The sequence below is a fragment of the Coenobita brevimanus genome, chromosome 55 (assembly GCF_032717465.1).
Source record: "Coenobita brevimanus isolate Jiangsu-jjx chromosome 55, ASM3271746v2, whole genome shotgun sequence".
NCBI lineage: Eukaryota > Metazoa > Arthropoda > Malacostraca > Decapoda > Coenobitidae > Coenobita > Coenobita brevimanus.
Window position 1 is genome coordinate 12,955,494 of NC_137008.1, and position 72,089 is coordinate 13,027,582.

Below are 72,089 nucleotides of genomic sequence, written 5' to 3' on the forward strand. Positions count from 1 at the left end.
CCAGACGGGTGTTACACGCCCGTTGTGGTGATGGATGGATGAAGACAGGAAATTCGGAGAAACAGGGATAACTGAATTAACAACAGAAAACAGATTAAAATGCAACAGTGCGGCGAACAGACAGAAGTTGAACGGAGCCAGTAAGAGTAGGGGAGTTAATGAAATGGAAAGCCTTTGACTTCACCTTGTTAAGAAGAGCTGTATGTAGAGTCGCACTCTGCACAGGGTTAGGTTAGGATGGACTATTCTATTTTGTTAGGCATAATAGTTTAGATTAGGTAGTTACAGTAGATAGTTAAGGCTAGAGTATGAATATGCAAGGTTCAGCTAATAATAATAACAATTTCGGTAGATTTGAGTAGGTTACTGAAAGTCTGTTATTACGCCTGGGAAACAGACATGAGTGAATCCAAGCGAACATTGATAAAAACAAGAAAAACATAATCAGCATTAAACATCATAATCACCTAAAAATTATTAGAAAATTATAGAAAACAATTCATGGGGAAGAGGATGTGAATTAGGTATTTCTGAATCTTGAAATAAACCTTATGTTTAGTTTAGTAGTGGTAGTAGTAGTAGTAGTAGTAGTAGTAGGAGGAGGAGGAGGAGGAGGAGGAGGAGTAGTAGTAATGTAAAAATACCCCCGCTAATACCAATACACCAGTCCTGTATGAGACAGCCCTAGCATGTATTCAATATGGACGGTGGGTGTTAGCGCCGAAATGGTGACATGTAGAGGTGTATGGTATGTAGGAGAACTGCTGGGCCTTGTGAACAGGCTGTGAAGCCAATGCCCAGAGTCGGACACAATAAAGAAAAAAAAAAGTAGTGTGTGTCCACCTTCTAATGATTACTGTGCTTATCTTGGACAGCGAAATTAGTAAATAATTTTTTCAGTGGAGAGTTAACACTTTCTGTTGTTACCTTACTTTTTTGGGACACTCTAAAATGCTATGTGTACAGAGTTATCTAAACACAAAATACATATCGCACGTTTGGTTCCACACAAAATACCGTCCAACCAGAGAGGCACTCCTACATTGTTCTACTCCATCTAGCTGAAACACCATCACTGATGGTTATGCCTTCCACTGTGTTCAGTAATTCACGTGAGACATAATCCATTTTTGCATCATTCATGCACTCCATGATAGAAGGTGTATATTTTATTCTGCATCCTTATCAAGTCTGGCTTGGAGGAGTATCTTTTGATAAATCCCCATAATCGTTAATCTGCTCCAAGAGTAGGAGGGCTAGATTTAGTCTCATCATAATGGTGAATGTAGTGCATCACGATGAAGCACGGAAGGCGAGTAGGGAGCTGAACCCTGAAGGAGAACGTTGTCTTAAAAATCAGCAACACCGGGATTATCAGAGACTACTGAGGGATTGCCCCATATTTAAACTTACTGCACCCGCGCCAGTTTTCCACAGAGACATCCCTGCAAACTTGTATCCGCTGGTTCTCATGCCTTATACAGTAATATGGATCGGTAACCAAGATACTGTACATAAAATGAATCTTACTCTTGCCCATTCTAAAGTCAACCAAGTTCAGCCTCTGTTACCGAAGTAGCCTGTCAGCCATTAATTTTTCTCTTACCTGACACTATCTGCCAAAGTTAGCTGTTTTGTGTACCCTCATCTCACTGGGCAGTTTTAATACATATTAGAGTTGCGTATAAGTGAAACGGTAAAAGAAATAATCAGACATGGGAAAGAGCTTAGGGTTGTGAAGTTACAGGAAGAAAACTGGACAAAAGGTTTGGTGCTATAATACACAGGAGTATGTAGAGAGTACAGATAACAAAAGGAATACTGGTCCATATCGAGGCTATGTGTTGATAAAAAATCTAATTTTACTGAGTTCTATCCAACATGTGTGAGAAAAAAGAAAACAGGAAGGCTGCCCTCCCCCCTCATCACATTACCGGATAAAAGGTAGAAATAAACGGATAGGAAATAACATACTTGTTATAATGAACAAACATAGAAATTTTCGTAGGAAACGAAGAGGAGGAACGGCTACGCACTGTGTGATCTCTGTTCTACAAATTCAACATGAAGAAAGAGCAAACAGCAAGAGAATGTTCTCATAATGAAGCAATTACCTCACTGTCGTCAGCATGCACATCAGCCTGGAATCAAACAACGCTCAATTAGTTATGGTTTATAGTTTCGATATGATTATCTGGCCGATTAACTTTGTCTACAGCTTTCCCACAAAGTACCGTTCCTGAGAGCTTATTCCAGTTTGCCAATACGCTAATATTAAAGTATTTTTTATCATATTAGTGTCGGATCTCTTTCCTTTCAGCTTTATCCCATTATTTATAGATGTTGAGCCACACAGTTAACCTGCCCTGTATCCCATGGTTCTTAAAGCTAAATTACTTCACTCTTTTTTGTCCCTCAGCACCCTCAGAAAGGTTTGTCAGAATCGGATCATAACTCAGTTCACCCATGTCCCATAATATATCTTGGCACAAAATTAATCGGCCGTGCCGGCCTTCATTCACAGTGTCAGATGTGGTGGAAGCCCATTAAACAGTTTTCCACCATCTTTCTAGCAGGAAGACAAACATACCTGACCAAGCACATAATTCCTTCCATCTTTCGCACGCGGTTGTAAAAATAAAATAATTTATAAGTGCCTTAAAAATATTAATATAAATGACAAAGTGAACCCACTGTATCTGACGGTAATGAAATTTCAAATAATAGTATGTTTATGAGCTAAAATGAGAGTTCATTGTTAATAAGAATTATTCCAGTTGACAGTATTGTGGTGTGATGTTTTGACTTCAGTTTGTTCGGTCGTCAGAGTCTTCTAAAATTGTCACTTTTAATATGGGTCTACGATGCTAAAAGAAAATAAAGTGGTCGGCGCAATGCAGACGTTTGTATACATAAGTAGAACGGAGGAGAGGCTGTATATTTTCTTACATTGATATTCTTGACTCATGCCTGCTCTTTCATCATACACCAGACCCAAATATGTTATTCCTTAACCACTGCCAGTACACACACCTGCCCCTGCCCTAACCCACATATGCCCTACCTGAGCCCATACCTGCCCCTACCCTAATCCAAACGTGCCCTACCCTAACCCACACCATTCCTATTCTAATCTATACCTACCTCTGCCCTAACCCATACATGCCTCTGCCCTAACCCACACCTTTCATACCTTAACCCACACCTGCCACTTCCCAATCCCACACGTGTCCTACTCTAGCTCATACCTGCCACTGCCCTAACACACACCTGCTATTATTTTAACTCAAAGACGCCTGTAGCCTAACTACACTATCTGCTAACCTAACCCATACATGTTCCACCCAAACCCATATATACCATTACCATAACCCAAACTTCCTCTACCCATACATGAAACTACCCTACCCCACACTTCCACTACTTTAATCCATATATGCCACTACGCTAACCCACACGCACAACTACTCTAACCCACAAGTGCCACTACCTTAAACCACTCCTGCTACTGCTCTAACGAACATCTATCACTGCTCTAGCCCACACATGCCACTACCCAAACCCAAACCTGGCCTACCCTAACCCACATATGCCACTACTGCAACCTACACCTGCCCTACCCTAACCCAATCATAGGACTGTTCTAATCCACACATGCCACTCTCCTAACCCACACCTGCCAATGCCATAACACACACCTGCTGCTGTCTAATCCACATCTTTGACTGCTCTAATCCACAACTGTGACTACCCTAATCCACAACCGCGACTGCCTTAATCCACACCTGATGCTACCTTAACCCACACCTGCCACAGCCCTAACCCACACATGTTGCTACTCTAATCCACACCTACGACTGCCCAAAGCCACACTTGCTACTAGTCCAACTCACACTCGCCTCTTCCTTAACCCACACATGTGCCTGACCTAACCCACACCTGCTTAGTCCCAGCCCACACCTGCCACTGCCCTAACCACACCTACTACATCTCTAACTCATCCCTCCTATTGCCCTAACCTGTACCTGCCCTTTAACTAGCGCACCATTATGTCACTCCACAACACACCCTTTTGTCATCACCTCATCGCGTGACAGCCGGGCAGCCGAAGGGAGTAATGACGACAGGGTGATGGTGATTGAGTCCGTGTCCTACAAAATTTTCCAACGATTTTTTTTCCTCCGTTTTCCTGTGTTTACGTGCCTTTCCTTTTTCATCTCTTTTTGTCATTTCCACTCTTCCTCTCCTTTATCCATATTTTTCATTACCTCCCGTTTTCCCATTTTCATTCCCAGCCTTGTTTCATTTTTCTCCTTTTCTTGTGTTGATGTTTCTCTACTTTGTTATCTGGTCTTCATTTCTTCCCACCTTTTCTGCGGTACCCATAATAGTTCCTCATTAATCTTTTATATATTCTCTTCCTCGGTTGTTTGCTATTTTCCTAAACCGATTACTCATTCAAGCTTTTTTCTAAAACTTGCGAACGTTTTAAACAAACACCACATCCCAACATGACCTCCACACAGACGCAGGGAGACTGCCTCCTCCATCCGATATCATCCTGTGTGAATTTGCACATGCTGTTCAGACTTCTTGGAAAATAGTGCGATCAGTCATCAGGCCACTTCCCTATCATCATACTGCGCACCATAAAAGCAAACCCTGATAAAGAGAGGAAAACATTCATCAACTATAAGGTGGCAATTTAGGCTTAGGAGACTCAAACCATAAAGCAAATACTATTAGAAAGGTTTACCACAAACTCTGTAGTTAATATTGACAAAGACGTTCGCCCCTCTTTCATATTGATGAAAATAGCCAGCAAATCCCAGTCCTTAGTGACAAAACCAAAACCTTTTACACCAACATTTACTGTACTCTAAAGTAAAGACACAAACTAAAAAAAGCGACCCAGTACACTCCAACAGAACTTGACACCATGCAGAGCTTAAACGACACTATAAATCATATTCTTTATACACAAACACGAAAAAAATGTAAAAAAAAAAAAAAATGTGGACACCCTAGATCATCCTTCTCACCAGCTCATTAAGTCTTACGAGAAAATGATGGAACCATCCCCACCACAAAGGAACAAGTAGAGAACATAAACTACTATGAATCACCAAGCCACAAAAAATACGGATCTTCAAAACAGAGCTATAAAATAAAAATCAAAGAAAAAAGACAAATTCAACCTTCTCTCACCTCACAACAATTGCAGCAAATGACCAAAAATGTAGAAAATGAAATCATAGCAGCAGGACCTGATCAGATTTCACATATCCACTTAAAATGTCTCCAGTGCAATAAACAAGCGCTTAGTGGCCCTATTAGGCTGCTAAACACTTGCTCCTGCCAAGCGCGCTCGGGCTTCGCCTTCGATTTAAACTCTTTATCATGTATGTTCACACGATAAAATGATGGTGAGGTTCATAGCCGTCATAGCAACAGGCAGCTTTGTTTATTTGCTCATCTCGGTATGGAAATTTCAGTTAATGCGCATGGCGTGCTTGAAGACTAATGTTAATAATAGGGAGGGGTTACACAATATTATTTGCCATGCAGCCTCCGGGACACGCACTGACATCAAACTTGATAGAGACCGGCTCTGACATACCAGGCATGCCTACAAGAAATTTCAGCTCATTCCACCCAGTGGTATGTGGTATGACCTGTATGGGGTTCCCAATATCTTGTGAAAAACCGGGCACAAAAGTAAGCGTAGCTGACTCGCAAATGACCTTGTGAAATTATAGTTTACACCAACGTTGTCAGCTGGTCGTTCTGTGTCTTCTGATGTACGACACATTGAAATCCGAGAGGGTCATACGTGGGCACACACACACACACACACACACACACACACACACACACACACACACACACACAATACTTATTGGGATTTTTATGTTGACGCCCTCATTTCCATTTTTAACATCTATTGCACTCACAGCCATATCTCTGATATGTGGAAGAAAGCAACCACCATCTTCAAATTCGTATAATGAAAACCACCTAACAATCCCGGATCATACAGACCAATATCACATATCATCTAAAACACTGACAACGATAGTTTTCAAGTGAATCACCCTCCACAACACTCTCTCTTATTCCCAACATGGATTCCTACCTAAACACTCAACCACCACCCACCTCTCAAAAATTAACTAAACTCATCCTTGATACAAGTCAGCAAAGAAACATCCACCATTAAGAACCCCTCCAGCTGCTTTAGGCATAAACAAAGTTTTTGGCACAGTACTAAAAGACATCTTAATAAAAACAAAATCCCGAACACAAACATTTATGAAATGATAAAAATGGCTGTAGAACTTCCTCTCGACTAGAGAAACTCATGTGCACACACACACACACACACACACACACACACACACACACACATGAATTTTTCTCAACACACGAGTAACTACAGTGTAAAAGCATCTGGTAAAATCGATGCCTTGAAGATACTCACAGGACTAATACTGGACAACAGAAAACATCTCTGAAAATTGTATAAAGAACAAATCGTTAAAACAACTATAAAGTATGTTAGCCAAAGGGGGGTTCTAAGACTGACCTTTGGGGTGTTCTCAACAACCCTGGATTCCGAGAAAAAACACTGTCTTTAGCTAACCTGAAATTTCCCGGTGTAGGTCAGAGATAAGCTTATTACACGCGTTTCTTAATATCATTAGCTCCTTTGTAACAGTATATTTTGTGTGTTAGTTGGTACCGTCTGTTCGATGTGGTGCTGCCTACGGGTGACAACAGTGACTAGTCAAACTGTTTCTTGTAACGCAGGGAACCATTACTACTCTGAATGGTAACCATATAACCATGTGGATTCCGGATGGAGTGGTGAGTTAAGATGCTGCAATCGGATGTGGCCCATAAAGTTTTAGATCCAATGGTTGAGGTTTAATACTCATATAAGCCACTCAGGGACATGCAACTGGTCAGCCTCGCCTTAAGTGCAAGGGCTGAGCAGCCTAGTCCCTAGTTCCATGGGACCCTGAAGCTGCTGATGGATCAAGAACTAAAGTATTAGCTAATATTTTCACGGTAGGATTACGTCTCTATCTTGAATAGCACACACACACACACACACACACACACACACACACACACACACACACACACACACACACACACTCACACACACCAGTCCATTTTAATTATGAAACAAGGTAAGGAAACACAAGCAGTCAGTACTTCGGTCAGTCAACTTTAATCATATTATGTTCTTAATTTTGTCAGCCGTTAACGGTTTTGGCTTTGACGACTAGTACCGCACTTGATAAAGGATGAAGTGCAAAAGAAGTATAAGATTATGAAGACAGAACTGTATGACGAAAAGTGTTATATCTAAAAGTTCCATTCATTGATAAAATTACTGATACTTGAGAAAGGAAAACATCCCGGTGAGGTCATCCGTTTTCCGGGAAGATAAAAATTTTGTGACACTTCTGCAAATGATGTTTGTATTATTATGAGTTATGTCACAATTACTACAGTTGTTGAAGTTTAAACAGATCTTGAGCGACGGTATATTGATCTGAATGAACTGTTGGACGTAAGATATAAGAGATCAACTTACAACTGTTACTAGTACTGGCGTTAGAGAGGAGGCTACCAAAGTTGACGTTATGCACGAGGAGGAACAAGTGCGACTTCAAGTCTGAGGGCCAAATCTTCCCTGTCTACCCTGTTTTCTGAGAACAGGACCTCGGTCAGCTTTGTGGCGTGTCGTCTCCCACAAAGAGCCAGCTGCTCGCGAACTGATTTTATAAAACAAAAGGAAATTGCTTTCTGGCAGCTGCCAACACCTCAGTCACTAAACGAGCACATGGATCGAGTCAATACAATTCTTGCAGAGAATTGATAAACTCCACAAGCACAACTCTTTGAAATACCAAACTAGAGAAGCACTCAGTGGCGAGCATCTTCCGACAGGGGCAACGTAATTTACAAACCACCTTTCATAATAGGTTAGGTTTTCTCATCATGCATTAGGGTTTAAAAAAAAAAATATTTTCCTGATCCAGCATCAGTAATACGATCCGGATCGGTTCTAAAAGTTAATCAAAGGTTCCCTAGGACATGACCTATTTACCCACGAAATTTGATCCAAATCTCTCTTTTAGTTTTTGAGTAATGCTGCTACCAAACAATAAAACAAACAAACGGTGACAATCTAGTCTCCTTTTCGGAGAGAACAAGGCCACAACACATGGGTATGTGGCAGGTGCAGTACCTCCAGAAACACTTCTGTAACACCAAACACAATTCCCCAACTCCCTCTGACAACCCCACTACCCACACAACCACTGCCATCGCAACTCAGACCCAGCTCATAGACAGTTCACGTACAAAATAGACCCACAGTAGACGTGTAAAATATAATATATAACATCTCGATGTTGATGGCCTGTGCTCCAAAACACCACAAATTGAATACTTTGTTCGTAAACACAGTATTAACACTGCACTCCAGCAAGAACAAATCTCTCTCTCTCTCTCTCTCTCTCTCTCTCTCTCTCACACACACACACACATGCACAGTACAAAACATCATTCACTTCACACATCTGCGCAGACAGCAATGAGGCCATAGGGGAGGCCTCATCACATACATTCATAAATTAATCCTGTACAGACACAACACAGACGATTCAGTTATTACACTTCCAGAATGACTCCACACTAGAAATAAACCTTAGTGTCAACTCTGATCACAAAAAAAAAAAAAAAAAATAGTTTATCATTTACATTCCCCCTGACATACAGATGCAATACAACCCTCACCAGCTCCTCTCTCTAATATTGACATCTATTTCTATCGTTACTGGGGACTTTGACGCTAAAATGACTACATAGCATGAAAACAGCAAGAAAACTGACGAGACAATGACACTGCAACACTGTTCAGCAATATATACAGTCTCAATAACATTTCAAAGAACACCTACATCTCACACCAATTACTCTACCCTCCCTCATCCCCAGACATCAAATTCTGTTCTTCCACACATTCATACACCAACACCTGGTGGACAGAGCCAACACTCCTTTCAGATCATCTCCCTATTGTCATCACCACAAGAACTGAAAGAAATGACTCCAAAACAAAGCGACCACAAATCACTAACATAAACCCTGAACTCAGACTGGACAAAGTTCACCAAAGAAACGGAACATCACTTCAGCAAACTAAACAAGACATCCATGAACAACATCGACAGGTATTTTGTGAAATTTTCCTTCATATTTAATACACTATATTCCACGAGTCAACAGAAAACAGTGCAACTCAGTTTATATACCAGAGACTTCAGTCCTCATAAAACAATATGATTCATTTAAACACAACTCCCCTCTCCCACACACACACAACACACCATCACAATCGTCGAGCAATTAAGCAACGAAAATTACTCCAAAATAAACACAAAGAACACAGAAAACTGCAAATCCGTTATAACACTATTTACCCAATCCACAGACCCCTCTCGACGTACAAAACATTTAACCGCACTTAAATCACAAGCAAGATCTCCCAGGATCCATGCTGCAATTACTACAAGCACCTAACACATCCATTCCTACAAAGAAGACGCAGACATAAACGGGGATCACTGCGCATACATGTCACCTCACATCAAACTGCATTGGACCAGAAATACAAGCTTTTCTGGACAGTGGCATTCATTTCCATTCGACTCCAACTAACCCCCATCACTCAAGAACACACAAGTAACATTATCTAGAAAACCAACCAAAGACTGAAACTTTCCTCGCACGGGTCCATAAGACTACTCAGCCTGCCTTCGAAGACAACCGAACGCCTAATAATTAAAAAAGTCTCCCTTGCTCCCTCACAACACGATTATAGAGCAGTACACCCCACATATATCTTATTAACAACGTCACACAAAATTAATCTGATGAAATCAAATCTTTGCAACCCACAGAACATATGCATTTTGCAATAATAATCATTAACAATGTCATGTGGTAGGACTAGAAAAAAGTGAATGGCAAATGTGTGTGAGAAAGGGAGACGAAGGAACTAACAGGGCTAGAGAACTGACTAGTGATCGAGCTGGATTGATAAATTTTGTATCAAGGAGCGTACAGCCAGGATTTTGTACTCCATTTTATCTTTACAGTTATCAGATTGACTCAGGCAGTTATGCTAGTGTCCAGCTACGTGTGGAATGTTTTTAGACTTGTCTGGTAGAGGCAGGATACCTGGGATATGAATGCTGATTACATGGGAGTTTGGCTCAATAATTTGACGAAATTTTTATTAGCATTTCATTGATTTTTCTTTTCTTGCTATCTGAAACAGACATCACCTTGCTGTACACACACACACACACACACACACACACACACACACAAAGTGTGTGTGTATATATATATATATATATATATATATATATATATATATATATATATATATATATATATATATATATATATATATTTATATATGTATAAAGTATTTGTCCATCCATCCATCCATCATCCAATCCTATGTTGCCCCATGAGGAGCGTAGAGGCCGGGGCTAGGCAAGCTGGTCCTGACATTTAAGATGACAGTGACCAGCCTCACTCATCCCTGAGTGGCATTACGTGAGCAATAAACCCCAACCAACTCTCGGATATAAACCTGTATTGGCTATTCGATTCGAGCTTCTTAAATGCTCTCTAAACCACCAGGCGCCATAATTTGGTTACACGGTTACCACCCAGCATAGTAAATGGTTTCCTGGTGTCCAGGAATATATATATATATATATATATATATATATATATATATATATATATATATATATATATATATATATAACGCTGATCTATGGTGTAGATCTTCAAGTTTTTCCCTTAAGGATAGACCTGTACTGCTTCCCTTTCTTTTCCAACTGAGAAATGGTATTCTGCTCTTCTGCAGTTGGGATTCACGCCTCCTCCCAGAAGCACATTGTTTCATGAAGAACTTGAGTTGCTGCACTCTTTGCTTCCAACTTTTCACACTGGTGTAGCTTAAAATACCGCCGCAGGACTTCTGTCCAGGATTGGAGACGATTTTCGGGTATCAAGTCAGTGGGAATGCCAGTCAGCCACACATGATCCTGTTTTCGGGTCACACATGCCACAACAGAACCAGATAAATCCGCAAACGAGAACCTAGGAAGAGATCAATCATTAAGGTTAGTTACAGTGTTTAGTTCCTACAAGAAGTAACACTACTTAGTATTTCTCCATAACAATAACTTGAGAATCTAAGAGTCTTACCTTGTTTTGTCGGAGTTCGTTGGAGACGGTGTTTTGATACACCCAGCTTGAGACGACGTAATCAGTAGCGAGAATATCAGATAACTGATGAACAGATTGCAGCTGATTATATATATACGCTGTGGGTGTGAGTGTCTAGGCCAAATCAGGATATGACTGAATGTTCTACAAAGTACTACCATGGGCCGGCTGATGTAACACGTTTAGGTTTGGTTATGGTATATAACTAAAGTCATTAATTATATTAAATATAATTAATTTAAAAGTTTACATGTAATGAAATTGAAAGATATTAAATCTAATATTCACTAAAATTTTATTAATAAGATAAAAAAAATCATGATGTAACATTATTCTTAGCTACGTTTCAGTCGGCTGATACGGGGTAATGCAGGATCCTGTGACAGCGGTAAAAGTTAACGATACTGAATGAAATTTTGCGAAAGTCAGCATTTCAGTGTGTACAACTAAAATAACGCAAAGCCTTTCGAAATATAATGAATTTTGATGACCACCCTAATATATAGATAGGTAGATAGATAGATGGTCAGATAGATAGATAGACAGATAGATATATAGAGATATATAGATATACTGTAGATATAGATATATATATATACTAATTGTCACCGGTCTTGATTTACATAAGTTTAGTGTATTGTTTTCCTCAAGCAGCCTGGTATAATGTTTCCTTGGTAAATACCCTCGGATACATTATTTTGAAAATTTAAACTAGTTCATTTGGTTAAAAGTCGGCTCACTCAGATACTAGGATCATCTGTTCTCCTGGCTTCATTGATCATCACGGTTATGATCACAGAAGAGTATCAGTAGATTGGCGCTATGTGAATAACTATTTTTTATCTTTTCATATTTAGGTATCACATCACAAGAAGCCTATGAAAGTCACTAAGAATATCACTTTAACTGGAGAATGTCATATATGTATTACAGTCTGAGAGGTACATACAACCTTAATGAACCTCTTTAACGCAAAGATGTGGGACTAGATATGCAATGAACTGGTAGCAAAGCAATCGGGTCAACACTTTGAAAGGACTGACCGGTGCTTGTGTACCCTTATGGTAATTCCGGTATTACCTCTCTCTCTCTCTCTCTCTCTCTCTCTCTCTCTCTCTCTCTCTCTCTCTCTCTCTCTCTCCTTGCCGTCATCTTCCCACAAACTCACCTCATTTCCATGCTTTGTTCCTCCGCCATTAAGGAAAAGCAACGTCCTCAGCCCACACAGAGTTAGGTCATTAGCGAGATAATTATTACGATGGTGAGATGGTTACGATAATCACCAGGAAGCCTTCCAACTTTCACTGCCTTCCTTCCTTCACTGTATTCTGCTTCCCTTAGTGTCGTTTTGCTTTTACACTCGCGAAAGTGGTGGCCCATGGCGTGTTATGCTTTGCTCGGTGTGTGTGTGTGTGTGTGTGTGTGTGTGTGTGTGTGTGTGTGTGTGTGTGTGTGTGTGTGTGTTTAGTAGCAATAAAATCTTTGTGTAATGATTGAGAAACATTCAAGGGATTTATCTATTTTTTGTTACAATACCATAAAGGTCACAGTCACAGCGGAAGGTAAAAACAAACCTTTTTTATTCAGTTTAGAGGAATGCATGCTGAAGAATCAAGGAATCCGAATTAGGAGACAAAGAGTCGAATGTCAAGATCACAGAAATAGATCAAAGGTTATGGCCACATGGTAAGGTCAGCATAAATAGATTTAATCCGATATGGATCAAACTTGGTGGAAGGGTTGAGGGAAAGGCACGTACCGTAGTTAAGGAATTGAATTTAAAAACAATCAAGTGACAATATCTCAGAACATGATCAGAATAACTATAAGTCGCGGCGCACGACTCTGAGGTTGTCATTATCGTACCCTGGCAACTTACCCGTTAACAGTGCTACCAATTTCGTGTATAATATGATACGCTTATGATTCGTGTATTATATGTTCGTGTATAATAATATTCATGTATAATATACTCGTGTATAACAATATGATTCATGTATAATATGATACGAAATCGGACTCACTTTTGACAGGTAGGTTGCCAGGGTACGATAATGTCAACCTCAGAGTCGTGCGCCGCGACTATAACACAGTTGCGATATGATTTCATCCAAAGTTGTTTGTAGGATTAAGGGTCAGCCAAGTGCCTGACCTACAAGATTGTTTTTGAGAACAAGTCTAAGCTCAAGGTCACATGGCAAGGTCACTTAAAAGAAGTTTATCCAAATTAGGCCGACCTTTGTGGGATGCTTGAAAATCACAGGAACATTGAAATATTAGAATCCGAAAGCAGTCCTTCAAAGATCAGGGTCACAAGAAGGGTCAAATATTCGACCCTAAACCCATAATTTTAAATCAGTCTGCAGTAATGATCGAATGTCAGCCATGGTTGAAGAGGTCGAATTTTGAGTACAGTAGGTCCAAGGTCGGGGTCAAAAGGCAAGGTCACATGATTCGATTTGGATCAGACTAAGTGGAAAGTTTGAAGGTTACTCAAGAATGAAATAATCAGCATTGGAAAAACCTGTTGAAAAATGCGGTCGCAGAATCAGGTCAAATAATGGGTCCTTTTGTAGTCTTTTTAATGTATGTATATTGTTAAGTGATATCAAATAGTTTTTCTTAATCATTCAAATTTCTTTTTACAGTATAACTATATGTTTTCTTTTGCGTTCATGGCATCAGACGATTGGATTATTTGTTGATTGCGCGCACACAGACGTGCACATGAACGCACGCTCATGCACACACATGGCCAGTAGATTTACTCTACTTTTTTTTTTTTACCTTCCTCATCTTATTAAGTTGCCCGTGCATATTTGTAAGATATACTGTAGTCGACAGCAGAAGTTTGTTCCTATCAGCCTGCTTGGTCCGGGCCGTTTGAGGTGTAACATTACATGAGATTCAGGTGCCAGGTGTGGCTTGAGTGGCCAGTATTTAAGGTACATTATCGGAGACAATTTAAAACTGTATTAAAGAACTTGACAATTTGTTGCATGAGGTATGATATTGCTATTGACAAATGTATTTCATCAGTAAATGAATGATCTTGTGTAGGGACTCGGACGAACAGGAATATTTCTATCAATATGTCATTTCTATCAACATGACCAGCAAGTATTATACTAAATATCATGGAACATTTTCGTAATGAAAATCAGGATACAAGACATTTATTATGTTGTAAACAGACATTACAGAAGAGGAATATTTCCAGTGCATGGCTTGCGATCACACAATTCTGTCATAAATTACTTCCCCCCTGTTATCACTCCCCACTTGTATCTATTCTTCTCGGTCACGGTTGGCCACCACCCTCATTTAATTGACTGTCAAAGGAAATTACATGTCAGCAATTAGAGAACAGAGAGTAATCAAATTATTTATTATATCGTCAGACATTAGATAAAAATGAAAAGGTGTACGTTAATGTGCTGCGTGCTAAATCGGTTCTTAATAACCGGTGTTTTTTTTTTTTTTTTCGTCCTTAGACTGCATTCGAGCTACAGTACGCGACTCACAACCTAAAAATATTCTTAAATACTCAGACCTCTTCTCATATGTAACTTCACTGATATGTACCGCCACATTCTTGTAAGCATTTTACGCACACTGTATCAGTAGTTCCGGTAGCGATTATCATGACAAATGTATCGTTCTGTATTACAGCGAATGTGTATTCTGTTCCTACATTCCGTAAAAAGATCATAAACTAAGAAATAAAAGGATAATTCTTAAATGATGTTGAGATGTAAGGATGGAAACAGTACAGAAAAAAGAGATGAGGAAAGAAAGCAGCAACAATAGGGCATAAAGTATGGGAGCAAATTCAGAGTTCTATACCCATGACAACATTTTACCAGCAAGAAAGCTTTTGTTAGTGCAGTGTGTTCTATTAAATATAATTTTCAGTAACAATGTAGACATTATATACTGTAGGCACTAATATATATATCTCATAACACAATGTACAGGATGTAGTGTCTGCTAGGAGTATACACAGCTTCTCACTAGTAATGTCAATCCACATAATGTCTATCCACAGTCTTGTTGTCCCAGACCAACAAGAATCCGTAACATACGATGTATCTCAAACAATCTCTTAGTCCAGACTACCAAGAATTTCATGACGTATTCAAACACGTGGAGTAACCAGCCCTAGTCGGTTAGTCCACGTGAATGGAAATCTACCTGACACTACATCACATCACACATCTTCTCCAAGCTGTATATAATGTCGGAGAGAATTCCCTTCAGGTCAGAAGGGGCTAGAGAAGCGGGGAAGAGACAGGAGATATGGTCACCTAGGAGGCTTGCCATCATGCTACGTTACACTGTAAATCACAATTTGATATAACTGTGCAATAAACTCTGTAACCCAAGAGTGCTCTATCTCACCTCGCTGGTACACAAGGGGAGAGAGAGAGAGAGAGAGAGAGAGAGAGAGAGAGAGAGAGAGAGAGAAAGAGACAGAGACAGAGACAGAGAGAGAGCTATTCACTCTAGCCGACGATACACCGTGCAATATGAGACAGCCCTAGCATGTATTCAATATGGACGGTGGGTGTTAGCGCCGAAGTGGTGACATGTAGAGAGGTGTATGGTATGTAGGAGGATTACTGAGCCTCGAGAGCAGGCTGTGAAGCCTATACCCAGAGTCGGACACATAAAAAAAAAAATAATAATAAGCAGCGATAAGTTCGAGCCATACACTGTACTACGTCTCACGTCTTTATTCTGGCAGTGCTGCGACGATCTACGACAGACCCCCCTATCTCCCTACAAGTACCTTACGACCACGCTATCGAGAACAAGGCATAGTCATTATGGCTATGAAGAGACAGTACTAGTTAGCATTTATATGACATTTTTATAACCAACGTTAATATGATTAGCTCAGATTCGCTCCTGTGTACTGCGCTCCATTCTACCCCCACCCCCACTCCCTCTCCTTTGCACCCCTCTCTCATCCCTCTCCATAACTCCTTCCTCATGCTCTCTATCCCTCCAGCATCCCCATCACCATGATTCCAGTTTCATTTCATTCCTCATGTGTCGTTTTATTTTCTTCACTGTGAGTGGCTATTTATGATGGTGATTAAAAATACCATTATTGTGGATTTATAAAAACAGTTCCTGGAACATTTAACAATCACTGCTATTACACTTAAGTAACCAATAATTTAGAACAATATATCCATATTTACAATGAAGGTTCTAAACCCTCTTCCTTCCTGCCATGAACTCTGCTCCCTCTTCCTCTATTTATGTCTTAGTTCTTGGTACTTTTATCTTTGTACGAATGATTTCTTGCTTAGCGACATGGATACCCAAAAACCATATTCTGACATCTTTTCTACATTCTTCACCCACAATATTCCTACTTTCATACTCATCCTCTTCATGCTACCTCCTTACATATCGAAAATGAAGCAGAATTTCTAAACAAAACTAATTCTTTATCAAAATGAAAGAAAAGCATTCGGAAGCAGAATGCTAATCGCCCGCCAGTATATGCTGTTGGCCAAGTCCAAGATTTTGGCCATATCTTGATATCCTGAAGGTTTCATTTTGATAGCTCATGCCGTTTTTGAGATATATTGGTGCTAAAGGTGGGCGATAAAAACTAGTTGACCTTTGGCCTACATTTTGGTGACCTTGATCTTGACCGCAAGTGCCCATTTTCGAACTCGTCCAAGATTTTGGCCATATTTTGATACCTGGAAGGTTTCATGTTGATAGCTCAAGCCGTTCATGAAATATAATGGGAACACACACACACACACACACACACACACACACACACACACACACACACACACACACACACACAGAGGCTAGAGACGGCTTTCACAATGAGATTGATGAAATTAAGAAACAGATGCACTTCCAAAAGGAAGAAATAGAAAAATTAGGAAAGGAAGTCAACAAGAAAGACATAACCATAGATGAGCCGACAGTAGAACTGGGTTCACTTAGGAGAAAAATTAGTGAAATGGCAAGTACAGTAGTCAACCACGAGAGTATTATGGAAGAGTTCAAAAATGATACAGAGACAATTAGGCAAGTAAACAGTCTGATAGACCAGAGCAGTGATATTGAGGAGAAGATAACACAGGTGAATGAAGCTGTGCAAAGCTACAAAAATGATGTGGAAACCACTTATGGTGAAAGTAAAGAAAGACTTAGAAACAAGGGTGGAAGAAAAAAGCATTAAAAAGGAAGTGAAAAGAATAATCCAAAACAATCCTAAGTTAGTCAGAGATTCAGTAGATATCAATAAATCTATAGTAATCACTGGTATAGAAGAGGAAGAAGTAAAAAACAAGATCTCAAGAGACAAAAAGGAGATGGCAAATGTAATGAGCATATTGAAAGAAGTATCAGAGGAAATCTGTAGTAAAGACATAGAGGAACACAAAAGGTTAGGGAAATACGAGAGAAGCAAGTCAAGACCCTTAAAGGTTACCTTCCAGAGTGTAAACACCGTGGAGGAGATACTAAAAAATGCAAAGAATCTTATGGAAAAAGAGGAGTTCAAAAATGTATGGATAAAAAGATGCCTGACACAAGAGGAACTGGAATTACTGAAAGAGAAGAGGGAGGAAGTAAAAACAAAAAATAAGGGAAGATCAGAGGAGGAGGAGAATACATTTTTTTTTTTACAAGGTAATAGGATTGCAGGTAGGAAAGTGGTACATAAACAGGAGGGAATAAAAAGGAGGAAGGTAGTAGAACCAGGTCATGACAAGTATATAAACAAGATGATTAAGTTGATGTACTCAAATGTGGATGGAATGGTATCTAAATTATTAGAGATGAATGATTATGTCAGAGAAAATGAACCACATATAATATGCCTAACTGAAACAAAATTAACACCAAGGATATCAAATGACATCCTAAACTTAGAGGAATATAACATATAAGAAGAGATAGGAACTTAAAAAAAGGAGGAGAAATTATAATATTAACTAAGAAAAATCTAAAAGTCAAAGAAATAGAACTAGATATACCCTCACAAGTAGAACTGATTCCAGTAGAGATCAATACATCTGAAGGGAAAGTAATTGTAGCCAATTTGTACATGCCATCCGAGTATGAGGACCTGGCAGAGAATACAATTCAGAGTTTAAGATCATTATTACATAAAATGGAAGAGAAATCGGAAAGAATTATACTAACTGGAGGTTTTAATACAAATATAAATTGGAATACTCTAGATATAATCATTAAAGAAAACTGTTAGGACCAAAAGCTCCTGGATCTCGTGCAGCACAAAGAAGCAGAAAAGAAAATAAAGAAATGGTTCAATACAGAATGTACAAAATCAAAAGAAAAAAGAGATTTGTTGTGGAATAGATACAGAAGACACAATAGTGACAGGGCATATAATAATTACAAACAGGCAAGAAACGATTATACAAGAATAAGGAGGGAAGCCCAAAAACAGTTTGAGGAGGATATAATAAATAAAATTAGTGATCAACCGAAGCTACTTTACAGCTACATCAGAAGCAAAACCAAAGTAAAAGATAAAATACAATCCATTACGGACGAGGGAATCACCTATACACAAGAGAAGGATATTTCTGAAGCACTAAACAAGAAATTCCAATCAGCTTTTACAGAGGAAAAAAAAATTGAGAAGGATTATGTGGAACATGCAATCCCAAACATCAGAAAAAGTAATACAGGAGGAGCTAAGTATATTAGACAAAGGAAAAACAAATGGTTCTGATGAAATTTCATGTTGGGTACTACGTGAATGTGCAAAGGAGTTAAGTAAACCATTAATTTTAATTTTCAAGAAATCCTTGAGTCAAGGTAAACTACCTGATATTTGGAAGATTGCAAACATTGTTCCCTTATTCAAGAAAGGGAATAGACAAAATCCACTCAGCTACCGACCAGTATCACTAACCAGTGTTGTAAGCAAGATATTAGAAAAGCTTATAAGAAAAGCTTGGGTAAATCATCTAGAAGAACACAATATGATAACAGAAAGACAATTTGGTTTCAGAAAAGGAAAAGCATGTGTTACTAATCTGTTGAGCTACTATGACAGAGTAACAGACACATTACAGGAAAGAGAAGGATGGGTGGACAGTATCTGTTTAGATTTCAAGAAAGCATTTGACACAGTACCACACCAAAGACTTTTATGGAAACTGTACCATCAACGAGGAATTCGAGGCAAACTGTATTGTTGGATGCATGATTTTCTCATAAGACGAGAAATGAGAACAGTACTAAGGGGAAATTACTCATCATGGAAAGAAGTGACTAGTGGAGTACCACAGGGCTCAGTGCTGGCACCAATCATGTTTTTAGTGTATATAAATGATATGGACAATAACACTGGAAATGAAAGCTATTTAAATGTTTGCAGATGATGCAAAAATACAAAGGAGAATTACAAACACAGACTCTTGTAAAGAGCTACAAGAAGAATTAAATAAACTTCATAAATGGAGTAATACATGGCAAATGGAATTCAATGTGAACAAGTGTCATGTAATCTAGTTTGGTAAAAGTGGAAAAAGACCTGATTGGGATTATACGTTAGGAAATAAAACCCTACACACATCAGAAAGAGAGAAGGACCTAGGTGTGATTATCAATAACAGACTATCTCTGGCTGACCACATCAGTGAGAAGGTACGGAACATGTATACACTGCTTGCAAATATGAGAATAGCATTCACATACATAAATGAAGACATGCTAAGAAAGACCAACCCTGGAGTATGCATCAGTAGTCTGGAGTCATCATTTCAAAAAACACACAGACAAGATTGATAAAGTTCAAAGGGTCACTACAAAATGGGTACCAAGCTTAAGGGATCTAAGCTACGAAGAAAGACTAAAGAAATTGAATCTACCAACACTACAGGAGAGAAGGAAAAGAGGTGACATGATTATGCTATATAAATGCATATCAGGGAAAGAGAAAATAGACATAAATGATTACTTAACCTATGGGGAAGCATCAGCAAGAGGACACTGCAAAAAACTGCATGAGAAGAGAGGTGATAAAGACGTAAGGAAATTTAGTTTCCCAAATAGAGCAATTGATCAGTGGAATGCACTACCGAATGAAATAGTGTGTGCCAAAATTATTCACAATTTTAAGGATATGTACGATAAATATGGTTTAAGACACTGGACAGTACGAGCTTGACTCATTCCTGTAAAGATACAATTAGGTAAGAACAATTAGGTAAGAACACACCGACAGACACACAGAGGCAACCAAAAATATTATCGCTCCGCCTTCTAAAGGCGGGCGATAAACTTGGAAATTTGTCCTAAATACAGAATGATATTGTGACAAGAAATAATGGAATGAAACCAAAAGAATGAGATGAAGTACTATTATAGCGAAAATAAATAAAATTACCTTAATAAACGCGTAGAGGAACAAAGGAATAGGCTGCCAGATAGAGCAGTTACTACAAAAACTATCTACAGTATATGTTTAAAATTCTGCCCGACAAATATTGCTGAATAAGGTCAATGGGGGACAGTGTAGATATTTCTGGTCTAATGCTTACTCTCGACCCCACTTTCTGATACAGTTATACCTAACCTCCACATCATTAATCCCACAAGCCACTGCCAACAGTTTCGAAGGCGTGGGAATACATCCCATTCGTCTCTTGCAAAATTATCAGTCGTGGCAAAGATCCATTCATGTCAGATACCCCAGTCATAACCATCATGGCCCACACATTCTCAGTTGCATTTATATCACACCCTTCACTTGGCCAGTTAACCCCTTCATTTCGGTGGACCTTATTTTATTCTTACTACTAACAAGCTATTTATTCAACCTAGAGAAGTCCTCTAGAATTGAAGTTTCATTTGAGATTGCATAAAAGGCCTCATCAATGTGGTTTCTTTTGTAGCGTGAGCGCAGTCATTTATGTTAGTAAAAACATAGGCAATGCTACACTGTTGCAACCCTCCATCTGACCAAGTACATACCCCCCACCTCCCTGTACACCTAACCAAGCGCATAACGGGCCTCACCCCCACCCCCCCTTTATGACACACAGACAGCAAGTCACATTAAAATCTATTAGAATGTTTTTTTTTCTCTTTACTTTTTCATTATATCAAAAAACAACTTAAGATACAGCATTCCACCTATCAAAAGGCACCAGTTCACTATAAGACACATAACTATATGATATTTCATGACTATATAGTGAACTATTTCAGAGCTGTGGCTCCAGGTTACTTCTGTAGGGCGCATTGAAATCGCTGATTATTATTATTATTTTTTTAATTATTATTTTTTTTTTACTGCTCAAGGCACAGCATTCAACCAAACAAAAGACACCACTTCACTACAAGGTACATAACTATGTGAAATTTAATGACTCTATAGTTAATATTTTCTGAGACTTGCTCCGCAAACGAAATTTCTGCGAAACCTATTTTTGTTGATTTCAATATTAACAATACCCTTTGTATAACAGAAGCGGAGGATAAAAATTGCATCACAATGGATGTTTTTAAAGTACTCCGCAACTATAAGGTTAGTGTCAAAAATGATAGATCATGCACAAAATACGTAGGGTTTTCATTGTAACGAGTAGAGGCGTATTGTATGTTCTTAATTATCAATATACTTCACTCCATTATGGACGCCAGCAATTACTGTGAAATCCGTTAAACGGAAAATTTATTAACCAAGTTTCTCCCACTCCGTGAAGAAGCCACGCCATCAGATGTAGGATATATTAGATACCGATGTAAAAACACTTTTCATTAGAAACAGGCACAGTCTTATAATGCAGCTGCAAATATTATTCTGTATCAGTAAAAAGATATGTACCGTATATCTGACATTTTATTAACTGGTAAGCATGGAAGACTCTGTATATCACTTAAACTGCAACTTACTTTTCTTTATTTAATGTCATGCTATTTTTTTTTTTCTTATTTTGGAGTTAGTCTTTAACCCGATCTATAGTTCTTTTTACCTTAGGAGTAAATAAATCCTTGGTTAGGAAGCACTGTCTAAGTCTCTAAGACTTTATGTCCACATTCATCCATTAACTGATGAAGTGATTTGGTCACTCCTTTCTCCGATCCAGAACGCTTGTCTGTGCGTCGGGGGCATGTTTGTATGTGTCTGTTTGTGTGTATATGTGTGTCTTTGTGTGTATATGTATGTGTGTGAGTGTATGTGTGTGTGTGTGTGTACCGCTAATTCACCGAGTCGGTCAGGAACGCGTGATGGTCGTGACTGTCAGCTTTTACCCTCCCGGACGTTTTACCCTCCCGGAAGAGAGCTCAGAGCTCATAATAGTCCGAGTCAGCTTTTACCTTCCCGGAAGATTTACCCTCCCGGAAGATTTACCCTCCCGGAAGAGAGCTCAGAGCCCATATTGTCCTATCTAAGAGCAAGACTGTGACCTTTCACACACGCTCACACTCATCCCCTTGTTCTAGGACAGTAACCACCCGCTTCGTCAGTGAAATTTCTCAACCTCAGCAAGGCGCTATCCCTCGTCTACCAGATGGCAGGCGAGAACGTTACCACTAAGCCAGCAAGCGGTGTGTGTGCGTGTGTCGTGTCGTGTGTGATGTGATTTGCGTCTACTTGGTGTGTGGTGTATGAAAGGTGCAATATGTGCTATGTGGTGTATTCAATGTAGTGGTGTATGTGGTATAATGTGTGTGGCGTGTGGTGTGAATGTATGTGTGGTGTGGTGTGAATGTGTGTGGTGTGGAGTGAATGTGTGTAGTGTGGTGTGGTGTGAATGTGTGTGGTGTGTTGTGGTGTGATGTTGTGTGTGATGTGGTGTTGTGTGGTATGGAGCGTTTGCAGTCTCAGTCTTGTGTTTATTAGAGTGGTGTGATTTAGTGTGTCCGTGGGTGTGAACAGCTTTGTTCTGAATTTTGTCTAGGTATTTTAGTATAACCTCTCCACATCCATTCCACAAGGGTGAGCAATATTCAAGCTGAAAGCGCACATGACTCATAAATTATAGCTAACTGCTGGTCAATGACGAAGTTACGGACTCTGTATAATAATCAAAGTTTCTCTGAGGCAGTTTTAGCAAGTGATGTAACATGAGGGGTCTAACTGAGGGCTTGTTTTGCAAGGCATATATGGTGTACTGTGTTTTGTGTGATATTATATGCTGTGTTGTGCCGTATTGACAATATTGCGGTATGGTGTTTGGTGTTTGCTGTGTATTGTGTGGTGGAGTGCTGTTGGTGTCGTGGAAGGGGAAGGCTCTCTTATCGTGTTCAGATTTCACACTATCTGTTTGTGTTACATGAACTACAAATTTTGGCGTGAATGTAAACTTCGAGCATTGCAAATATATTCAGTCTCATTATATGGCACCTCCTTCCTCACTGCACTTTTTAGCCTAAACACGTTTCAAATTGCTACACTTCCTCCGGCTGGCTGGGTCGGCAGAACCCTTTGCTCAGTCCACCTTCCAGAGAAATCTGCTGCTTGTTCGAAATATGCACAACTTTAGCTTGGATTTTTTTTCCTAGCTTGGATTTTTTTTTTTTCCAGACTGAAGTTGCTAAAACTGTTAAGCTTTCAGATTTCTTTCTCAGTATTGCATTTGGCAATGACCAGCAACACCACAGAGTAATTATATTCCTAGTGTAGAAAGTGATGCCTCTTTCTATACTGGGATTCATACAGACACAAAAGCTCAGAATACCACCTGAACCATATGAAGCTGCAAGGCTTATACTGTTACATAAAAAAGCGAGGGTCTGGCTGAGGAAGGACAACTTTTTTGAGTGACTGTACATGTGTGTTGCTCAGAGCACCTCACGGTATATCACTTTCCAAGTACAGGACTGTGGCGTCAGCACTTAAACGGCGTCTGATGATCCAACTCTTGAGATAGTAACATATAACTGACCTTGGCTAAAAATTGGTGTTGGCAAAAATACACCAACGCGTTTCTTGATCTGTCCTGTGCCTCGTTGATGGTGATACCAAAGGCTACGGTGATAGGAAAATGTAGGAAAATGTAATCTGCTCAGTCTGAAATCGATGCCTTTCTCAGCTTGGGTGATTGTCGGTACTCTTGGAAGAAACAGTTTCTCCCTTTTATCTAGCCTGCTCGCCACCAGCAGCTCCAGCACGTTGTTGTGCATTTTAAGAACTGTGCACACTAAATTAAAGTATATAGAGCAACAGAGCAACTATTTTCCCAGTGTTCTATAGTGAAAAAAGTTCCACAATAGCCTCTTCACTCTGGTAATACATTCTTCATATTATTCGCGCAATGAAATCGAAAACTGCACGAGAAGTATCTGCACTTCTGCCCCGACTCTAACAGATGGTCTGAAACAGGCATGCTAACTTGAGCAAAGATTGATCGCTCAATGTAATCCAATGAGGACGCAAAACAGCTTGAAACTGACCCCCAGGCGAGGGCCCGGCGATGAGATTTCCTTCGGTACCTTTTGGGAAACCAGCGGATGTGGACACCGAGTTTCATCGGATTCTAACAATCAGTTTCAGAGTTTTTTGGCATACACACACACACATACACACACACACACACACACACACACAGTTTACTCAAATAGTAAAGAGAGAGAGAGAGAGAGAGAGCGAGAGAGAGAGAGACTATGTGTGTGTGTGTGTGTGTGTGTGTGTGTGTGTGTGTGAGGTCAGGGTACCATGAAATCCAGCAGTACCAGTGTTAAGGTAGAGACGACGACTGAACCGGCAGCGCCCCTGGCATCACCAGTGAGAAGCGTGGCGAGGCACCCATCAGGACAAAAGGAAAACCTGTCATACACGGGTGAGCTTTCCAGCCATCAGCCTTCTAGAGAGGTAGGTGGAGCTCTTTAGTCTTAGCTACAGTCAGCCAGGGAAAAGGAAAACACCGAATGCAAACTTTGTGTTGGTTGGCTGGGATAGTGTCCCCCAGTTTTCCGATTTCTTTAGTCATTTTTCAATTGTTAAAAAAAAAAAAAAAAAAAAAAAAAAAAACGTTGATCCTCGGAAAGTTCAGTAACTGCCCTGGGTGCCAACCAAATGGGCGGGTTCGTTTGACTGTTGGAGTGTGAGAGGCGTGAATGAGCCGAGCAAAGGATGGATGTCGTGAACGTATTTAAGAGTGCTAGGAATAGTACACCATGAAGGTACAGTGCGAAACGAATTTGAGAGAGTGTGAGTTGGAGGTAAAGTCGGGTACAAATGTGTATGGGATATGCAAAGAAGAAATTGCATTGCTGATGACTGATGTGTGGCAAAGGAAAATGAAAGAAAAAAAGTGTGTGGGCTTGAGCTGTATGGTATGTAAAGTTTCAGTTCAAAATGGTGAGTACGGCAATGACTAGAATATGCATCTTTTGATAATAGGGGTGAGTCAGTATATATATATATATATATATATATATATATATATATATATATATATATATATATATATATATATATATATATATATATATATATATGGATGGAGGTTTGGAGGGTGAAGTGCTTGAAAGGGTACAGCAGGGAAGAAAGGTTGCTGGTTCTTTGAAAGCAGTGATAAGAAACAGGGAAGTGAGCATGGAAGTGAAAAAGTTACTACATGACAGTATTGTGATACCAACTCTAACGTATGGAAGTGAAGCTTGGACGTTGTTGGAAGGACACAAGTCAAGAGTGAGAGCAGTGGAAATGAGTTATTTAAGAGGAGCCTGTGGAGTCACATGGAGAGATAGGCTGACGAATGAGAATATAAAGGAGCGTTGTGGTGTTGATGTGGATGTGATAGGAAGCGTTATGAGGAACACACTGAGGTGGTTTGGCCATGTGGAGAGGATGGAGGGTGAAAGACTGACGAAGAGAGTGTATGTGAGTGAGGTGGAGGGGGGAAGAGGGAGGGGAGGCCGAGGATGAGATTGAGGGATGGGGTGGAGAGGTATATGAGAGAGGGAGCGGGAATTGGGAGCAGGGCAGTGAAATGGCGGGGGACAGGGCGACTTGGAGGCGATTTGTTTGTGGCCACCCCAAACGGGATTGAGGTGTCTGGCAATATATATATATATATATATATATATATATATATATATATATATATATATATATATATATATATATATATAAAGATCCGTTCAGTGCAAGATGTCTGGGCACTTTGTACTAAGGCAGTGGGAATTACCGACTGAAAAAGACAGTTCTAGAGTTGACCCATACATGAGAGATACAGAAAGAGCTGCCAGACATGTGCTACGAACCATCCATACAGCAGGAGAGATGCAAGCAGGTAGTTCATAAGAGAAATGACCTTTGAAGTAACAATTTTAAAGAGGAAAATGTGTAAACGTGTGACAAAGAGAGAGAGGCTGAGTGGAGTCAGCATGAGGTGGGAAGCTGATGAAAGGAAATCCTTTGACTCCACTCCGTTTTAAAAACCGGTCTGGAGAACCCACACCCACGTACTCTGAAAAGGGACGAATAAAACCCCTGTAAAACGTCAACAGTCGTGTAAGGGTGACGAAAGCACAATGTCAGCTTAACGCAATTAATCTTTTGGAAGTAGATTTTGCTGGCGAAGTAATGCGATTTTTCCATAATAGGTTCCCCCTAAAATGAAACCCCAAGCATAGTGAGAAATAGTGGAGGATTGAGCTGAATAATTTTTTTTATTAAAAGATACTCCTGTGAAAGATTTTGGTACTGAGTTTTCGATGCATACAGAGGCATTAGCCAAGTTAAAAATTAGGTGTGCATTAACTTCTTTCAGTGGTTGTTGAAGTAACTTCTGTGATGGACAGTGTGTCAAGCGAATGACAGTTTGAAGGTTAAAGTCATAAGCATATGAGTGGACTGGGTTTGATGAGCAGCTCAAATATCATTAATGAAAAGATGGAATAGAGATGGTGACAGAACAGTTCCCTGAGTTGCAAGTTATATAGCAAATATATATATATATATATATATATATATATATATATATATATATATATATATATATATATATATATATATATATATATATATATATTTATTTTAGTTACTGAGTGTTAAAACAGAAACATATAAGAATTAGTTTGTAGTTTAATACCAATATTTAAATTTAAACTATATGGATAGGAGCTCACTGACGTTTCACCATTAGTTGTATCACTTTCACTTTATCAATATATTAAAGCCATTTTCAAACCTTGTCCACACTATAACTTAGATAATTATGTGTAAGTGAAACTGACTGGCTTCCAGAAAATACACCAGTATATAAAGGCTAGTCTGGCCTCGTGTAAAGTGGATATGTTACATCCCTAGCACAGCTCTGCCTCACCTATCAGTATTAACATTGGGGACTTTGTATTTGCTGGTTCACATACTTGTACTTCTAAATTGGATAACAAATTTACGGGCCCACATCGCGTGATATATCGTAACGGCAACAAATTTGAGGTTAATGACTTGTCATCTAAGAGTAAAGTAGTTCACGCAGATGATCTTAAAGGAACTCTCACGTCCTTCGAGTGGGAGGAAAATCAGGAAAATCATTCATCTCCTCCTTTTTCTTCTTCTCATCCACCTTCTTCTTCTTCTTCCTCCCCCTCTTCTTCTCCTTTTTCTGCCCTTGCTACTCCTTGATCACCTTCTACTCTATATGTTAATAAGTACAGACAAAAGCTTCGCTCAGCAGCTCGCCCCATTGTTTCTTGTATCTGTTCCTCCACCTGTCAAGATAACTTAGATTACTTGAACATTAATCCAGATTCATTTTATGAGTAAGATGTTGTGCAGAGTGGAGACAGCCTTGCTGGCACCTGCTGTCCTTGGTTCATCTCCGGGTGATGGGGATGGAGAGGGGGTTCTCCCTCTAGCGGCATTCTTAAAGCCCCTGGAGGGAAAGTAATGTTAGTGGAGGACGTTATCTCAAAGTATTGTTAGTGGAGGACGTCATCTCAGTGTAATGTTAGTGGAGGACGTCATCTCAAAGTAATGTTAGTGAAGGACATCATCTCAAAGTAATGTTAGTGGAGGACGTCATCTCAAAGTAATGTTAGTGGAGGACGTCATCTCAAAGTAATGTTAGTGGAGGACGTCATCTCAGTGTAATGTTAGTGGAGGACGTCATCTCGGTGTAATGTTAGTGGAGGACGTCATCTCGGTGTAATGTTAGTGGAGGACGTCATCTCAAAGTAATGTTAGTGGAGGACGTCATCTCAGTGTAATGTTAGTGGAGGACGTCATCTCGGTGTAATGTTAGTGGAGGACATCATCTCGGTGTAATGTTAGTGGAGGACGTCATCTCAAAGTAATGTTAGTGGAGGACGTCATCTCGGTGTAATGTTAGTGGAGGACGTCATCTCGGTGTAATGTTAGTGGAGGACGTCATCTCAAAGTAATGTTAGTGGAGGACGTCATCTCTGTTACCAGGTAGTATTGTTACACATCTGAATGAAATAAGATCGTAATTGTGCAAAGTTTTGGATGTCTTAGTGAAATGTTAAGATTTATGTAATTATAGAAATATTGTATATCACCTTCCATCTTATGTCATTGTCTCTGTCCCTCCAACAATTTATGTTGCAAGTAGAGGATTTTGTCAGTAGTCATGTTACCATAGCCTTCGTCCCAATGTTAGAGCTCCGTTTAGTTTTGGAATAGGCTTGAAGTAATTTTAATCTTGATTCAATTTTTTTCCTTTTTCAGGCTTAGAATTGTACCATCCTACAATATATTTAAATACACTGTATTTGTGTACTCTGAATTCTTCTTCTGTGTTATCTACATTCATGTTCCTCAGCTGTTCAAACCCTTTGTCTTGTCCTGTGTTTTCTTTTAATATCTCCCCAAACACAGGTATACCTTGTAAGAATGCTATATACCAGATATCTCACTTCCTTAGTCACTTTTTTTTAGTGACGTGAAATAATTGCAACTTGACGCTGAAGTTGGAGAAATTTGAGTGGGAACATGACAAAACGAACGACCCACTTCCTAGACGGAACTACCAATGGCACCACCGACCACTCTACCGCTACAATACAGTGTTGATTTGTATGACGACGTGTGGACTTTCAGCTAACTATATGAACATGAATTATTACGATATCTTACTCTCTCGTGATACCATTGTAAAGCCAGTCCAACCAGCTATTATATTAATGTAGTTTTATTAGTCATCATAATAGCAAAAATCAGTAATTTATCATTCGCTTATACAGTATATGTTCATTAATTTAGTTAAATATCTCCCTATTAACTAGTATGCTTTTACTTTCAGTTTAGCATATTTATATGATTTTATCATCCTCTTACAAAATCAGTATTGTTTTATTATTAACTACTCCAATTATATTACCTCCTCCAACGAAAGTGGAGGAGGTTATATATATTCACCTATATTTGTCTGTTTGTTTGTTTGTCAGCACGATAGCTCCAAAAGTTTTCAACGAAATTTTGTGGAATGATGGGCAATGGGCCAAGAAAGAAATAATTAAATTTGAGGGCGGGTCCGGATCCGGATCCGGAGTATCCCACACAATGTCTCCAAGAGTTCTCAGTGAATTTCAGTGAAATTCTGTGGAATGATGGGCCATGAGCCAAGAAGGAACTGATTAAATTTTAGGGCGGATCTGAATCAGGATCAGGATCCTATGTATCCCGCACAATATCTCCAAAAGTTCTCAGTGAATTTCAGTAAAATTTTATGGAAGCGTGGGCCATGGGTCAAGGAAAAATTGATTTAATTTGAGGACGGATCCGGATCATATATATTCCATGTATTACCTCCACGGATTCGGATCCGGATCCTTTTCCATGGCAAAGGCATTAGCGGAGGTATGAGCTCTCTGAGTGCTTTCTAGTTTGAAGTGTCTTCTATTTAGCTCTACGCCTATAGCATGGTGGGAGACATCTTATTTACCCCGGGAGTAGAAAAATGTAAGTGAGCGGATGTTTGTTGCTTAGCCACCACGATTCAGACGCTGCCAGAATGCGATGAATTGGCAGTGTCCGTTGCCCCTGGCCACATCTGCAGCCCCAGGAAAGGAACGCTGAGAAGACTGGTTTATGTGTACACAGCTGACATATCCTTAACTCAGCATAACGTGGTGTCATTGGTTAAAAACAGATACTCACTCGCCTCTCTCTGAATGGTTTTAGGAGAGACAGAGAACCACTAGACTCGAGGAGTGTAACACAACTCTCTCCCAGTAAAATTTCCAGTGATAGTAGTACAGAGTCTTTAAAAGTCACCTGGACACACACACACACACACACACACACACACATATATATATATATATATATATATATATATATATATATATATATATATATATATATATATATATATATATATATATATGTGTGTGTGTGTGTGTGTGTGTGTGTGTGGATGTGTGTATGTGGGTGTGGATGGAAGAATAGATGCAGAAGTGAAGTTTAGAATGAATGAAGTAGGAAAGGTGCTGAGAGTAATGAAAAAAGTGTTTAGATGTCGTTCGCTTAGAATGGATGTAAAGAGAAGGCTGTATGAGGGTGTTGTGGTACAGACTGCATTATATGGAGCTGAAACATGGAATATGGGTGTAGCAGAGAGGAAAAGTTTGAATGTAATGGAGATGAGGTGTGTGAGGAGTATGTGTGGAGTGACACGTATGGATCGAGTGAGAAATGATGAAGTGCGAAGGAGAACTGGAGTTGTTCGGGACATGGCTGATCGAGTTGAGCAGAGGATGTTGCGATGGTTTGGGCATATGGAGGGAATGGATAATGAGCGATTGGTGAAAAAGGTAACTAGATCTGATATGAGAGGTGTAAGGCTGAGATGAAGGCCACGAAAAGGATGGATGAACAGTGTGAAGAGAGCGTTGGATGCAAGAGGGATGTCTGTTGAACAAGGAAGAGTGGCTATGAGTGACAGAAATAAATGGAGAGAAATTGTGAATGAATAAATGATGACGCAGCCCTGAGGAGATATTCTCCCGTATTTGGCCTGATCAACTGATCAGGTCAGGTGCGGGTAAGGGGATGGGTCTATTATGATGTGGCAGGGGTAAATCAGCTCTGCTGTTGGGCCCTGCTGCGGATGTCACTGATTGCACTGCACAGTTGACCCTCGTGCGGTGTGGTGCGGATCAGTCCCTTCTCCCCTTTGGGGCTAAGATGCGAATGAATGTGTTTTGAGTGGAGGGGTAAATTGGGAGTGTGTTGTCCTGTCTCGGCTACCTCCCTTTACTGGGGGAAGCAGCCTAGGTATATATATATATATATATATATATATATATATATATATATATATATATATATATATATATATATATATATATATATATATATAATATCATCTCATCTCATCAGCCGTTTGAGTGTCCACTGCAGGACCGGCCTATCCCGACCGAAATGGGGACGATACAGCCAATGTATCTCTACCATGTGGCTTAAACTGTCTGGTAGAGATTGTATGTAGGGTGAGAAGTGCTTGTAAGTGTAACTGTAGTGTTGGAGTGACTTTGGATATGTGTGTAGTCTGTGAACCAAGTGTAATCGACCCGCGCAAGCCGACTGAGTGCAAGCATACTTTATCGTATGCGACACTGGTTCAACCACAGCACCCCCCGTGTCCGCCAATGCAGTACGTGGTCAGAACAATGCTCCCAAATTATATTACCCTGGCGGGGAGCGAACCCTCGTTCTTCAGTGTACGAAAAAGCACACTTTACCACAGAGGCTCCTATGTGTGTGTGTGTGTGTGTGTGTGTGTGTGTGTGTTTGTGTGTGTGTGTGTGTGTGTGTGTGTGTGTAAACTATTTCTTGGGTCTGAAAACGAAAAACAAGGAACAAAAATAAATAGATCTAAATGTGGAACGTGTGGACATCGTCTGTCAGATGCCTCTCACTGATTAACAGCTTCTCTGCCCCAAGTAGGCTACGTGTTAAATTACCGTGATTTGTCATTGTTGATGTGAGAACCTGTGTGGCATAATACCATAATACACTATTCAAGTACTGACAAAGATTGGTAACAAAAATTAAAAAAAAAGGAGAATACATTGCTCTCGTTGTTTTATTTCCCCGAACTCGAAGCCCGAATTTTGAAAACCTGGCACTTATATATTTCTTTTCGTCGTTTTTAATTAATTTACTACAAAGCAGAGATAAATCTGGCCTCCTGAGATGTCCGATTTATATTGTAGTTTTAGCCAAACACTTGTTTTCTTTGTCTTAGTCTCTCTTTTGGAGGAAATTTAATGGTGATGTATTAAATTATTCTACATCAGCCATCCGAGCTCAGAGACAGTCCTCGATCCAAGATTTGATATGACTTTATCACCCTAAGAAAACGAGCAACCACCATTTCCAATAAGTTACATAAAATCTTGGAACGGCGATTGTCTCTGAGATCGGATGGCTGATGTAGAATAATTTAAGACACCATCATTAAATTTTCGCTAAAAGAGAGACTGACACAAACAAAACAAGTGCTTGACCAAAAACCAGCATAACGCCTTTGTCGTCGAGGTATGAGCAAGGCCATTTAAATCCGAAAGCATTGAAATGTCGCCTTACACCCGAGGATGCCTACGGTATATTGATGGCAATCCACCCACCAAGTATCATTGCTTTATAACAAACTGTCTGGCATTTGGCCCTCTTTTGTAGATTCTCGACATGCTGCATTTGACGTGTGTCACGTGCCACGTGCATTGCCTGGGTGCGATAAAACCTGTCAACAACAAATCTTAAAGAACTGGGCTATCATATGGTGCAAACCACGCATTGATCATAAGTACAGTATAAATCGAACATTTCAGGAGGCAAGAATTAACTCAGCTTTGTAGCATTTCATTAAAAACGTTGAAAAGAGATATATAGGTGCCAGGTTTCCAAAATTCGGACTTCGTTTTCCAGAAAATGAAACAACAGGAGCAATGTATTCTTCCCTGTTATATTTTCGTTATGAAGCTTTTCCAACACTTCAATAGTGTATGATAGTATTTTGCCAAACAGGCTCTCACATCAACAGAGAGAAATACGGTAATTTAACACGTACTCGGGGCAGAGAAGCTGTTAACGGTGGTTGCCTCTAGGGATAGGCAGCTTCACACGTCCCCCATTGGGTTTGCATGTGGAGTTGCAAAGTATGCAGATCAGTCTATACTGTATTTTACTCCTTGTGGGTTTTTGGCACGTGTTTCGTAACGATATATCGTATCTCAAGACCCAGTGAATATATTTCACACTTTCTCTTCTGAAAACTTTTCGACTCAGTTTTGCCATGGGATGGAAAGTCTACACATGAATATTCAGTCCAGCGCGGCTCAGTCACGCCACATGTTAGAAACAAAACAAATGCATAGCCTGTCGGACTGAGAGGAAATCGAATTGCTTTCACGCCACGATGTCGTCAGTGAAGTTGAGAATGCGATGTGCACCGAGGCAGCGGGTTCACAAAGAAAAAGAAAAGTTGGGAAACGAGAATAGAAAACATCTGGCAAACTTCAACAAAGAACTAAGAAGAAAGATCAATAGCAAATAATTAAGCAGTGGGTGAAATTTGTGAGGACAGAGCAGACGTGCTGAATGCTAACTATTAATACAAGGATTAAGAACAAAAGTGACGAATAACAGGCAACATACAATATGTTGTTACTCGATTGTTCATTTATAAAGACCCAAACAAGAATGATGAAATTATAATTATATATCTACACATAAATGTTTAAGAGCTATTGAATTCATATGACCCTAAGTTAAGTTTCTGTCAGAACAATGCATCAATAGTCAGACCGAATCATTATTTTCTGATCCCACCTTCCCCTGTTATAATTATGGTTCTAAAAAACGCCACCAGATTTAGTGTGACGCAACTGATTACGGAATGTGGATAGAGTTTTTACCTAAACTGCATATGTTGATAACTGTGACTTACACTTCTCTTTAGCCTTTTCTTCCAAAGCATATGTACTCCATGCATATTTTTTCGAATATATGTCTATATGGTCAGAAGTCATAATCCCGGGTGAGATGGCTACAAACAGTATGGCTCCACGTCACCCTGTTCTCCATCATCAGCCTGTCCCTCCCACTCCGTTTCACACCACCCTCATCATATACCTCCCCTCCCCATTCCTCTTCCTCCCTGTTTCCCAAATCATTGCTGTAACGGGAGGGCTTAAGGGGTGACGGCAGAGGCAAGAACCTATTAAATTCCTCTCCCGTCGACATAACAAATTTTCATGGGGATCTTGTACATATTCCCGTATGTTTATTTCTCCTCGCCTTCACATATTTACCAGCCCAAATAATGCTAAAAAGCCTCCAGCCGATAATCATTAACAATAATCCTGCACTCTACAGCAGTTAAATAAATGCTTCCCATAACTGTCAACAAAAACACATGCCAGTACTTCACATCTGTCGGCAACATATAAACCTCACAGCTGTTCAAAAACACACCTGCACGCCACATCTGTTAGCAAACACACTTGCACTATACACCTCTAAACAAACACAGCTGCTTCCTATAACTGCTGTCCACACCGGTCACTGCCAGCGTTTTGGGGGTCACCTATTGCAGCTCTGATATAGGTTCACAACAAAATATAGTTAGCTAAAACTACAAATAAAAACAACGTAACATTTCCTGGCAGAAGTGAGTAAAGCAAAGCTTTAGTGGATCTCCTTCAAACCGCTCCTTCTGATGAATTCTTTATTATTTTGTTTTTGCTCTTTCGATAAAAATTTACTGAGATTAGAATAAATATTAGTAGTTAAGTGACCATATCTTACCCAGACAGTTAGAAGAGAGTACAGTACAGCTAAGACAATAGAACTGTTTGACATTTAACTGAGCACATTGTTAAAAATCAACTTGTTTTCATACTTTGCCTTCCTTTCTTGTAGATACTTCCTCACCTCATTTCTAGATCGTAAAAATGTTCCGGATAATGATGATGGTGATGATGATAGAAATGTCAGTAATTATATATAAAGGACGTCCACGTTATCAAGGGGTTAATTACTGATCATCCTCTACTGATCATCCTCTAACTTTCGCTCTGTTGAGCACCACCTCTCCTCCTCTAAACCTCACCTTCTTTTTCTAACGGAGACTCAGCTGTCTGAGGCAACTGACAGCAAACCCTTTTCTGTATCCTCCTACTTTCTCTATACTCATTTCAAAGCCAAAGGTGGCTGTTGTGTATATATACGCAACGACTTATCTTGCTCTCGTGTTCCTGAACTTGATTCTTCTGAATTCTCCACACTCTGGCTTCGGCTTTCCTGTCATTCTCTGACTAAATATATCTGTGCTGTTTACTTATCCCCTAATTCTACTGACTATCAAAAATTCTTCGACTATCTTACTTCTACGATGGAACACATTCTATCCATTTCTCCTTTCTCTGAAATCTCCATTCTTGGAGATTTCAATGTTCACCACCACCTTTGACTCTCCTCTCCTTTCACGGATCCACCTGGTGAACAAGCCTACATCTTTTCTATCCTTAATGACCTAGAGCAGCTTGTACAGCACCCTACCTGTATCCCTGACCGCCTTGGAGAGAGCTCCAACATACTTGACCTCTTCTTCACAACTAATCCTTCTGCTTACTCTGTTAATCTTTTCTCTCCGTTGGGCTCCTCCGATCACAACCTTATTACCTTAACCTGTCCTATCACTCCGGTACGGCCTGTGGACCCTCCAGAGAAACGTCGTCTGTGGCATTTTGGAGCCGCAGACTGGGAGGCCCTCAGGCAGTACTTCTTTGATTTTCCCTGGAATGATTATTGCTTCTATGGCCGAGAGCAATCTGAGTGTGCCATGCGGATTACAGAGGTTATTCTCTCGAGCTTGGGAGCATACATTCCTTTCTCATATCCTTTGACTAATGCAAAGAAACCTTAGTTTAATCACACTTGTTCTAATGCTGTCCGCAACAAGGAGAGGGCCTACAAAAGGTACCGGAGCCAACCCACCCCTGAATCACATCATCTTTACGTTTCTGCCCGGAATCGTGCTAAGTCTGTTCTTCGCTCTACTAAAAATAATTTCATCCATACTAAATGCTCTCAACTCTCCAACTCGAATTCTTCCCGCTCCTTCTGGCATCTTGCCAAAAATCTTTCTAACAACATTACCTCATCATCCTTCCCTCCTCTTTTCTACTCTGATGGTTCTGTAGCTATTTCTTCTACTGATAAAGCAGATCTCTTCGCACAGACTTTCTCCTCCAATTCAACCTTAGACGATTCCGGTGCTGTTCCTCCATCACTTCCCCCCTCTGACTTCCTCATGGCTGACATTAAAATTTCTTCAGTTGATGTATTTTCTGCCATCACTGGCCTCAGTACTAACAAGGCATATGGGCCTGATGGGGTCCCTCCTGTTGTTCTCAAGAACTGTGCTTCTGTGCTTACACCCTGCCTAGGCAAACTCTTTCGTCTTTGTCTGTCAACTTGTACCTTTCCCTCTTGCTGGAAGTTTGCTCTCATTCAGCCAGTCCCAAAGAAGGGTGACCACTCCCAACCCTCCAACTATCGTCCAATTGCTTTAACGTCCTGTATTTCAAAAGTTTTCGAGTCAATTCTTAATAGAAAAATTTCAAGGCATCTTTCCTATCACAACCTTCTCTCCGATCGTCAGTATGGGTTCCGTCAGGGACGCTCCACTGGCGATCTTCTCACCTACCTTTCAGACTCCTGGTCATCCTCCTTTCGGGACTTTGGCGAAAGCTTTGCCATTGCACTTGACATCTCAAAGGCTTTCGATCGAGTCTGGCATAAATCTTTAATTTCCAAACTGCCCTCCTACGGTTTCTATCCTTCTATCTGTGCCTTCATCGCTAGCTTCCTTTCTGGTCGTTCTATAGCCGCTGTTATAGACGGCCATCGTTCTTCTCCTAGATCTATCAACAGTGGTGTTCCTCAGGGCTCTGTCCTATCACCAACTCTCTTCCTTTTATTCATCAATGATCTTCTAAGCTGTACATCTAACCCTATCCACTCATATGCTGATGACTCCACCCTTCACCTTTCCATTCGGTTCCCGCAACGCCCATCTCAACAGTTACTTCAACAAACAAGGGATGAGGCTATGGCACACCTAATGTCTGACTTGGCTCGTATCTCTGACTGGGGTAAAAATAATATGGTTGTCTTTAATGCATCTAAGACTCAGTTCTTACACCTTTCAACCCGACAAAATCTTCCACAGGTATACCCACTAATGTTTAATAATATTCAGCTTAATCCTACATCATCCTTGAACATGCTTGGGGTTTCATTTACTCGGGACTTATCTTGGAAAGATCATATTACATCTCTTGTAAAATCTGCTTCCAAGAGATTGGGTGTGCTAAGCCGACTCCGCTCTTTCTTTACCCCTGCGCAATTGTTGACTCTATACAGGGGTTTTATCCGCCCCTGTGTGGAGTACAACTCTCATGTGTGGGGAGGCTCCCCTCATACAGCTCTTCTCAATAGGGTGGAGTCAAAGGCTTTTTGTCTCATTAACTCTCCTCCTCTTACTGACTCCCTTCAACCTCTGTCTCTTCGCCGCACTGTTGCATCTTTATCTCTTTTCTATCGCTACTTTAATGGTCACTGCTCCTCTGAACTGTCTGCTTGCATTCCTCCACCTCTACGACGGGCGCGTAGCACCCGTCTGGCAGCAGACTCTCATCCTTTTTCTGTCCAACTCTCTAATGCAAGAATTAACCGTTACTCCCAGTCTTTCATTTATGCAACAGGCCAACTCTGGAATTGTCTCCCTCTGTCTGTATTTCCTTCTGCCTATGATCTCCAGTCTTTCAAACGCAGTGTGTCCAGGCATCTCAAAATGAACGGATCTTGAATTTGGCTCTATATTGTATTTTGTTTTTCTCTTGGAGGGAACTGTTACTGCGGGCTCATGGCCTTTGGTTCCTTCTTCCTCGCATTAAAAAAAAAAAAAAAATTGACTGTATACATAATTACACCAACAAAGGCTGGCATATATCTATTTCCATAGCATTTGTCAGGCTCCAGATCTAACAGTTTCACGATGGTGGCCGGACAAACATCCCCCATGCCTCATTGTGACCATTTACCTACATCCCTCATGGTATTATGGGGTTTACACTCAGAGTAAGAGCCAATATTAATTTTGATGTTGAATGTCCATCGAAATGAAAATCATCTCAGCATTGCGAATATTATGTACTACGGCGTTTGTCAGGTATTACTTTATGTACAACAAAATGCAGAAATATTGAATATAACTTTACTGCCCTCAGAAGTATTCTAAACCATCTCAGTAGCCCATTCTGCCCTAGTGTGGTTTTTCTTACTTTATCTGACGTAGTAAATTATTTCTTCCCCAACTCACCGTTTTTGCTAGGGTCGATACTTTTTCAGCCTGGGTGCCTCTGTACACTTTTTGCTTATAGTCACACGTTCTGAGGCAACCTTTGGGTAGCGGTGGCTGGCTGTATTTTAATCTAAAGTCATAATTATAGAGGCAATCTCATCTTGATGCTTGCTGTGGTACAGTTTTAACACACAGGTTCACTTTTCGAGGAAACCTACTCTTATGGGTGGTTCATGTGCGATTTTACCTACAGTCATAGTTCACAGTGATGGCTGCTTTTCTGCTTTCAGTGTCACTCACACTTTAATGCTTTTGTACACTTTACATTTTTACCTGTTGAAACAACACCAAATGAATCCTCAGAGTCCGCCCCTAAACAGCTGTGGGCAATAAAGAAAAGTACCTTAGATGAGTGACCTTGGGGTGAAATATTTCGGGCATGCCTTCGTATGAAAATTGAACTAAATGAAAGGAAAGCATTCGGGAGCCGAATACTAGTCGCCCACCAGAATAAGCTGTTGGCCAAGTCCAAGATTTTGGCCATACCTTGACACCCTGAAGGTTTCATGTTGAGTGTTCAAGCCGTTCATGAGACATAATGGTGCTAGAGGTGGGCGATAAAAACTAGTTGACCTTTGGCAGCCATTTTGGTGACCTTGACGTTGACCCCGAGTGCCCATTTTTGAACTCGGCCAAGATTTTGGCCACATCTTAATACCCTGAAGGTTTCATGTTGTTTGTTCAAGCCGTTAATGAGATATAATGGGAACACACACACACACACACACACACACACACACACACACACACACACACACACACACACACACACATAGAAGAAGGCAAAAACGTTATCGCACCGCCTTTGAGTCGCAGTCGTTGGTTTTTTACCATTACGTTGTAAGCTGGGCTTGATGTATGACCTGGTCATATACCCTGTACTGAGCTGTAGTAAGGTGTCTTTGGGCTGTTGGCATTATATTTATGCCTCCCTGTTGATTGGATAATGCCACAGCTTAAACTTTCCATTAATGCAAAGTTTAGTAGCCTTTTGCACCATCTACTGAGTATATAAATTTGTAATTTACAATGGCCAGAAAGTCTAATTTTTGCCATTTGCAGCTTTGTAACTGTAACAATAAGATTTTTTCCCCTAATTTAGACAAAATTCATTTTCCTTATAGCAGAAATTATGATTCCATAATAGTTACAATCTTTAAACGATACAATATGAATTTTTCAGTGTACAAGTTACAAGTATCGAATTAATATATTTCTCAGTACATATTCAGAGATATTCCCCTCTACGCATTTTAATGGGGGAAATATACAGTATACTATGTGTGCCTCAAGTATACTGTAGGAAAACAGCTGAGATTCCTCTTTAAAAATCAAAACAAAACCGTGGCAATATTTCATAAGCGCCACGACGCATTCCATAAACAGAGATTTATAGTTTTCAGCTGAAGGATTTCCATGAAATCCACGGAGACGGCACGTGTGGGATTATGGTCGGATCCTCAGTGGCTTTTGTACATTTGTACAACCACTTTCTGACTGATTCATGTTTTCATTTTGCACTTTCCACCATCCTTGGTCAACTTCTTCTGTACTTTATTCCGTCTATCGCCAGACAGTATTATTCACCTGTAAGTCTTATAGTTTTAATACTGTCATCCTTCATCCAATCATGGGTGTGTTTTGCCTAGTGTATTAATCCATGTGTGAGTTGCTGAAGCCTGAGAGTGTTCATATATTCTGGTTTGGTACTGATGCTTCGACGTCAGGATTTAAAAAAAAAAAAAATCTATAAGTTGGCATAGAGCTGTCCAAAATTCAGTGGGAAGGTATATGAATGAGGGTGGTGTGAGTTGGAGGAAAGGCATTTTGACGGAGAAGAAGGTGACGTAGAGATGATTTCTTTGTGGACACCTTCTCTTGGATTAAGGCGTTTGGTTATACACCGATAGATTGCGGAAAATGAAACGCTACGGGAGAAGTTACATGAAGATTCCTATGCAGTCATACGGCACATAACCTTACACTAACATACTTCAGTGGGAGTTTCATATTTTGGAATTATATCTTGACGTATGATTTAAGACGGAGGGTAAGACTGGAGCGGCAGGTTGGGGAGGCAGGCTGGGGAGATGGTCAACGGGAGGATGGCCATTCAGGAGAGGAAACAAGAACGGCAGACAGAAAAAGGAGGTTGGAGGCGGTAGGAAGGAGGTACTAAAGTGGAAAAGAAAGACAGGAGGGGCAGGCTGGAAAAGAGGAGATAGGTAAGTGATCCCGTCTGATGATAACAGTACGTAATAATCACAAGAATGGAATGTAGTCATGGCTTAACACAGGGTGGAAGATATGTCATCAAACAAAACTTTTACCAGTCGTAAGGGCGAGCTCGACAACACACACACACACACACACACACACACACAAGAAAGCGGGCATATACATACATACAAGCTTTCACATTCAAGAAATGCCCACACACAATAAACTCTCTCTCTCTCTCTCTCTCTCTCTCTCTCTCTCTCTCTCTCTCTCTCTCTCTTCAAGAAATGCCCACACACAATAAACTCCTCTCTCTCTCTCTCTCTCTCTCTCTCTCTCTCTCTCTCTCTCTCTCTCTCACCTGCCTCCGTGAACCTTACGCTGCCAGGACTTTGAAGTGACTCCACAGCCTAAATAAAAAATCCCTAGAGAGAGAGAGAGAGAGAGAGAGAGATTTGAGTGACCGTAACGACCTCGTAACATGAGACTAAGGTATCACGTGTCGAAAAATGTGCTGCAAAAAGAAGTCTTGTTGGTCGTGTCCTTTGATCATTCTTGTTTTCCTCAGTTCCATTCACATCTCCACGCTCCGCTGAGTACAAGATTTCAGTGACCGATGTCAGGCACCCACCATTCACTCACTCGCTGCGCTGCTGCCTTGCTGTGTCAGGCACCCACCATTCACTCACTCGCTGCACTGCTGCCTTGCTGTGTCAGGCACCCACCATTCACTCACTCGCTGCGCTGCTGCCTTGCTGTGTCAGGCACCCACCATTCACTCACTCGCTGAGCTGCTGCCTTGCTGTGTCAGGCACCCATCATTCACTCACTCGCTGCGCTGCTGCCTTGCTGTGTCAGGCACCCACCATTCACCCACTCGCTGCGCTGCTGCCTTGCTGTGTCAGGCATCCATCATTCACTCACTCGCTGCGCTGCTGCCTTGCTGTGTCAGGCACCCACCATTCACTCACTCGCTGCGCTTCTGCCTTGCTGTGTCAGGCACCCACCATTCACTCACTCGCTGCGCTTCTGCCTTGCTGTTAATCTACGCCAGTGGTTTTCAATGTGTGTGTGTTTTTTTTTTTTTTTTCTGTGATAGAGCACACTTTAAAAACTAAAAAAAATTTATGGCACACCTGTTATTTCTTCATTAAATAGTATATATATATATATATATATATATATATATATATATATATATATATATATATATATATATATATATATATATAGTGTGTGTATGTATATGTGTGTAAAATATGATAATTACATTGCTAACACACAAACATACCTGGTTACTGAGACACATGTGCTTGACTGGATTTGCATATCCACTGTATATTAGGAGGAATCATCGCTAATCAGTCACCCTAGATAAGGAGAAATGACAGTTTACAGATCTACAACTTCAGCAATATTTTGCGGCACATGAAGGATGTAACAACGACACATAGTTTGAGAATCACTGATCTACACTGATTGAGAACCCATATCATTTCCTGTATTTCAGGAAGCCATTTACTACGATGGATGTTAACGAGATAACCAAATGACGTCTGGTATCTAGTGGGTTAAGGCTCTCAAGGTGGAAGTGTCTTTCTAGGGTTTACATCCGTGAGATGGTCTGGGGCTCACTGTAGCAGCTAGTTACCCTTGTCTTATATATCGTGCTTGGGTGCCTTAGTCCTGGGCGTCTACAGTACGCTCCTCATGGGGCAAGAAAAATCTGGATGATAGATATAGTTATTAAATAGTGTACTTCCGTCTGTCATGGTAGATCAGTAACCTGTGTATGACAGATGTATATTAACACGGTAAAATCTGAAAAAAAAAAAAAAAAAAAAGTTCTAAGAAGGTACTGTAATTTCAGTAAGATTTCATTTAGATGTGTACAGATTGTTTTACATTGGTCATCTAAAAATGTGAGAAAGTGTTTTTAATGTCTATACATTTCAGTATATTATACAGTATATGAATCTCACGAGTATGAATGAGTGTGAGAGAACGAGTGAAAGTGAGAGTACTGGAAAGTGACAGAAAATGACAGAATAAGCGAGAGTGGAGTAGAAAGAGCAAGTCAGTAAGTGACGGAGAGAGTGAGAGAGTGGACTGAAGTGTGAAAATGTTAGTGAGGGAATGTGAGATAGTGAGAATGAACATGTAGTAGTGAGGTTGTGTCGGTAATTGAGTCTGTGCGAGTGAATGAGGGAAAGTGAGTCAGAAATTAGCAATACGTTTGTGAAAAGGATATATATTTGAGGGAAATCGGAGGGTGAGGGTGTGAACGAGTGAGCGAGGATGTGGCTCTGACAGTAAATGAGTGTGATGTGAATGGGAGTGGGATGGTGATTACGGTACCGGAAAGTGTGTATGGCAGTGAATGAGTATGACATTTTTTTTTCCCTTGTTGTATCCGGGCATCAATCAGACTAGCCATTCCCGGAGATGGCTCAGTTTTCAAGCATGTCTCGCACCTTCATATTTCACTGCTTTGGTGCTAATACCCACTGTCCAAATAGAATACAATCTTGGGCTATCTCATTCAGGACAGTTTTAAGATATTACTGAGGATGACTTTATGCAGTGTTGGTAGGTCTTCTGAAAAATCCATTAAGTCTATTTTAAATGAATTCAAGTATTTAATCTTTTCCTTCATCCACCCAGCAATCATTTTTATTTTTTATTTTTTTATCTGAGTGTGAGTGAGATTTTACAGTAAGAGTGGGTGAAGATGTGAGTAACTGAAAATGAATGTAAGATAATGATAATTTCTGTGAGAAGGTGATTGTGACAGTGAGAAAACGTATGACAGAGTATGACAGCGAGAGTGAGCGATCAAAGTGAAAATGAGAGAAAGATTTATAGATTAAGGGACTGAGTTATAATGTGTGTGTGTGTGTGTGTGTGTGTGTGTGTGTTTACCCAATTGCAATCTAAAGGACTTCACGTTGCCTTGAGTTGTCCTACCACGTCTACGTCTGTGTGTGTGTGTGTGTGTGTGTGTGTGTGTGTGTGTGTGTGTGTGTGTGTGTGTGTGTGTGTGTGTGTGTGTGTGTTTACCCAACTGCAGTCAAATGGACTTCAGGTTGCCTTGAGTTGTCCTCTATCTGTGTGTGTGTGTGTGTGTGTGTGTGTGTGTGTGTGTGTGTTTCGGTGAGAGGTGGCCAGGAAATTCGAGTGACATAATGCTTGTGAGAGAGAAACATCGAGTCAGTGGTTACGTCTGATTGAACAAGTGAGAGTAAAAGTGTGATAGTGTGAGAATGACTGAATTACCTTGAAGTAAAATTTGAAGTTTCTCATGCCCTTCTTGTACGCACTGGCTCTTCATTTCTCTCATAAAACCTTTGATCCTGTCCTTCTTTATATTCGATTTCCTCTTTCAGTTTCGTTCATACAGACTTTCTTTTTCTCGGCTCATATCCCAGCTTACATCCCTCCTCTTTACATCCTCTTGCTTCATTATTTCTTACTGATCCTCTCATCTTCCTTTATAATTACTCCTCACACATCAAACATTCATTTTCCTATGCTCCTTTCCCTTCGTTTCGTGTCTGTTCAATTCCCCATTCCTCCATATAGAGTTTCCCTTCCTACATTTCCTTCGCAATCACTTTCCTCTACTTCTTTCCTTTGAAATAATTTTTCCTCTACTGCCTTCCTTTTACTTATATTTAATTTCCTCCCTGTCGCTCTCATCATCTCCTGAAACTTCTTCTATCTCCACTTTATTTCCATTCACTTTCCTCCTTTCCTTCTTCACTGTCACATTCTTCTCTCACTTCCTTTTTATTCACTTCCCCCCCCCCCTCTCTCTCTCTCTCTCTCACACATATCACATTTTTTCATGGCTCCTTCCTTCCTTCACATTCACCATCCTCTCTCCCCTTCCCTACTGTATGTTCAGAGTTCCTTCCGTTTTCCCTCGTCCCTTCCTTCCATAACTTATTTTTATCTCCCCCATATCATCTTTGCTTTCCTATCTCTGTCGTATTTCACCCAAACAGCTGTACATTCCCTCCGCCTCCTCGTCTCTCAGCTATAATCTTCGCCCCTTCCGTCATATTTCCTAATCTCTCTCCTCCAGCCTTTATTCTCATTCACATTCCTCTCTCCACTTCAGCTGTTGTCATAAAACCGTAACGGCAGGAAACGCCTTAGATTTATTGGTTAAAGAGGAAAGAATCAAAGGAAATATTGCAATAGCTTTAAAAAAATCCTGGCAAGTATTTGCTTTTGTGATGGGGAGGAGGAGAGACAAAGTGATTATGAATTCAGGAGACGGGGAGAGAAAGGTGAATACGAAAGAAAAGAGTAGGAGAGAGGAGAATGATTATGGAGGAGAGTATGAGGAGAGGGGAGATTGGTACAGAATGACGAGAGGAAAAAATAGAAAAGTGAGTATGAACGTTTTAGTCTGTGCCTGTGAAAATGTGTGTGTGTGTGTGTGTGTGTGTGTGTGTGTGTGTGTGTGTGTGTGTGTGTGTGTGTGTGTGTGTGTGTGTGTGTGTGTGTGTGTGTGTGTGTGTGTGTGTGTGTGTGTGTGTGTGTGTGTGTGTGTGTGTGTGTGTGTGTGTGAGAGAGAGAGAGAGAGAGAGAGAGAGAGAGAGAGAGAGAGAGAGAGAGAGAATGAAGAGAGGAAAAAATAATGTTTTGGCTTTTGCCTGTGAAAATATTGTGTGTGTGTGTGTGTGTGTGTGTGTGTGTGTGTGTGTGTGTGTGTGTGTGTGTGTGTGTTTGATTTCAGTAGATTTGTCAAAGAAGCTTCCGCATGTTGTTAATAAATGTATATGCTGATGTTTGCTGGTGGTTTTCGCTATGAGCAAGGCATCTCTTCGAAATTCCTTAACTTTCTCATCCTTTTCATCCTTTCACTGAGAGAAGGTAGCAAATCTTACAGTCCGATGGTTTCTTTTTTCTTTGTTCTTCAATTGTGCTGTCTCCATTTATATTCAGTTCATGTGAGACTACTGTGTGAAGAGGACTGATAACGCCTTCAATGGCCTTATTACTACGAGGGCGTTCTCCGTATCTCAATAATACGATATGGTAAGAACAGGAATGAAATATAACTTCTGTATTGTCCTAGAGTCTCTTTTAAATTGAACAAAATCGTCTGGCATTCACAATAAGAACACAAAATTGACATCAAATGGCAGACGTAAAATTTCACTCCATTATCATTCATGTTTTGATAATCCTTTTTTCCCCTGAGGCTTTCTGGTCCTTCGCTATTCCATCACTAATATTCTGTAATCCATCAGTATGCAGTGCTTCTTTAACTCTATACAGTTTTCTCTCACCTAATTCCGTAATGTTTCAGATCTCGGTTCTTTCTGCATTCACCACCACCATCTCTCTCTCTCTCTCTCTCTCTCTCTCTCTCTCAAACATCTTAACATGATGTAGTGGGAGAACAAGGTGATATTAATATGGGAAACGGTTGCGAAGTCAGATTATCGTTCTGTTTGGTGTGAAAGTATGTAGAAAAGGAAAGAAGTTGCATGTTGCCTTCACTAACATGGAGAAAGCATATGACGCGAGTAGACACAAGAAATGGGAAATGGATTCGTAATACATGAATAGACTGGATGTCGTCGAATGCAGTCAAGAGAAATATGAAAGCAGTAGGTGTGCAGCGAATTTTAGATGTCATGTCTCTATTGTTATTCAGTATGTATAGATGGACGGCGTTGTAAAAAATAAATATATACATGGCAGGGTAGTAGATGATGATGTTAGAGTAGGATCTGGAAACTGTCTGTACTGATTTTCCCTACTGATACTGTATTGCAATTTGAAGATGTATGGGAGATGAAAGACGAGAAGAATGTGTTTGGGAGTGTATATTCGAAACTAACACTCAAAGTCAGTGTAGATAGGAGTAAAGATATTGTCTTTGAGAAAAATGAAGTCACAGAATGCACAATGAGGCTGGATGGTCAGGGTATAAAAATTTTGAGTATAGGCTACGCAAATATTTATGTGGTGTGATGAGAAAGGATGAAAGTTTAATGGATGAAGGACTTATACTTGAAAGTGTACAGCAGGGAAGAAAGGATAATGGTTCACTTAAGGCAGTGATATGGATAGTAAAGGGCGCATGGAAGTAAAAATGTCGTTGAATGACATTTCTGAGATCCCCATTCTAACGTATGGGAGTGAAGCCTGGACCTAACTGAAGGACGTAAGTCAAGAGTGAGAGCAGTGGAACTGAGTTATCAGAAAGGAGCATTTGGAGTTTCATGGAGAGAGACAAACAAATTAGAAGAGAAAGAGGGTTGTAGGGCTGATGTGGATGTGACTGAAAGCGTTAAGAGATACTCTAAGATGGTTTGGCCTTGAAGAGAAGTCGGAAAATTAGAGACTGACGAGGAGAGAGTATGTGAATGAGGTTGAGGAGCTAAGGGGGACCGAGGATGACATGGACGGATGGAGTAGAAGACATACCAGAAAGGGGGGGGGGGGGCGAGGTGAACTGGAAGGAGGGCAAGCAAATGGCAGAGGACAGGGCGACATCGAGGTCATTGGTTTGTGGCCACCCCTTACAGGATTAAGGCGTCTGGCTAAAAATAGATATATAGACACACATGTCTTCGTTCCCTCACTCATCGTTTACATACGTCATTACCTTTCCCATCACCAAAATTTTCTCTGTTTCTGTATAAATTCCCTTGCATGTCTGTCTTATTTTTTACAAATAAGGCTCCACCTTGCTGAATGTTCACTAGCCTTTCTGCCTCAAAAACCATTGTTGGCTTAGTTCGTGATTTTTTGTGGATTTATATTCCTGTCTCCCTGTTCTGTCTCCCGACATATTGCATGTTTCACTAGCTTCAGTCCAATCATTTAACCTTCATTCGCACCTCGTCACCTGAACTCTTACCTCGTCTTCTATCTTTTCCCTTGCCTAACAGTGTACATTCCACCCTCGCTTTGTTATGCTTTTTGCTTTACAATTAGCCAACCCCTCCATTATGTAAGTTCTATCTTTCCCATTGCCTCCCAGTCCACCACCCAACCTGCCATGTCTTCTTCTGTTAACTACCAATTTACCATCTTTCTGACTTTCTTTGTGCCTTTTTGCTTGCCTGATTCAACGTGAGGAATGTGGGACCAAGTGTGAGAACTTCCGGGCTCCACCTGATCCCTTCTGGACCAAGGAATAAAAAACGGGTCAATGATTTATACGGCTAGGGCCAAGACACCGGCCTTTCCTCGCTTGTGACTCACAGTTTTCCAGGGCACTGAGTCCAGGCAAGTTGAAGTGAATGGAGCTTTATTTACTCTCTCTCTCTCTCTCTCTCTCTCTCTCTCTCTCTCTCTCTCTCTCTCATCTCCTGAAAGGACTAGCGTTTGTGCTGTCTGATACTCTCTGGCTCCTTTTCTCTACAGGATTATTCCCCTTACTTTAATTTCCATATAACCCGCACGTGCATTATTCATGATCTGTATACTGTTTTGCATTTGTGTGTCTGCATGTGTCCTGTTTTAGGTATTAATCAATGGATTTTTGTGCTGTATAACGTTCTTTTGACTGGGGCATGATGTAATGGACTTATGTCGGTGGAAGCAGGATGCTGAAATGTAACCTGTTCTTTAGCAGATCAGGAGATGAAGTAACTCCATCGTCCAGAACCAGGGCTGCTGGCGTTATGATAGTTCTAATGTCTGCCGCTCTGTTAATCCATGTCCTAAAGAAAAACAGTTAATCGCGGTCTGTGCCACTCCTACCCGAAATAATGTGGTTTATCCCCTCAATAGCCGTGGGTCCGGAAATTACTGGAACCCAGTGGCCAATCCCAGCAACGATTTTTCAGTCTTCGAAAATCATTTTTTTTCCCTTGTCAGATTGAAGAGAAACGTCTGGTGCATCTGGCAATGCAATTTTTAGCTTCCTAAACCCATTCTGTGTTTTGCAATGAAGCGCGAAAATTTTCGCAAAATGACCGCTGGACATCCCCATGAAAACTAAACTGAGAGCGAGAAAACATCACACAAAGAAATATCCATATTTTCACCTAAAACAATTTCAGTGTTGCTGATATGGTTTGAAAAGACTAGATATGTATATCACGAACAAAATTAGTACATAATATGGGAGGTGTCATAATAAAAATATATATATATATTTTTTTCACATTCTTTAATGCTTATTGCGTTTATGCACGTATCGAATTATTTTTGTTGTCTAGGTGGTTTAGTCGACGTCCAGGGAGAGGTGAAAGATGATATTCTTTGACTCTTACCAGATAAGGTCCTCCTTTGTGTGTACAGGCTGAAACTCGGCGACTAAAAATCAATACGACCCTGCCTTAGCACCTCGCACGAGGGAAGGAAAGCTTTTCCACCCACGCATACATCACGTAAACACGGCAAACGTTGCTGAAATGTTTGTGTAGAGCAAGAAATATGTAAAATTAACCAAATCAGTACAAAATACGTGAATCTATTTGGAAAATACCCAACTTACGAAATTTTCCCCATATTTTGATTTTTTTTTTCTTATTCCTGAATTGATTTCTAATCGTACTTTGGGTGGTAGGCCTAGTGTGTGTGTCGCAATGGAGGAGAAAAATAATAGTTTCTGTCTGTCTCGAGAAAATGGGTGCGGCTGTGTGTATTTAGGCCAATTTCTCTAGGTCAGAAAACGATAATGCCAGAGATTATCAAGGTTGGCTGTAGAGGGAGCTGTAGGGAATGATGAGGTAAGTTATTGTTGTTATAACAATACACAATGAATATGACAAATTCTCCCGCAAATACAAGAAAAATATAAAAGAAAAACAGTACAAGGAAAGAAATACTGCCAAAAGAAAATGACTGAAGGAAAACACAAATTACTTTTTTCATGCTAGTAGGGTTGTAAGTTGTGACTTGTGGAGTTTGGGCCGAGCGAGAGGGAAGCTGATAACTTTGCCCTCCCTTCCCAGGTCAAAAGTAAATTTTGATAAGTAGTCACTGTCTGGAAAACACGATCACTATCTTTTCTTGATTTACTTGTTCTTACTTACACTAACACTTACTTAAAATGTACACTACCGCACTTCCTTAGTAATGCTTAAATTATCACAACTGTGAACCTAGTTATAAACACAGTTCCTTAGACAATATTTTCTTACTGTTTACAAGGCACTTTGCATCCTGTGACACTGGCAGGTGATGAGTTTTCTCTCTCACAGCCACCTGTTGGCTGTTGCACATACGTGGCATATCACCTGTGCATTCCTGCAAACTCTTGTAGGCCTTTATCCTTCATTGGGTGGCGGCATCCATTTCAGGAAATGCACAGCAACCCATTCCTTTGTAGCAAGTTTGTCCAATTGTTCCCAAACCGCACTTGTATGCCCCGGTGGTAATGATGACTATCGGACCGTACTCCTACACGATTTTGAACTCGCAGTCATGAAAGAACTTCCTCATAGACATCGTTTGTCCTGTCTTCTGGCAGTAATAGCGACTTGCATTCAAAACACACACGTCAGCCAAGCGGAAAAAGAGTTTCTTATGCCACTTGACACAACGACGAATGCACTCCACACCACCAATCTGCATGTCGTTCTTATCAACCAAGTGCATGTTAAGACTGTAGTCTTTGACTGCATCTGGCTTTCAAATGCATTCGCCTGTCACACAATCTACTTTCCGTGTGTCAACGAGAGCTCCCGTGTGCACAGTTGATGGCATGTGCGTATCACGCTTGTCTCGCCAATGCAAGGTAAGATCAGTGCTTCATCGCATCTCACAGTGCCTCTCTTTTGCTCTTTACTGAACACAGCCATGCCGCGTCTGTTAGAAATGTACTGTGCAACACAAGCCAATGTTCCTGGTGAGCAGGTGCATTGCAAGTTCTGAACAGGTGTACTAATTATCTGTGTAGAATATGTGACCTCTACCCACAGTCTTCCATCATTTGTTTCACTACTGCACCAGAAATGCCAAGATGATCGTTATGGGAGATTTAAGTCACTCTCTCGGTGTATATTATCATATCCAAGACAACACCGGTATAACAGTCACTCAGTACAAATATCTTTATGCCAAAACCATGACATTTCCATCAGATGTACTGTCTGAAAGAAATATGGCCACGGAATAACATGAGACACTTTTCAATCACAAGCTTCTAAAAAGACCCAAAATAGTGTTTGATTTTGCATTTGAGGTTCTCCAAAATGGGCCTGATCTTGCACAAAACGACTGTGGGGTCCGTGGTAGTGTTGTCAGAGAAACGAAGGAACCATAGGATGTTCTGGTACATGTTTCGAGACATGTGCTTGCCAAATGCATCGACAAGTGTCAAAACATCAGTCGTCCAATAATCATCAGTCACACGTTTCTGCACCAAAGGTATCAACATCGTCAGTGTCAAGAACATTTACAAGGAAGGCACTGTCACGTCAGTCCAAAACCGTGTCCTGTAGGTTCTCTCTCGTCCTTCATCAGCAGTTGTCTAATGGAAAAATCGGTTCATCTCCATTGCAATCATCGTCATATATTTGCGCATCAAAGAAGAACAAAGAGAATCTTAGTTCTGAACTTGTTGCCATCAGTCGTGTTGTCATGAACTCCTGAGTCACTGTTGTCAAACGTAAAGGTCCTCGGTCTGAAGGCAGTGGTCCATGTCCATGCCTAGGCTGACCTCCAACTGCTGCTTGGAGTGCCTTTTGATACAGGCACGCTTTGCGGCAGATTTTTGCACCTGTCATGAATGCCGAGGGGCTGGCATGGTTGCCGGTGCTGAGGAGGATGGCCCTGGTGCTGGACCATGTAGTGCAACAGCGCGGGATGAGGAGACGTGAGGTGGAGGGAAGTGGCGGTGACGGTGGAGCGCAGGAGGAGGAAGGTGCACGGTGCTCTGCAACCTGAAGCACATCTTGCTGTGACATGTTCATATCCTCCTCATCCCTTGTGGCAGGAAAAAATTGCTTTTGCTACCTTCTTTTTCTTATGAGGTGGAGCAACAATCTTGCAATGAGAAGGAGGTGGAGCATCATCGCCAATATCGTCAAAGTAATCATAATCATCACCATCATCCTCTGTTGGTGTTTCATACCTCTTGTCAGTTTCGTCAGTTATTTCATGAAGACTACTACCGCACTCCACATTAGAGCTAATTTGGTCCTTGTCATGTTCCCCACCCAAGGAGAAGAGTTCGACCTTGATTTCAGGGCTTGTCAGGACCTTCCATGCGAGCAGAGAGTGGCAGTGTGAGGGGATGGAGGCCTTGCCAGGAGCTAGAATCACTGTGTCACGCACTAAACTAACAGATGGGATGTCTGGGAGGGTAGATTAGGCCAGTGTCTGCATTTCATTGATATTCATTCACTTACCCAAAACTCTTCGCAGATTTTCACAGGTCATGCTGCTTCGATGCCGCCGGCCATGCTCTGACAGAACATCATTTGATGGTGGTAGCCATTTAGGGGTTAATGAGGATGACGGCGATGTGTGTGAATTTTTGTGTACATTTATTTACAATACACAACAGACACGTATAATAAAACATATATGTATCAACACATACCTTTCATTCGGAACAAAATAGTTTTTACAGTTTCTCAAGCAAAGATTTCCTTGACATACCTGTGCCACACATCTTCACTTTAGTCTGCAATATATATATATATATATATATATATATATATATATATATATATGTCACGGGTTTTTTTATAATATCACGGTAATTTTGATATAAATGGTTGTATGTTATTTAAATTGATATTAATATTCAATAATATTAAAGAGCAGGGACAATGATTGTCTTGCTAAATCGTGCAACGATTCTCTAAGAACGAGAATTCAAAAACTTTCTCAACAGTACACAGCAGAGACTAATTGCTCACAATTGCTGACTTACTGTACTGTTAGCCTCTGGAGAAAGTTACTTCACCCCTGACAATAAATAACTAATACTAATAATAATATCAGGCTCTTGCTGATGCTTTAACTCCTATCTGGCACAACGGATTTTAAGTTAATACAAAAAGACTGGTCTAAGTACCAGTTATGAAAGCAAACGTTTATGCAAGCTAGGAGCTGTATGGAAAATAAGCTTAATTATGAAGAAATGAAACAAGATTTTACTTTACATTGAGCTCAAGAAAAAGAACTGTTAAATATATTAATTACAAAAAATAAATTTAACGTTACAATTCAAATCAATTAAATGAGACGCACTCACTCACTCACACAAAAGCTAAATACTTACGCCTAGGAAAAAACACCTTAACTAAACTCTTATGACTACAAAATACAAAAAGGAAATACTAGTCAATGAATGCGGTGTATCACCCAAAGCTGGAGAACTAAAGGTGGGAGCTTGGAGAAACTGTAAGCGGAGTTTGGGTACTAGCTGACCTCTCGCACTGCTGCACAGGTCCTGTCTCCGTCACAGCAAACACTAGACTGAGTAAGTCGTGGGAAAGAAAAGGGGAGCACTAGGCCGCATTTTTAACGGTCAAGTGCAAGCAGGGGCGAACAATAAAGAAAACAATAGTATCGCTCAGTATGCACTTAGTGACGTGCATTAAATAGGTCACTTTTGAAAACGGTGACGAATGTTTTGAAAAGTATACCCCGAAATGGTGGGAGAAACGGTTAACTGAGCGATACACAGTGAGTTTTCCACTAATAGTTCGTGGCTTCTCACAAAAGGGAAATGTCGCGAATTGATTCGTGACATTACGCCCCTAGAAAATTAAATTTTTTCCTTATGGGAAATAGTTTGTGGATATATATATATATATGTACACATCCTACGTCATTCACACAAGATTCACACTGTGGTGTGTGTGCTATCCTGCTACAGGAGAAAGTCGCAGTCGCCAGTGAGCGAAAAAACCTCGTATTTACGTTAATAGAAGCAAACTTGAGGGAAAAACTCCGTGACGACGGTGGAAATCCTGTACTCAGGTCAAACTGAGTGAAAAGTCGCTACATTTACACTGACAACTAATTGTTGTGTAGCGTGGTGTATGTAATACACGGTGTAGGTGTGACAGTTGTAGTGTAACTGTACCTACGTGTAAAATGACACAGCAAAAAATAATATGGCGACGACGAAGGCAGAGGAGAAGAGGCGGCAGCGTGCGGCAGACGATCAGCTGGCCCGCACAGCAAAACTGCTACACCCATTGCTGAACCTGCAAAACCAATTAAGGTGGAGCATCAAAAGTGTCAATGAGATACAATTCTTATTAAGTTACAATTACTCTCTCTGCCTAGCAATCAGTACATTCGAGGTCGCCATTAATTATAGCACACGATTATGGTCGGCAAGTTGAGAATCCTTGTGCAAACTCGGGTCTTCCATAGCCTCGAACTGCACACGGGTCCTCAACCTGTGCCTTAACCTACAGTTCTTATATTAATATCAGGAAGCTGAGAATCCTTGTGCAAACTTGGGTCTTCCATAGCCTCAAGTCGCCTCTGCGGAGTTCTCACTTCCCCCTTAACCTACAATACTTATATTAGTATCGGGGAGCTGAGAATCCTTGTGCAAACTTGGGTCTTCCATAGCCTCAAGTCGCCTCTGCGGAGTTCTCTCTCGAACTTCCCCCTTAACCTACAATACAATACTTATATTAGTACCGGGAAGCTGAGAATCCTTGTGCAAACTTGGGTCTTCCATAGCCTCAAGTCGCCTCTGCAGAGTTCTCTCTAGAACTTCCCCCTTAACCTACAGTACTTATATTAGTATCGGGGAGCTGAGAATCCTTGTGCAAACTTGGGTCTTCCATAGCCTCAAGTCGCCTCTGCGGAATTCTCACTTCCCCCTTAACCTACAGTACTTATATTAGTATCGGGGAGCTGAGAATCCTTGTGCAAACTTGGGTCTTCCATAGCCTCAAGTCGCCTCTCAACTTCCCCCTTAACTTACGGTACATAATATGTATGTACAGGCCCTGGACATAATGTGTCCTGTGGGGCCAATGGGCGAGACGTCAGGTCTGCACCCACTTCACCACTACCCTGTCTCTCAACTGTCTCAGAGATTACGGGTGTGGTTACAAATGGCACAGGAAGGGCATGTCCCTGATTAGTGGTGATACTTTGGCACACACTGCAAGAACGGACAAAACTATCTATGTCTCGTCCCATCCCTGGCCAGAAAAAGTCAGCTTGGATACGGCCCTGGGTCTTCCTTTTGCCCATGTGACCTCCTGAGACTGAACAATGACCCCATTGTAACACTGCTAGGTGGTACTTGGCGGGAACGACAAACGCAGTCGAACCTCGCCCTCGGGTGTTCGTGACTCACGGTAGAGACGTCCTCGCTTACGAAGGAACCTGGCTTGTCCTCCCCGTGAATACTTGATCACTTTACCCTCCAGCTTCTTGCGGCAAGTGTCGAGTCAGTCTGTTGCTCTTGGACAACATCTTGACTACGAATCAGATCTTGCGGCGTTGCGACGGTCAACGGAGTAACGCGATTTGGAGCCTTGGCCATGGCTCGTGTTATCGCAGCAGCCAAAGTCTGAGTAGCAACATCTACGGCACAACTATTTTTGATGCCAGGTATGTTGCCTAAGATGAGGTCAAATAAAGGTTCTGGCATGACAACTGCAAGTGTCGTACCAGTATAAAATGGAGATGCCACCTGGATACATGCCTCAGGGAACAATCTCACTGATCCATCAATAAGGCTTGCATGGATCTGTCGACCTGCATACTGCTCAGGCCGAACTAGACTCTGCTTGACAGAGCAACCTGAGGAACCATTGTCTCTCAGGACCTTCACAGGAATGCCTCCCACAAACCCTGGCTGAACAAGGAAGGTACTGTCACCTGTGGGAGGGCCTGTGGAGGAAGCAGCTAGCCACTCATGAGGCTGCTGAATTGATGTGGCACACATTGTGCCTTGAGGGTTATATTGGGAAGATGGAACATTGGCCATCTGTGGAGGGGGGTTCACTGTCACTGTGGGACTAGTGAACTGTGGGGAAGTACCCACACTGGTAGGGACGTGACCACCAGGCTGCTGCTGAGGAATGAAGGCTGCATTCGCTTCCTGCCTCTTTTGAGCTGGTGGTGAAAAAGTTTGTCCCGACGGTCGGTTGCGTGGCTGATACTGCTGCTGATTAGGGTACTTGTTGTACCCCATCCACTCAGGTTTCTGAGTGCTTTGCCCCTGGTCCTTCCACTGCAGTTTTGGACCTTGGCCATTACTCTGAGAACGGCCTTGGTGCTGGGATTCAGTCTGAGACGGCTTCCCAGACTTGGCAGTATCGTTTCTGCTCCAGGTGTTTTGCTTACGAGCTTGATACCCGTATGCAGTAAAGAATGCGTCAGCCTTTTCTACCATTTGGCTGGCATCTTTCACCTGGCAGATCTTAAGCTGTGCTATGAGCTCAGCAGGCCACGACCTCTCTAGCTGTGTACGCAGCATAAGGTTAATTATCCCCTCACGCGTGGAAGGAGTCTCATCTTTCTCCATCCACTCATTTAAGTAAGCTGTGAGATGATCAAGGAACTGAACAGCTGTCTCCTTGTCTTGGAGACGAGCTCGCATGAACTGAACTTTGGCGTCGTCTACTGTGAGACCATACGCCTTAATGAGTGCAGCTTTCATCATCTCATATGTGAGATTGTCTCCACGAATTCTGTGGAGAATATCGAGGGCAGGGCCCTCAAATAAGCTAAGAAACTGAAGCCGCTTAGCTGCCTCATCCAGTTGATACATGTCTGCCATGTCCTCAAAACGAGCTATGTACGGCTCGATTCGCTCGCTTTCCTTGTATGAAGGAAGCTTGATGCGTGGGGTCTCCAGGACATGTGCAGGGAGAACGCTCGTGGAGCTTGGACAAAATGCACCAGACGTGTCTGAAGCCAAGGAATCTCGCTTGAGCTTCATCACTTCAAGTTCATGTTCTCGTTCTTTGTCTCGTTGTTCACGCTCGTATTCGCGCTGTTCTCGCTCTTTTTCTAACTCGAGCTCGCGTTGTTTCTGCTCGTATTCGCGCTGTTCTCGCTCTTTTTCTAACGCGAGCTCGCGTTGTTTCTGCTCGTATTCGCGCTGTTCTCGCTCATACTCGCGCTCTTTCTCACGCTGCTCTTGTTCATATGCACGCTCTCTTTCACGTTGTTCGCGCTGTTCTCGCACGTATTCGCGCTGAATCTTACGCTCTTCACGGGCATCATTCTCGCGCTGCTGCTCCTGATTATGCTGTGAGAGTATATACTCTTTAATTTCGGTTGGGTCCGAAAGACCCATATCTTTGGCTTCCTGTAAAAATATGGTGGTAGCCATAGCGCTAATTTATTAAGCAAACCGAAACTGAGTACTGACTGCTTAGCGACGAATAATAATAAACACAAGTAAAGAAAACAGACACAAGCTAGTGGTGACCAGTCTTATCTAGTTAACTGGCAAAGATAAATAAAAAATGTAAATGACTTGGAAGACTCAATAATAAACACAATGGGTACGGCGACTTCCCAGGAGCGAATAAAATCGTCTGGCGTTACCAAAAATAAACTAGAGTTACGTATTCTATTGATTAATAAAGCAAAATTCACTTGCTAAATTAAGGGTAAACACCAGTAAGCTTGTGCCTATAAACTTTAATGATAAATACCTAAATATGAATGAGTGAGCACTATCTAGTGAATAGCTTTAGAGCTAGGAGTTAATATCCTGGAATGAGGTCGCCAATTGTCACGGTTTTTTTTTTTTATAATATCACGGTAATTTTGATATAAATGGTTGTATGTTATTTAAATTGATATTAATATTCAATAATATTAAAGAGCAGGGACAATGATTGTCTTGCTAAATCGTGCAACGATTCTCTAAGAACGAGAATTCAAAAACTTTCTCAACAGTACACAGCAGAGACTAATTGCTCACAATTGCTGACTTACTGTACTGTTAGCCTCTGGAGAAAGTTACTTCACCCCTGACAATAAATAACTAATACTAATGATAATATCAGGCTCTTGCTGATGCTTTAACTCCTATCTGGCACAACGGATTTTAAGTTAATACAAAAAGACTGGTCTAAGTACCAGTTATGAAAGCAAACGTTTATGCAAGCTAGGAGCTGTATGGAAAATAAACTTAATTATGGAGAAATGAAACAAGATTTTACTTTACATTGAGCTCAAGAAAAAGAACTGTTAAATTTATTAATTACAAAAAATAAATTTAACGTTACAATTCAAATCAATTAAATGAGACGCACTCACTCACTCACACAAAAGCTAAATACTTACGCCTAGGAAAAAACACCTTAACTAAACTCTTATGACTACAAAATACAAAAAGGAAATACTAGTCAATGAATGCGGTGTATCACCCAAAGCTGGAGAACTAAAGGTGGGAGCTTGGAGAAACTGTAAGTGGAGTTTGGGTACTAGCTGACCTCTCGCACTGCTGCACAGGTCCTGTCTCCGTCACAGCAAACACTAGACTGAGTAAGTCGTGGGAAAGAAAAGGGGAGCACTAGGCCGCATTTTTAACGGTCAAGTGCAAGCAGGGGCGAACAATAAAGAAAACAATAGTATCGCTCAGTACAGCACTTAGTGACGTGCATTATATCGGTCACTTTTGAAAACGGTGACGAATGTTTTGAAAAGTATACCCCGAAATGGAGGGAGAAACGGTTAACTGAGCGATACACAGTGAGTTTTCCACTAATAGTTCGTGGCTTCTCACAAAAGGGAAATGTCGCGAATTGATTCGTGACAATATATATATATATATCCCTCCAAGATCCGACGTAATAGAGCCAAAGGTATGTCCGGGACTTGGTAAAAATGCCCCTGGACAGGTACTTATGGACCCCAACCCAACCTAACTTTGAATGCCACCTAAATAACTCCCTACCGGACATGCACAGCACCTATTTAAGACCCTATGCACACAAATAAGGAACAGAAACCATGAAATAAATGAAAAGGAACCAGAGAATGAGAAATTAGAAGTGATTATGGAAAATATTTAGCAGTGTACAGGGTACTTACGACACATCCGTGGCCGTCACAAAGGTTAACCTGCCTCCTCTAAGGCTCTGATAGTGGTGAAGGTGCTCCTGAAGCATGTAGAGTAATCCAGTGTTGTGCTGCACTTATTCCTTTGCACTGTGAATTATAATTGTTTAACACTGCAAATTCTTTTCTTACTTGCACCACATCGGTTGCAACACTGGCGTGTTGCACTCTGCACTTAATCCTTTGCACTCTGAATTCTAATTTCTTAACACTGCACAACATTGTAAATTCCCATGTGGTATAGTGGCGAGGTATTGCTGTGTATTCACTTTTATTCACCAAAAACGAGCACGTGGCTCAGCCATGGCGACGAGCGTGCAGTCACGAACGTAGGTAGGTGGGAACTGGGGAGGATGAAAGGGCGCTCTACTAATGGAATTACTTAGGGTAAGATTCAATAGTGAATATTGTAGATTAGTTAACCCATCTGCTTGATAATGTGTTTTTTTTATGTTATTCTTCCTATACATTTTTTTTTCTGTTTATGTGAGACTGTTTGAATATGTGGTGCTATCTATGGCCATCATTAATCTCTTCACTCCTATAGCCTTTACCTATGCCAAATACCATCTTCTGCTGCTAACAAGGTTATTATACATAATATAAGGTTGGGGTGATGGAGTTACGTTACTATCACTGAAGTTCAAATCTCCACACTAGGTACTGCCCCAGCCTGGATCCTATTGCATGGAACGGAATATCGTCTACCGTTTGTCTAGTACAGCGGTTCCCAACCTGGGAGCCATGGCCCCCAAGGGGGCCATGGGACATTGACTGGGGGGCCATAGGCCTTATTGGTAATATAAGATATTATAAGGTATTTGGTCTGGGTAAAATCTGACAGAAATCAAGTATGAAATATACCTTACTGTGCTAGTTTAGCCTTAAGTATATTGGGGAATTTACCGTTTTCTGCACAATATCAAATATTAAAAATATATAAATATACGATCTGAGTTATATAGGGGCCATGGAGCTTCTCATAATTTTCTCGGGGGGGCCACAGGACCAAAAAGGTTGGGAACCACTGGTCTAGTAGAAAATAACAAGCCTTCATTGCAGTGAAGAGATAAAACATAATACCATATTAAATCTGCAGCTCCCTCACTCATGTCAGCACATAAATTCTTCTCCAGTAACATCCCCAAGATGTCATCCCCGCACCTGCTTTCCTCCAGGGACCCGCATTGGCAAAATTTCGCACATGGACTTAGTTTTCTCCTTTGGACCTACTTTCCCCCTGAACCTCTTGTCTTTTTTAGATATATTTTACTTCATGGACATATTTTCTCCGTGGTTCTTTTCTTGCTCATAAGTCGTTTTCCATATAGACATATTTTACACATGAACCTATTCTTCCAGTGGAGATATTGTTCCTTATGGATCTGTTTTCCCACATGGACTCATTCCTACTGTGGATCTCTTCATCCCAAGATCGTAATCCTCATGAACCTATTTTCCCACTACCCATTCATCCATCAGGTGATAATATCTTGGATAGATCCATATCAAAGCCAATTTTTTAAATACTAGAACATTTGAGTGTTTAACGTGTTCTGATCAGTTTCCTCAGTCGTTCCATGGTGACGAGGAACACAATCCAGTATCTAGAGCATGATATCCTTCACCACCTTATAAGAAGTTAAAACCTGATTTCAGGCTATAAGTTTAAAGACACTTTGGAACACACGTGGATGAATATTTGTGCATCTGTTGGAGGTGGTGGCATAGTGTTAGTGAGTGGAGACAGATAATTAAGGTTACTGGATTTTTGAAAAATTGTTTTCTATCAGGTATACATGGTATTTTGGTTACTGACGTTCAGCATCCGAAACACTAACATAAAGAATAATAACAGGTTTCTTGGCTTTTGCATACCCAATTAACCATTCGTTGATTTAATTACTTCCAAATCCATCACCCCAGAAACCTCATCCAAGCAGAGTAAAACTGATTGGTCTTTGCCAAAATAAAACAAAAATGACACCACAACTAAAACAGTTACTGCTTCCAACCCTTTGAGCCTGAGGACGCCTCATTCAGGCTAAATAATATCGCCTGATGACCATTGAAAACATTAAAAACACTACCAGATGATTATGGGTTCAGTATGAGTGTACAAATTTTTTGACACTAGGGGTTAAGCATTAACATTGAGCATTACAAACTCTCTGATCCTTATGCATTTCCTAATTCATATTTTATGCTTCATCTGGCTCTCCCACAACCCCAACCTTTCCTCTTCTCACAAGCACATACGGTTATAGGTCTACCCTCGACACCCCATTCCCTTCCATGTGCTTAGTGGATGGTTCGTGCTCATGCCTCGATCTTCATACCTGGGGATGAGTCTGGGTTGGCAACTGTGAACGAATCGTGAGGGACTTGAGCCAAGTGTACTTGTACCACACACACCCTCTGCAAAGACCCTAAAAATAATGACAGTGGACTCGTCTTCAAGGATCACATACAGTACATAAAGAGATGGTGCACCACCAGACTCAGTGGCACACTCAGGACAACTGCGACTCACTTTAGGAATCAGAAAGAAATCCTTCCCATAATCTACAAACAATATTATTAGATCATTGATGTCCTATGCTTTCCCGCCATGGACGGGTGAAGCGATGGACAGGGTTTCAATGTTCTCAGTATTATCGTGTGTCTGTAGCCAGAACAAAATAAGAAGTGCGTCTGCTAGGGGACAAATCGGTTTTAGAACATTATTGTGGATTGTAGTTAATCACAGAGAAAAGTTATATAAAAGACAATGCCCCCCCCCACCCGTATATATATATATATATATATATATATATATATATATATATATATACGTGTGGGGGGAGGCATTGTCTTTTATGTAACTTTACTCTGTGATTAACTATACTTTCATCATTAATGTTTCTAAAACCATTTTCCCCCATAGCAGACGCATTTCTTATATTGTTCTGGCTACGGACACACGATAATATTGAGAACATTGATATCCCGTCCTTCGCTTCACCCAGTTGTTTGTCCCTGTCTCCATATTCACTATCTTCCCTCCCTGTGCCACCACCTCCCTCCCAGCTCGTACCAGTCATCATATAATATGCAACCTACCTGTCCCGCGAGGCAATATCCTCGAGTGATGGAACACCTGCCTGTCCTCCCCTGACCTCCAGATGTTTACCCTGTCCTGCTGCTGCTGCTGCTGCTCTCTCTCTCTCTCTCTCTCTCTCTCTCTCTCTCCGTCGCTTTGAAAGCGGAACCATGGACCGTATTTTGGACAGAATTAAAGACTGCGGAACATGTTTTCTTAGCAGACGTAATAAATACCCCGTCTATTTGTGTTATTTTTATATTATACTGATCGATGTAATTTGCTTCAGTGGTCATTAAGAGACTTCAAGATATGAAATATACAAAATATATCACTGAGGACAAGGTGTTACAAACGCTCTTATGTCACTTAGTATACGATCCTCACATTTCTTCCTCCAAATGAGATTGGCTAGTAGTGTCGGTGGAAAAGATAGCTCCGTAACACCTTGTCTTTACCGACTTAGTGTGTGATACAATTGGTGAATATCGTTTTGTACGTTATTTAGGCAGTGTATGGTGATATTAGAATGATTTTAGTAATACATAATAGGATGGCCAGGTGTAATAAGGAAAATAAATCGCCTGGGAAGAGGTGTGAGGAAGCATCCTTAACCGACGAGGATACGAGCCTGTGTTAGTGTTGTACTGCTTTGACTTTTGCCTTATTGTCTGGTACACGTTGTTGTTGTTTTGTTGTTGTTTTTCCGGTCGTCATTTGTTTCTTCACTGAGTAATATTGGATCATATTCAGATCCTTGGAGCTCTTCCCACTTTCTTACCTCTCACCTTTCTTCTTTGTTTTATCGATTTTACTTCATTATAAGTATCTGACCTGAATCACTCACCAAAAGCCTTGAGATTATACTGCACTCAACCCGAACATCATAGCTATAGTGCACGCGTCACCTGTGTTATTATTGTTAATTCTTGAAGCATGTGATCTCAATAAGGATCGTGATTACAGGTTAGGATTAATGCGTTTAAAAATCATTTTTATGTGTTGTTCTGCGCGGAAACTTTAAACGGAAAATATAGTACAAACACAAGAAGAAGCGTTCAGAGAGTGCAATACCTGTGCCAACCAACTTGTCTGAAGGCCGAATGATTGAGTTTGCTCTGTAGCCTTAACCTTCGACTGATTGCTTTCAAAACCGATTTACAGATTTCATTCTTGCTTATTCCTACCAGTAAACAAAGTTCGGTTCAAGTCCAATAAAAACTGCTTGAAATTTCCCTACCCATTTACCTTGACCATTGACCTTTCTCTGTGACCTTAATCTTGTACTGACTGTTCTCAAAATCAAATCTCTTGTTTAACCTATACACTTCCACTACGTTAGGTCCACATCGGATTAAAACTGTCTAAGTTTTCCTTGGCATATGACGTTGATTTTTGACATACCGATATTATCCTTAAAAAAAAAAAAAAAATAGTTTTCTCCCTTAACATAGAGAAAAAATACTCTTACAGACGCATAGCAGAAAAATAAAATAAAAAACCAGTAACAGTGGTTAGTTCAGAAACTACAAACAAATTTAAGATTGGGCTAGACAATTATTTCTATAGTGGGCGATGACCATAAAGCCTTGGAAAAAAAAATAAAAATATTTGTATAGGCATACTGTATGTAATCGAGTGTGTTTGTTTCCAGGTTGACGTGTATCCTGCCAACAGTAAGGCGGGTACTGAATCATGAGGACATTGTACGGTTATTTATGTTTTCTTGTTTATTTGCCCTTCTGTCTTTCCTATAAAAAATCCTCTGGTGCTCTTTAAATCAATCATAGTGTTTTTCTGCCTCCTTCCTGTCGGTCTACCGGAGAGTGTGGTGTGCGGGGAGAGTGTTCCTCTTTTCTTTTCCTTTCTCACACCGGCTGGTTAGATCCTTAGCAGAGGCAGTTTTTCTCCAACAGGAAACCTCGTTTTATATCAATAAACCTCCTATTACCTGTACTTCCTATATACTCCTACGGACTCCCTTGGGTAAGCGTCAACCTATCCATCAAGTTTGGTCCAAATAAGGTCAGAACTCCTTTAGCTGTTATGTTCACACACAAAAAACACAAGTTTAACTTTGACCTTGCTCTGTGATCCAGACCATTGACTGTTCTCAAAACTGAATTCCTTCTTACTTACCGTACTTTCCCACAGAATGGTCTAAACTTGGTTACGTCAAACTTTGCCACCCCTGTGACTTAGTCTCTGAACTACTGTTCTCGAGAATAGTAAGTTTACCCGTTGGTTACCCCTCGACAGTTTCGTAAAGTTTGGTAAACAAAAAAAGTTTGAATTATTTTGCTAGCACACGCGCACGCCAAAACAACTTCCCCTTTCGCTTCGCGGGCGTGGGTGTTACAAGTGATACAAGATATTGCAATAATCGTTTCCATATCGTTGTTACTATTACTTAGGAAGGTTATGATTGCAATGATATGTGTACTGTGATAATACCTGAAATTGTGACAGCCTTATACCGTTCAAGACGATGACGCATATTCCATTTTAATGAGGATGCTGCCAGACAATGTTATGAAGATCAGGAGGAAATTTTCGGGTTCTGAGCACTGGGAAATGGGAAATTAAAATTTTGATGAACATGAAGATGTCAGACGTAATTGCAAAGCTTTTCGTAAGGGTTTTGAACAAGTGGAAATGTGGCATAAAACTTCTGAGCAGAAGGACTGTGACATGAGAGAAATGAGCATGAAGAACTGTTATGAAAAGGTTTGAACATGGTAACTCTTCATAGGGGCACTGAGCAGGTGGATCTTTGACATAAGAGTTTTCACAGGACATGTGGTTATTTAGGAAAGTCTGTCCTCTGTTCCAGCCAGGAGTCAAACCCTCTTTCACGTGACTGGCAGGCCACCTCTCTATTACGTATGGGGAGATATAAGGGTTTTGCTCTATTACCTATGGGGAGATGTAAGGGTTTTGGTCCATGTGGTGTGGTTGTTTTGGCTGATTAGAAATGGACATTCAGCTTATGCAGGATCTTCTGGCAGTGTCACTCAAATCTCACTGCTTTCCTCTATATATATTTCACGTTTTCTTTCCCTGCATTGAAATGAGACAACACACTGACTTACTGTTACCGGAGAGAGAGAGAGAGAGAGAGAGAGAGAGAGAGAGAGAGACTGGATTTTGAAACTGTTTTCCTAACCATCTGCAGCTGAAATCAATGTGTAATTACTTTAAGTTTCCTGGTCTTTATTTTTGGATATCGTAGTCAGTGTGTAATAGTATGGTTATGATGACTTTCCGCTGCCCGATCCACCTCCGTTCATCAGAAATAGTGAATGTCAATTGTCAGTAACTGGCTGGGGTGACGCTGGACACCGGAATATGACTGGCATCCTCAGTGACAGGCGGATGGCGTCAGAGTTTATGATGAGCTAGATGGAGGAGATGGAATGAGGGAGACATACTGTCAAGAGGGTTATGGGGCGAGAGAGCAACAGAGGGAGGAAGAGATAGAGAGAGGGAAAGATGGAGAAAGCAGGGTGAGGGAGAGACGGGAGAGATGGACATATGAGAATGAGGGAGAAACGAGTAAGAGGGTAAAGTAGATTTAGAGAAAAGAGATAGGGAGGGAGAGACAGAGGATAGAGATCGGGGGAGTTCGGAAGAAGACCGAAATCAAATATAGCAAATCAGGAAGGGGGAAGCAGAGAGAAGGAATAGAGGGAGGAAAAGACAGAGGAAGCAGACAGATGGAGACAGAGCGAGAAAAACTAAGACAGGGAGAAACAGAAGAAAGGATATTCATGTTACTAAAGATGACGTCTGCTGTATAAATAACTGTTTTATTTCAGCAGTATAATACGCATATCCTACTCGAGTTATCCTCTTCTCTTAATGTTCTTATATATGTGGTTTAATATGCAGTTGTCTCTATGTAATAGAATAAACTATCTCCACAGCTTCTTTGGTTTTATACTCTTTTGTGTTTCCTACAGAAGTTTAGGTAGAGCAATCATAAAATCAGCTGTATAAGATTCGTTTCGTTTCGTTTATAAGATTATAAACAATATACTACCCAATAATGCAGCATCGCATCATATGCAGGCAGGCGGGTTGTGTTCTCCAGCTGACGTCAACATGCTCCGCCCACCTGCGGGTGAGTACATCACCTCTTCCTTACACCATGGTATGATCTGTACCACCTGTACTTTGACAGTTTACACAGCTAAGTACTGTACCTCGTTTCTGTGTAAGACATATTTTGCTTTGTGAGATATCCACTATGTGGTAATACTGCGCCTGGGTGAGTGATCTGATTGTCTGGTTAGTAACAGCAGCTAATGCAGTGTGAATACAGTTTGTTTAAATCTCTTTCAGCAGTTAATTAATATTCATTTTGTATGGTTCTTTTGTTGCTAGACACATTGTATATATATCTATATCTATACCTATCTATCTATCTATTTATCTATCTATCTATCTGTATGTAATATGTTAGTCAGGAAGAAATGATTGAAATACGTCATGAATATTATGAGAGTAAGTGGTTGAATAATAGGCTAATAGTGAAATTTTTTTCAGTTATATCGGCATATGCTCCACAGGCAGGCCTGGATGAGATAGAGTAGGATAGATCTTGGAATGACTGAATACGTGTAGTAAGTGGTATGGGGGACGATGAGATTGTAGTATTAGAGGGGGATATAAATGGTCATGTAGGTGAAGCAGCTCAAGGATATGAAGAAATTCATGGGGGATGTGCAAATGGTACAAGAAATGAGGAAGGAGAAAGAATACTCGAGCTTGGGGAGGCAATGAATATGACTGTGTGCAACACACATTTTAGAAGAAGTGAGTAGGTTGATTACGTATGAGTCTGGGGAAAATAGCAGCAAGATAACTATTTCCTGGTCAGGAGGGCTGATAGGAGGTTAGTGAGGGATGTTAAAGTTATAGGAAGCGAGGAGTGTGTGCAACAACACAAGGTATTGATATTTGACATGATGCTTAATGAGCGGGTGATGAAAAAAGGACCTATGCACCTAGGAGGAAAATATGGAAGTTGAAAAAACAAGCAGTAAGGGATGCCTTCTATAGAGAGATAAGAAGAGTGGTGGCTGAACAGGAAGACGTGAACAGAAGTGTTATTGAACAGTGCAGAGCCCTAAAGACCAACCTCTTGAGAGTTACTGATTCAGTATGTTGATGGACAAGAAGCCCATCGAGACATAAAGTGGTTTGTTGGTAGGATGAGGGTGTAGAACTGCAATTAAAGAGAAAAGAAGGCTTTTCCGGAAACGGAAGAAAGATGGTAACAAAGAGGAATACTTGGCTGCCAATCGTAGGGCTAGAAAAGAGGTTTACAGGGCGAATCGTGCTGAAGGGAAGAATATGACTTTTAAGGTGGCAAATCAGATGAAGAGGGAGAATATGGATGTTACATGTGAGCAGTGTGTGAAGAATGATGAAGGAAGGGTAGTGGTGAACAGTGGGGATATTATAAGACGCATGGAGAGAACATTACAGCCGGTTGTTGAATAAGGAGCTTGACTGGGACAGGGAGGGTTTGGAGCCAGCAGATCCAGTGTCTGGCCCTTGGCCTTTTACTGACGCTGCTACTGTGAGCGGAGCAATAGGCAGGATGCAGGTGGGAGAGGCAGCAGGTGTATGTGGATTGACTGCTGAAATGTTGAAAGCCTCAGGAGATACTGGAGTGAGTTTAGTCATTGACCTGATAAATACGATTATATATAAGTGTGTTGTCCCAGATGATTGGCTGAAGAGTGTAATAGTAAATGTGTACAAGGGAAAGGGTGATGCCCTGGAAAGAGAAAATTATAGAAGCATAAAGCTTTTAGACCAGATAATGAAGGTACTGGAGAGGGTTCTAGGAAAAATGATTAGAGAAAGAGGGAATATTGATGAGATGCAGTTTGGATTTATGCCAAACAGAGGGACCACTGATGCCATATTCATTGTTCGACAGCTTCAGGAAAAATATATAGGAAAGAAAAGGGAACAGAACTTTGTTTTTGTTGATTTGGAGAAGGCCTTTTACAGAGTCCCTACAGAAGTGGTGAGGTGAGCAATGAGAAAGCATGGGATCAAGGAGTGACTAGTTAGGGTGGTTATGGACATGTATGTGGGTGCTCACACCGGGGTACAGGTGAATGGAGATTCGAGTGATGAGTTCTCCGTGAATGTTGGTGTGCATCAGGGGTCAGTCTTGAGCTCTTTGTTGTTTATCATGGTACTTGAAACCCTCTCACGTGACTTCAGAAATGGACTCTTGTGGGAGATGTATGCTGATGATTTGGTGTTGGTTGCAGAGAATGAAAGGGAGGCGGAGGAAAGTTTTAGGAAGTAGAGAGATGGTATAGGGCATAAGAGCTTAAGAGTAAATGCAGATAAAACAAAAGTGATGGTATCTAGGGCTGGGAGCGGTACTATCAAAGAAGAGGGAGAGTGGCCATGTGCGATTTATCACGAGGGCGTGGGAAGTACTTCCATCTTGTGCAGTGTTTGTGATAAGTGGGTGCAAAAGAGCTGTAGTGGTATGAGAGGTAGACTTCGAGAATGCTGATTTCGTGTGTGTGGTGTGTTGGGGAAAGCATGTGGATATTGCCAGGCGTGAAAGGACTGAACTTGCTGGTGAGTCTCTTGAGTGTGTGGAAGAGTTTTGTTATTTGGGAGACATGTTATGTGCTGGAGGTGGGGCAGGAGCTAGCTCTGTGGCTAGAGTGAGGTAAGGTCGGAAGAAGTTCAGGAAGCTGTTGCCTCTCCTGACACTGAGAGGACTCTCCCTCCGTGCTATGGGATCTTGTATGCGTCATGTGTTAGGAGTGTAATGCTGTATATTAGTGAGGCCTGGGCAATAAAGGAAGAGGATATTCGCAGGCTCAAACGTACGGAAATGATAATGATTAGGTGGATGTGCAGTGCGTCCTAATTGAGTGCAAGGCCTGGGGGAAGGCGGCTAGGTTTACGATGGAAGAGTTGAGAGGTAGGATGGGAATGGAGTGTATTGGTGTTGTGATGAGCAGAGGTACTCGTAGACTGAGATGGTGTGGGCATGTGGAGAGGATGGGGGATGAAAATTGGGTGCAGAAAGTGAGAAGTGTTAATGTTGGGGATAGGGTAGTGAGAGATACACCGAAAAAGACCTGGGACGAGGTCACTGAGTGTGACCTCAGGGTTAAGGGAATAAGTAGGGAAGCTGCCAGAGATCAAGAAGTATGGAGAGGCGCCATTAGGTGACCAAGGCCGACGCATGCAAGCATGTTGGAGCCTACGAAAATGATATATATATATATATATATATATATATATATATATATATATATATTTACCGAATATATTTACCGAAAACCGACTTTGAAAATTGTTTCAAGCAGTGGAAAGAACGCTGGGCTACGTGTATCAAGTCAGCAGGGGCCTACTTTGAGGGTGATTATTGTCCTAGCTCAACAGGTTAGATATTTATCTTTTTATACCGTAGTCGGATGTTTTCTGAGCAGACCTCGTACACACACACACACACACACACACACACACACACACACCACACACAAACACACATATATATATATATATATATATATATATATATATATATATACATATATATATATAGATAGATAGATAGATAGATTTGTGTGTGTGTGTGTGTGTGTGTGTGTGTGTGTGTGCTGTGAAAGGACGATGTGGAGGTCTGTCAGGTCATATGATTGTGGTACGCAAGATCAAGCTGAGAGGAGTGAGGTGGATCAGGAGAGAGAAGCAGTCAGAGAGAAAGACTGAAAGTTGAGAAGCTGAGGATCAAAGAAATAGCAGATGAATACAGGACCAAAGTAGAGGACGAGTTAGAATTACTGAATTGGAATGAAATGGATCTGGACAGACTGTGGAACGCAGATAGGGAATGCTTAATTAGGAATGCTAAAGCGGTGTGTGGTGTGGCAAGAGTAACAACAAAGAAGAAAGGTACGGCATGGTTGGATGAGGAGGTAAAGAGAGCGGTGGAGGAAATGAGGAAGAAGTGGCTAAAGTGGTTACAGGATTGGGGTTCAGTTGAAATAAGGACTGAATATGTTGAGAGCAAGAAGCACGTAAAGAGACTAGTGAAGAGGCAAAAGAAGGAGGTAAATGAGGATCTAGGAAGAAAAATGAATGCGAACTACTCTGAAAATAGAAAGTTATTCTGGAAAGAGGCGCGGAAATGTAGAAGTGAAAGCCGAAAGAAATGGGATGGTGTGAAGGATGCAGGTGGTAGATTATTAACCCATGGAGATGAAGTAAGGATCAGATGGAAAGAATAATTTGAAAGCCTAATGAATGGGGATAGAGAGAGCAGAGCAGCTGTAAACATGATTGGTTTTGGGGGTGTGCAGAGAAGGAATGCAGTGCAGGAGACGTGACACTCGCACAGGTGAAGAGTGCTATGAAGCGGCTGAAAAATGGGAAAGCAGCTGGGGTTGATGAGGTGTATGCAGAGATGCTTAAATGTAGTAGACAGAATGGGATGAAGTGCTTGTTGGAGATACGTAAGAAGGCATGGATGAGTGAAACTGTGCCTGAGTGGAAAAAGGCTGTGATTGTACCCCTGTACAAAAATAAAAGTGAACGAAGTGAGTGCAAGAATTATCGTGACATAAGCTTACTGAGTGTGGTAGGGAAGGTATATGAAAGAATTAGTATAGAGAAAGTAAGAGAGATACCAGAAGTCTTAGTGAGTGATGAAAAGGGTGGCTTTAGGAGTGACAGAGGATGTGTGGACCAAATATTTGCAGTGAGACAGATAGTAGAGAAGGCTTGTGAGAAGGACCATAAGGTGTTTATGGCATTCATGGATCTGGAAAAAGCATACAACAAAGTGGACAGAGAAGGATTGTGGAAAGTTTTGCGCATGTACTGTGTAGAGGGTAAGCTGCTAGGTGCCGTCAAGAGTTTTTTTTATGATGGTAGTGAAGCATGTGTCAGGGTTAATGGGCATCTAAGTGAATGGTTCGCGATCAGTGTGGGCGTGCGACAAGGTTGTGTGATGTCCCCATGGTTGTTCAGTGTATATATGGATGGGGTGATGAGAGAAATGAAAACACGAGTAATGGAGCGAGGGATGGCATTGGTAATGAATGGTGATGGATGGAATATCTTAAATTTGTTGTATGCTGATGATGCAGTACTACTTGCAAGTACCGGACAAGAACTTGGTAGGCTAGTGCAGAGTTTTGCTGATGTCTGTAAGCGTCGTTCCTTGAGAGTAAATGTAGAAAAGAGTAAAGTGATGGTTATTGAGAGAGAAGGTGACTCCCAGTGCAATGTAACAGTGAATGGAGAGAGACTGGAATTGGTGAGAGAGTTCAAATACCTGGGTACAGTGATAGAAAAGGGAGGAAAATGTGCAAAGAAGGTGAAAGTAGAGTGACACAAGGAAGAAAAGTAGCTGGTGCAATGAAGGCCTTGATAAGAAACAGAGGCTTGAGTGTTGCAGCTGCACGAGGCTTACATAAAGGAGTGTTAGTGCCAACTTTATCATATGGATGTGAGAGTATGGTGTGGCATGAAAATGAAAAGTCAAGAGTAAGAGCAGTGGAGATGGGACTGCTGAGGAATGTATGTGGAGTACAGAGGGTGGATAGGATACGAAATAATGTGATTCGTGAAAGATGCGGAGTGAGGAAGTCGGTGGACACAAGAACTGAAGAGAGTGTACTGAGATGGTATTGTCAAGTGGAGAGAATGGATAACAATAGAGTGGTGAAGAAGGTATATCTGAGCGAATTCGAAGGAGGGAGGAGGCGAGGTAGGCCAAGGAGAAGGTGGAGAGATATGGTGGATGAATGTGTGAGGAAGAGAGGTGTGGAAGTCGGTGAGGCTAGGGAACTGACAGGAGATCGAGCTGGCCGGATGAATTTTGTGAGGAGAAGTGCATGATCAGGGATTTTTGGCACCCCTTTTTAACGTGGCAGCGTCTGGATTGACTCTGTCTGATACGATTATGTGAAGCTACAGAACGTGGTGAATGTTTTTGGCGTATCCGATAGAGCCAGGATTCCGGGGGCTTGAATGATGAGTGAATGGAAGCGTGGCCCATTTGGATTGGGCAATTTTGG